This window comes from Vitis vinifera, chromosome 14 (genome assembly GCF_030704535.1).
Source record: "Vitis vinifera cultivar Pinot Noir 40024 chromosome 14, ASM3070453v1".
NCBI classification, from domain to species: Eukaryota; Viridiplantae; Streptophyta; class Magnoliopsida; order Vitales; family Vitaceae; genus Vitis; species Vitis vinifera.
In genome coordinates this window covers 17,237,930-17,310,018 of record NC_081818.1, presented here as the reverse complement: position 1 = coordinate 17,310,018, position 72,089 = coordinate 17,237,930, and the positions used below count along the sequence as shown (strand labels likewise).

General features: G+C 32.8%; 2 protein-coding genes across 2 annotated transcripts; one reads left to right on the top strand and one right to left on the bottom strand.

Annotated features, from left to right (window-relative positions):
* The first annotated feature begins 3,481 nt into the window (after window positions 1-3,481).
* Window positions 3,482-7,771, top strand: LOC100263787 (probable serine/threonine-protein kinase PBL7). Its single transcript, XM_002274293.5, has 6 exons — window positions 3,482-4,824; window positions 4,919-5,176; window positions 5,251-5,423; window positions 5,549-5,628; window positions 5,738-5,885; window positions 7,214-7,771. The coding sequence occupies exons 1-6, from the start codon at window positions 4,266-4,268 to the stop codon at window positions 7,553-7,555; spliced, it is 1,560 nt and encodes a 519-aa protein (XP_002274329.2). The 5' UTR covers window positions 3,482-4,265; the 3' UTR covers window positions 7,556-7,771.
* Window positions 7,772-38,053: 30,282 nt separating this feature from the next.
* Window positions 38,054-57,462, bottom strand: LOC100258640 (probable fructokinase-6, chloroplastic). Its single transcript, XM_002274352.4, has 7 exons — window positions 57,057-57,462; window positions 55,239-55,450; window positions 47,573-47,785; window positions 46,977-47,174; window positions 46,697-46,834; window positions 45,639-45,755; window positions 38,054-38,480 (listed from the first exon to the last, which is right to left on the bottom strand). The coding sequence occupies exons 1-7, from the start codon at window positions 57,196-57,198 to the stop codon at window positions 38,346-38,348; spliced, it is 1,155 nt and encodes a 384-aa protein (XP_002274388.1). The 5' UTR covers window positions 57,199-57,462; the 3' UTR covers window positions 38,054-38,345.
* Between the last annotated feature and the right edge of the window lie 14,627 nt (window positions 57,463-72,089).

Below are 72,089 nucleotides of genomic sequence, written 5' to 3'. Positions count from 1 at the left end.
CATTACGTGTATGAATCTATTTAATAATATTTGTTATGGTAAATCTATTGAAAAGTCATTCGATGTTTAATATTAAACTTGAAAAATATCATCTAGAATCAAGAAGAAAGTCATATCTTTTGATCTATACTTTTAACTTTAATATAATTTAAAGTTATTTAAGTAATCATACTTCTTTACTCTTGATATTTGCTCTTTTATTCTCCCTTTATACACTTCTTAATTACGAAAACATAAATACTTTCATTGAATTGTAAAAATTGAGAGAGGGACAAAAAAATTCCTCTATTTATAGGACTAGTATGATTCTTCCATCAACCAAATTATTTGAACATTTCTTTAATTAAATAAATAAATAATTAATTAATTAATAATTAGAATATGAAGTTAACAATTACTATGAATTTCAAAATAAATTTAATTTAATTTAGTAAAAATTTCATATATGAGAAGATGAATCAAAATATTTTTTTTAAAAAAAAAAAAAAAAAAAAAACTTAGGGTGATCATTAAAACCATTTTTTATTCTAACAAAATCAGATGAAGTAATACTATTTTTGGGAGAGTATAAAATAATATTAATGAAAATAAAGTTAACCAAATAAGTGGGATTTTAAACATAAATGCATGGAAGTATATTTAATAATGGGGCCATCTAATTAATTAGGTAAGAGTCCATCTAATTAGAAAGAGACAAATATAACTTGTGGCAGGGGCCAGATGGGACTCAATCATAAATTTTAAATACATTGTTCAGTAGGCTTATAATGCGTGAGATTTGGATCTACTCAAAATGAAAAATAATAATTTCTACTATATGTTTGTTTAGGTATAATTTTCTCAATGAAATTGAAGAAAAGGTAGAAGTTGATATAAATTATTAAAACTTTTCAAATGTTTTACCATTGAGAATAAGATTAATAAAAAGGTTTTTATCAAGTCACTTGGGTAATAGAATTTCTAATTTTTTTTTTAATCCAAGACTAATAATGATTATGTTGTATTTGGATTTCATAAAATTTGAGGAAAAATTCGAGATAGAGAAAATAAAACATAAATTTAAAATCAATAAATTATTTTTATATGTAATTTAAAACTCATTTAATTTAATTTTTATTTTCTTTGTAAAAAAATTAAATAATTTAAAATATATAAACTTTTAATTATATTTAATTTGCTTTAATATTTTTCATAGTATAATCAAATATAAGAAAATTATATTTTTAATATCATGCTTTTAATGGTAAAGAAATAAAAATAATAATAATAATTACTAAATATAAGCATAATTGATAATTTATTCTAATTTTAATTACATAGGAATTTCTTTGTGAAGCTTGAATTTTTCTTTTTTATATATTTTAAAAATATGGAAAAATTACAAGCCTGTTTTTGTTTGTGTGATTTAAAAACATTTTATGTTTTTAAAAATAGAAAACTATTTTAAAAAAAAATATTATTTGACTATTGTTCTTTGAAAATAATTTTTAAAAAACAAATAGTTGTTTTCACCAATTTTTAAAAACAAAAAAAAAATATGGGTAGATCTGACTATATTTTCTTAAACTTGTTTTTAAAAACAAGTTTAAGAAATCATGTTAAAACCACCCTAAGCTTGTAATTAGTAAAATTGGGAATTCTTTCAAAAACTACCAAGGATGTTTAAAAAACTCTCTTTGTATGGTTATAAAATAGCTAGTAGGTATAGTTATTTGCCTCTGTGTAAACAAAATTGACGTTGGGAGGGTGAAATCAGCACGCTCCGGCGAAGCGAGTGGAAAGAAGAGTGGTAGACCGTAATGTCAGCAGGTGACCAAGCAACCAACCAATGTGTGATATGGAATTGATGCTACACCCATTCGACAATTTCATAAAGTGTGGTTTTCTGGATAATGGCATGTGGGTCCTATTTTCCTTTGTACAACCATCAATATTCCACCAAAGCTTGCTTGCTTGCTCTTGAATGTGAAATGACCCATTGGACCTGAAAGCCCCCTCAAATCTCCAATCAAAGGAGAATTTTTCTAATTATGACTCTCTTTTGGTTGTGTTAATGAGCTTAAAGGTCCCTAAAAACTAGTGCCAAGGACTTCAACCACCCTAGAATGTGTGCCGTGTACCATCATGTTGGGCTTATTAAAAAAAATATGTATGATTACTAAAGTTGAAAATCATCCCTAACCTTTGATGGGTCCTATTTAGGTACCGACCTTTGTCCCGCACACGTGGAGGAGCCACATTCATAATTGCCCAATTGGGTGAAGACACCTGCACCTTAATTCTACTTCCACCCAATCTTAATTCGTTGGTGGATTCTAGTTATGGGTCTGCGCCCAAGTTGAATTATATTTGGCCTAGCTTGGCTTCAGCTCCTCCTCCCCTTGGGAAAGCTTGTGCTCCTTGCATCTGTCATTTAATAATAATAATACCCTTTGATGCAATCTATATTACCTATTTCTTTTTTAAGATTTAGGTTGAAATTTGATTGAAGTTTGTTTCATCTTCTCTTCCACGTGGGCCGAGGTTAAGAAATCAAAGGATGAACTGTTTTATTTGAATTTCTTTTGAACGTTTTTCTCCTTTTTACCAATTGTCACCTGTGGGGGCGACAATAAGCCTTGTTGCAACGGGATCCTAATAATTATCAACTTCAAAAATTATAGCTCCATCCTATCCTTCAACTCCTTGTTGGATATGATGTGTGGTTACTTTTAAGAAAATCATTTTCAAATCTGAAGAAAAAAAAAATTAAATCTTTAAAAACCAATCCTTAGTATTTTGTTTTCATTTTAATTTATTTTAGAAAATAGTTTTATTTTTTCAATTTTAATAATTCATATAAACATATTTACAATAATGGTTTTTATTTTACATATTAGTATGTTGGAGTGAAATATAAATTTTAAAAATTGTTTAATATTATTTATTAAATCTCTTATTTATGTTAAATTTGATAAAATTCTCTAAAATCCATTTTTATTTGGCTTTTAATAAATTATAAAAATAAAAATATTGCAAATACTAAATACATAGAATCGAATCCCATTTGATAAAAGATTTTTTTCTTTTTTTAATTAAAGAAAGGGAAAATCAGAACAGCATGCATACGGATCTCACATACATGGAAATCAGTATCCTACACATACAATAAAATTGGATTTAGTCTCTCTTTTCCATTATTACATGTTTATTTTGGTTTTTTTTTTCCCCCTTATTTCCACTATTCTGCAATTTATATTTGTATATATTTAAGATATTTTGAATTTATTTTTTTATAAAAAATTAAATGTCAAAAATACCAAATTTGGTTCAACTCACTGATATGAGTGGGTTACAAATATTGCATTTGAACTGAAATAAATTTTAGATTTTATTTAATGTTAAATAAATATTTTTATAATAAAAAATAGGGTCAATTTTACTTACTTCTAAATAAAATGAGAATAGCGTGTAAGGATAGGAGTGGTATTAATTTTTTTTGGCAAGTTCTGAAAGGTTGATACAAATGAAAATAAAATTTTATGAGGAGTATACTTCTATTAATTTTTAATTTTTTTTGAGAAAAATGAAGGGAGAGATCTTTGAAAAGGAAGAATTTTTTAGTCTGAAGCGATGAAGGATGTGGGATGGCTAGACGAGCGCTGTGAAGCTTGAACAAAGCCCAGCTAGGCTTTGAAACACAGGTTGTTGGGGCTGGAAGGTGTTGGATGGTCACCAAACCACAAGCTCACCTTGCTTCGATTTTTGGGCATTAATTATTATTATCCCATTAATCCACGCTCTTTCTATTTCCCTTTCGCTTTCCCTTTCCCTCGCAAGCTCTGTCTCGTCCTGCTTTGTTTTATCTTTTCTAAATTTTTGAGGCTGTGTGGGTGTCGGCTATGGTGTTGTTGTTGAGCCTTAACATCAGGAATCTCCCCTCGGCCCTTTCTGTCCTTCAAAATATGTACTAAAATAATGACATTTGGCTGATTCATTCATCTGGGTTTTCCTGAATTTTTGAGTTAGGGGGTCCCAGCAAATTCGCACATAAATCTCCTTCATTTTCACACTCATTATCTAATTTTTGTTGCTTTTCTCATCATTTTTATATAATTACATGTGCTAGACCCGACACCCACTCTCTTTTTCTTTCTGTTTAGAAATTCTATCCTCCTCTGCAAGCAAAGGAGGAGGTTTTCACTTTTTTCTCTTTTTCTCTCTCTCACTTTTGCATCTTCTTTTTGGTTTCTGGGTTTCTGTGTCGTCATTGAGATCTACTCCAAATGGGTTGCTCCCAAGGCGCTTGCACTGACACTAGGAAGGCTTTTGATGGCCCAAATGCTTCATACGCTTCCTCTGTAACTGCTGACGACCACTCCTGTGACCATGATGAGCTGAGAGTCAAGAGTTTGCTGAAGAAAATGGTTTGGGAATTTGGGTTGGGTTGTGTTTATCCGGTGAACCGGCGCCGGAGCTCCGGGGGCAAGGGTGAGATGCAGAGAGACAAGGGGAAGAACAGTCTGGAGCACAACAAGGCATGGCTGCTGGCAGAGTCTGGTGGGTGTGGTGCAGAGCTCTCAAATGCTGATCCTCAATCCGTTCATTCGTCGTTCAGGTTTAGTTTCTGTTCTCAGGTTGAACTGGAATCTTTGAATATGAGTTCTTCCACAGCTGCCACCGTTTTAATGGTGAATTTGGACAATGGGCTGACCCAATCTCGGTCCAAGGAGCTGAAATGGCGAAGAATCGAGTCATTGGAGAGGAGCATCTCTCCAGTCGCCAACACATTGATTAGATTCGGCTATGCTGAAATTGTTTCGGCCACTCGAAATTTTAACAAAGGTATTCTGATGGGTTGCAATCGTGCTTACCATTTGTTTTTTCTTTTTGTTTCATGTATTACAATTTTGATTGGTTTTTCTTGTTGAATGGGTAGGCAGAGTTTTGGGGAGAGGAGCATTGAGCTGTGTTTTCAGAGGGAGAGTTGGGTTTTTGAGGACCGCAGTGGCGATTAAGCGATTAGATAAGGAAGATAAAGAGTCTGCAAAGGCGTTTTGTAGAGAATTAATGATTGCAAGCTCTCTTCAGAACCCAAATATTGTTCCACTTGTGGGGTTTTGTATTGATCCTGAGGAGGGCTTGTTCTTAGTCTACAAATATGTCTCCGGTGGAAGCTTAGAGCGGCATTTGCATGGTATGTTTCAAGTTCTTTTGTTAGGGTTTTGTCTTCTTAGATGAACTTGTTTGATTTCTGATACCCATTTGCAGAGAAGAAGAGAGGGGTAAAGGGTTATTCATCCCTTCCATGGTCTGTGAGGTATAAGGTTGCCGTCGGAGTTGCGGAGTCCGTGGCATATCTACACAGTGGAACAGATAGATGTGTTGTTCACAGAGACATTAAACCTTCAAACATCCTCCTCTCTTCCAAGAAAATACCCAAGGTTAGAAAGTTGTTCTGAGTGGATTTCTGTCTAGTTTGAATGATAGTTTGGAATTAGATTTCATACCCAAGCTAGTCTTTACATATTATTTTGTTCTAGTCTAACATTTTATTTGATTTCTATAGTTGTGTGATTTTGGATTGGCTACATGGACTCCTGCGCCTTCTGTCCCTTTCCTTTGCAAGACCGTCAAAGGGACATTTGGGTATGATATGAAGAAATCTTATCAAAGTTGCTGTAAATGAATGAAAAATTGCCTGTTCATTTTTTATCTCATTTTTCTTCCATTCGCTAAATTGAAATGAATTGTGCAGTTATTTGGCTCCTGAATATTTCCAGCATGGAAAAGTATCTGATAAAACTGATGTCTATGCCTTTGGGGTTGTCCTGTTGGAATTGTTGACTGGCCGAAAGCCAATTGAAGCAAGAAGGCCACCCGGAGAAGAGAACTTGGTCTTGTGGGTAGGTCATCATGCTAATTTTCCTTCCAATTTTCCTTCAATCCCATTGACTTTGTGATAGTTGGATAAATGGGTTTCTCTACTAACTCCCAATAAAGAAAAAGCCTCCTATTAGCTTATTCCTGACGATAATTAAAAACAGCCAAAACATTATTAATTCAATAAGATGACCTTTAGATCAATGAAAAGTTTTCTAGGCAAGGGTCAGAACACCATCATATCTGCTAATTTATAACACAGTCTTAGTTATTCAATCGCTGTCTGTGTGGTAATATGATTCTATCCTACAGTTCAATAAAATTAATTCCTTTGGTTTGATGGGAATTAGTGCAAACTTTATGTCACCATAAAACTTTTTACTGCAAGGCTAGTTGTGCATACTATTATTATCTGCCATTATATTTTGATAATTAGAGTTTGAGGCATAACATGTATATTATCGGAACTATTTGGGGATGCAGCAATCTTTGTAATTTCTTTTTTGGTACAGCACTTGAAATGAGTTTATATTGGTACTTCGTAGTATTTGAAACACAAGTAGACGTATTTTTGTTTGACCATAATTTTACAGAATTAGTGCAAGTTTGGTAAAACAGATAGTGGGAATGATTCAAGAATAAATCTCATTACCATCATGTTTCCAAAAAGATACTCTCTTAATATGGCAATCATGAACTGAGGGAGTCTGGGAAATAGGCTGGGCACATGCCTCTTATGATTTTGTTCATAAATCACAACCATAGTGCACAAGCATTACAAACATGATTACATGTGCTTCATCTGATAGCATTTGACCCACTTTTCCTTGGGATTTATTTTCTGCTGCAACAACTGGGCCCTAGGCCACTAATTCTCTAATAATTGGAGATTATTTATGGTCTTTAAGGGCAATTCCATTTTGTGTTTTCATCTAAAAACCTGTTTAATGTTCGATTTTAATTTACATTTTTGGGATTCCTAGAGGAATCCAATCTAGTTCTTCATTTTGAGGTTTTTCTTTATATTTTCCCATAATCTCCATGCTATAAGAGTTTGAAATTTCATTAAAGGCGTCAAAAGTTGAGATTTGAAGCATAGGAAAGATTCTGGCAAAGTGGATGACTAGGAGGGCCACAATAAGATGGTGGGGCTAAGCTGATCAGGACTGAGTTGATCAATAGAATGTGACCCAACTGCTATGAACCACTACCTCAAACAAACCTTTCCTTCCAAGTCACAACTCACTTCAAATCTCTTAACATCCTGATGGAACCACTCCAATATCTATATTTCCAGTCATTATAGTTATGGAAGTTGAAATATTAATTAAGAAGTTCTCTTCTTTTGCAGGCAAAGCCACTTTTGCAGCAAGAGTCCATTGAGCAATTGCTTGATCCATGCCTCAAACTCACTCCAAAAAACTCAAATCAAATAGGCAGAATGGTTCAGGCTGCAGCTGCCTGCATTAATAGTGAAGAATCTCGGAGGCCAAGCATTGATGAAGTGGTTGTAATACTAAGAGGAAGAGAACCAAATTGCTCTAGCAGAAAGAAATCCGGTTTCCCTGGGAATGGATTTGTCACTGACTGTTATGCCCAATTACAAACAAAAAGTGAGATGAGAAGCCACTTAGCACTGGCCATGCTAGGAGTTCCAGATTTTGAGGATGATGCTCACTTTTACTGTCGATAGAACATATTTGAAACTGTCTGATCTCCTCCCTATTTTGTTATGTTGGCTGCTTGAAGAGAGAGGTAGAAATTAGAATTGGGTGTTGACATTGTATATAACAAGTCCTGATCAGAGATTGATTGTATATTTTCCATTTACCTATCCCTATTCTTGTAGGGAAAAAGTGTAATAGATTTTCATTTCAAATTTTAGTGTCACATCTGTTGATATTGTTGATATTGCAGAATGACTCTCACAGTGGTGTTGAGTTTATCCATTTTTACATGGGAATGGCAGCTCTAGTGGGTTGGGGGTTGGGCCCTGGGTGAACTAGCCTACATGAAGAAATTTGAAGCTTGTACGGCATGAGTAGAAGCCAGAATATTTAATTGGGGATCTTCCTACTTTTACTACCTAAAAGTGATGATCTCTTCAGCTCTGTTTGCTCTTGATATTTGTATGAATGTAGTTGGCCTAGTGGCATCCATCTGGACCTCCAATGGCTTGAGTTTGAAGATCAAGATTTCAAATCGCAAGAGTTTGGAGGGGAGTGTTAACAATGTTTTTAATTGAACTATCCCATAATGATACTTGTTCTTTTGTTGTTTTTAAATTGATTGTTCCTTCGAAAATAATACATTTTTTATTTTGTGGAACTTTATGGAATGAAAAGGGTAGTCGTCTGAGACAAAATCACAATCACAAACAGTGGCTAAAAAGTGAAGGCAACGGGTGAATAATGAATAATTGAATAAAGAAAGACCATAGCATAGATAAAGACCATAGTATAAAGGTTGTGCAATGAGAGTGCTGAGGTGTCTCTTTCTTTGGTGTAATCATGTTTTATTTATTTTTGGATTTAAGAAATACTCATGTTGGAAGTGTGACTGTGGGTATAGAAAATCTCTTTTGCATAACAGCAGAGAAAAAAACAGAACAAAAAAGGGGCAACCCAAATTTTCTCTCAAACTCCCTTTCCTCTTCATGGTATCACAACATTTCTTCATCAATGGTAAATCCCTCTGCTATTGATTCCACTTCAATATCATCTTCCAGTAAAATGGCTATATCAATGCTCTCTAGTTCATATCATCTTCATTGATTCAAGTTGTGAATCCAGCCACATAACCAGTTGCAATGAAGTTTGATGAGGACAACTTCCTCCTCTAAAAACAATAGATCTATGTTGCAATTTGTGGATTAGGGTTTGATGGTTTTGCTTTGGGCACTCTTTTTTGTGCCCCTCAAATTTGTCCAGATCCAAATTATGTTGAAGGTTCATCTCAGATCATTCTCAACCCATATAACGAATTGTGGCAAAGCCAAGACATGTTGATTGTTTCTTAGCTTCTTGGCTCAGTCGTTGGATGCACTATTTCTCATGAGATATGGGCTGCCTCAACTCATTATTTTGTTGCTCAAAGCGAAGCTCGTTTAATGCAATTTAGATTTGAATTACAAAAGTTACAGAAGGGTGGTTTAGCTATGAGGGATTATTTGAACAAATTGAAGATCATTTCACTTGCCTCAATTGGTAATATTCTTTCCATAAGAGATTAGATACTTGATACTAGTGGATTAAGACATGATTATGATCCGTCACTCTGCAAATTACATTTAATTTGAATGCCTATAAATTGATTGATATAATTGCATTGTTAAAATGACTTGAGCAATATAATATCAATGCCTTTAATGTCATCCCAACAACCATGTCACTTATCAGAATACATAAAAGAAATTCATTCATCCTGCTTTGGGAAATTCATCATAGAACTTGGGGGCATTGTTGGGAAGTCTGGATTACTCCATTCCCATGCCTTGGATTGTGTAAGGTGCATGCAAATCTATCCTAGGCTCTTTAAATCTATCGCAAAGGATAAACAGGCATTGAAAACAATAAGAATACCATAGAAAACATAGATCTAGAGAATAAAATCATACATTTGATCTGAATGTTCTTGAATCAATTCTAATCGATGTAGATAACTCTAAAGTTGTAGTAGATCTCGTAAACACCATGATCTTCCACCTGATGACTTGAACCTTGATCTTGGCACACTTCCGATGGGGAGGAAAAGATGGTGGAAGCTATGGCTCTCAATATCTCTAAATGGTGGAAGACAAAAGCTATGAAAACCCTAACCCTTAGGGGGTATTTATGGAGTTCTTAAGTGGGCTTAAGTGACTTGAGTCTACATGGGTTTAGGTAATTTAATCTAGCTCAAAACAGGTCCTAATTGATTAATTAACCCAATATGGCCTACTAATTAATCAATTAGCCCAATCCAGAGACCTTGTTCACTTACGTCTATGCAACCTTACATAATTACCAAAATACCCTTATGCACAAAAGTGAACCTAGATCCAATCCGATCCTCATAATCCGTGCCAACAAGGTATATGAGCTCAGAGTAGGGACCATAGGGACCCATTGGAATACTCGTTCCCTCAGAATCCAATTCTAAAGTTGATTCAATATCTTACTACAAAGAATCAACTGAACTCCAATATCCTATGTAAATAACAATGAGATACCAAGTGCTCGGGTTCGTGACCTACTATCCATTGTATTCTGTCTCCCCATTAACTAGTGTCCATAGTCTAACAAGGTGAAAGTTATTAGCCTTGCATGACTACCTCTACCATCCTTGAGTCATAGATCCTCTTATTGTGTGTTAAATTGACATATCTAGGCCCTTAAAGAACCTATGTCAAGTTCCACTTAAGGAATTACTATGACTATAGTTTCCATGAACACACTTCCTTAGGATCATCCAAAGGGACACACTATCTCAATCCTAAGAGATATCATGGTGCCTTTATTGAGAATACTTATTGCTACCGGTTTCCATCAAGAATGACCCAATCCATAGGGAATATAAGATCAACTTAAGATCTCACTCGTAAGTCCAAGTCATTGCTAATTTTATCACAAACTCAATATTCTCTCAAGGTTGAGAAACAACACAATGAAGTAGCTTGGTGAGGTTATGACTACTTGATAACCTCAGGTCATGACTCATCGTAGATCCTATCTAATGTGTAACCATACACACACTAGTACACTCACCATGGGAAACCCATTCCAATAGCCAAGATTAGCCATCCCTTCAATTAGGAGATGATGCACTACAACCTCTAATGGGTTGCTTAGACCCATGAATTGGTTGTGAACAAGTCATCTATTTGCAAGAAACCCATGACTTAGATCTTCCATGCAACTCCTAATGCACCTAAGTTACGTATAATGCAAAAGATGCAGGTAAGAATGCTTATAAATCACAATACATGGAAGAAATATAGATAAAAGTGAAACTAGAGCATCATTAAATAAATAATGAATTCCAAATTTATTACATCATATCGTGCTTTTAAGAACTCTATCCTAACACTAAGCTCATATTCCTTGATAACACGGTTTATGACGCTTGGATGAGTTTTTAGTTTACTTTTGTGCATAAGGGCGTTTTGGTAATTATGCAAGGTTGCACAAGGATAAGTGATCGGTATCTCTAGACTAGGTTGATTGATTAATTAGGGTCTTGTATGGTTAATTAATCAATTAACAATCTTTTTTGGGGTTAGATTAGGTGACCCAAGCCCATTGGGCTTAAGTCACTTAAACCTAATAGGAAGCCAATAAATACCCCTTTAGGGGTTAGCGTTTCGATGTCTTGCCATTTTCTCCCTATAGTCCAAAGAGAACCCTAGCCTCTACCATTGAGATCTCCACCATCTCAATGCCCAGACATAAGGAAGAGTTATCAGGTAAAAGATCATGGTGTTTACGAGATCAATTGACTTTGAAGTTATCTATATCGATTGGAATCAATCCGATAACATTCAGATCAAAAGTATGTGACTTTATTCTCTAGATCTATGATTTTAGTGGTATTCGTACTATTTTTTAATACCCATTTACTTGTTACGATAGATTTAGAGGGCCTATGATAGTGTAGACCTTCCATTTTGTCCCCTTGGCACATGCCTTAATTAAGTACTCTTTCAGTACTTTATAGCAGTTCTTGGAAGCCTATTGTTACTCATATATCTTACCTCTTTAAGTCATTTTGTATACTAGATACACATTTATGATAATTTTTTTAGACTTATTTAGGCCCATTGGGCACACCTAGCCCATTAGGCACACCTAGCCTATTAGGCACACCTAGCCCATTAGGCACACCTAGTCCTTTAAGGCTTGCTCCAGCACCCCTATGTCATTTGTATAGCTTACATGGCTAACGTAGCTTGCATGATCTCCTTTGTGAATATGTGTCGCGTACTTATATTTATTTATTCATTTTCTTATTTACTCTTTTTTAGTCATTGTTTATTTTTGTTATTATCACTATTAGGATTGCTTTTGTTATTGTTATTGTTATTATTATTATTATTATTATTATTATTATTATTTTAATTTTATTTTCATGTTTTTTTCAAAATGATTTTTTTAGTATTTACTTATTTATTTAGGTAAAAAAAATAAAAATTTGTGCAACATGGATTCACTATTGGAACTACACCTCAGTTAGGCCTCACCAATTGCGTAAGTTTTTTTGGGGTCCCACCTTTGCATGGCTATGCATTACCATTTGGGTACACATCATCTTCTCCATATGCATGCAATCAACTAGGCATGAGCACTAGAATTAGAAAGGTGATGAAAGAGAAAGAAAAATAGAGAATTGGAAAAGGAATATGTTGGAACTTGAGGAAATGAAATGAGATTTGAATTGCATAGGAAAATAGGGGAAGCTAGGTTTCCAAAGGGTTTCGGCATGGGGAAAAGATGAGATTTTGGGAAAAAACAGTAGATGGGCTATTTTTAGAGAATGAAGTATTCAGATTCAAGGAGGGGGGTGGGGGGCTATTTGGAGAGAAGAGGAAGATCTGGAAAAGAGATATGTTGGGACTTGGGGAAATGAAATGAGATTTGAATTGCATAGGAAAAGAGGGGAAACCGGGTTTCCAAAGGGTTTTGGCATGGGGAAAAGATGAGATTTTGGGAAAAAACAATAGAGGGGCTATTTTTAGAGAAGGAAGTATTCAGATTCAAGGAGGGGGAGGGGGTTGTTTGGAGATAAGAGGAAAATCTGCGGATATTCTGGAAAGGCAAGAAACGGGATGGGGAGGAATGAAGAAGAGGTGAACCAGAGCGAGTGGAGTTCCGGAGCTTTCCTTACTCGCTTCCGGGAGTAGAGATATCTAACTCAAAACCAAACAAACATTGGTTTGAAAGGGGGATCAAAAGGTAAGTGTGATCTCTACGTCTCTGTTTTCTTCATTACTTTACCTTGCTCTTCACTGGTTCCTTTGAGCTGGTTGACCTTTAAGATTATTGTAGGCTGCTTGTTATTATTTCATATATGTTATTCCTTTTGATTTTGCTAAAAGGTGATTTCACTCTATTTTGTATTTACTGCTAAGTGCTCGAAAATCATGTTTTGTTCATATTTGATCTAGTCTCCCCTACTCAATCAACCAGCTCGTTGATAATCCATGTAGTAGAGCTTCGATTGATGTCCTATGTTATCGGTTGTCATACTCTTTTTTTTGGATACATTTCTTTGCCATGTTTTCCTTTAGTTCAGGTTTTTTTTATCTAAATGTGTGATTCATAAGGAAAGAGACTGTGGGTATTATTGAACCCATGCATTAGATAGTGGGCCATTGTCAGTGAGAGTTCTTCTACAAGCAGCATCTAAAATCCGATTGTGAAAAGATGATGATCATATAAAGGTTCCAGAGTCACCAGATCTCTGTTTCTCATAATGTACCCGACGAAGTAGATTAATGAGGCTTATATGAGATTCCCTGGAAGATGTTGGTCTAAGATTTTTCTTGAATCCTATTAAGATATTTGGTGGCAGCCTTGGAAGCATTAGCACTATAGATACATCAAAAAGGTTCGCTTTTCTGGGACTCTTACAAAGCAGAGATGGATAGATCAAGATTCCCTATTTCTATTAATTGTCCACCAAATTCTAGTCACTATGCATCTTGATTTCTGAATAGCAGCTATTATTATTAAAGTCCTATTCGAAAAGAGAGAAAGTTGGAAATACAAAGAGAGGGTGCGCTGATCACTTTATTGGGAAATGGTTAATTGTTGAACCATTAATGGCAGTTACAATGTAAGATCAAGATGAGCAATGAAGAAACTTGAGAAAAGATTTAACCTAGCTTAGATAGAAGTCTTTCCAGGTGCCGAAGTGGACATGGAGTACAAAGTTGTTAGTTTGCAAGTTCCAACCCTTGGTATGGTATTAGAGCCTCAATTGGGCACTTTGAATGTAATGGGAACTCTTCTTTTTAAAGAAAGAGATAAAAGGTTTGGGATGAATGATAGTGATGAGTTCACCATCTCAAGGTCGTCGTGGACACCGGAGAAGAAAGATCATGTATAAAACTTGATTTCGATTGATAAATCGCTTGTTTCTATGAGGTTCAGTCGTCGGAGAGCCATCAAATCCGATCTTGAAGCTGGAAAGGTACCGGGAGTATCCAAGCCAAAGCGGCGTAACATGTTAGAAAGCATGTGGGGAACTCAACTTGTTTTTGGAGCTTGTTTTGGTGCATTTCTAGGCAGAATCTACCTTCCTGTATCGGTCATCCTATGATGCAATTGAGAAATGCTCAATGGACCAACACAATGCTTCACACTCCAACTATTAATCCCAGTGTAAACTTGCCTTTTAGCTATGATTGGTAAACAAGGTGCATTTGGGCTCATTCTTCCCAACAACTCCACCATTCACTCTCCATCAAACTTCTTCTCAATCATCCCAAGCATGCATGAACTATGCATGTATGTTCACCTCTCATACCCACCAATTCCTATTCTTCACATTCACCAAATTCATACCATTTCCACCACTTACAGCTCCACTCATCATCTAACCCACCAAACCCACTTTTCTTATTACTTTTTCCACTCATTCTACCACTCAAACATCACCTGACTTTTGTCCCAAACCTACCAATTTTCACCAACCACTCCCCATTTGCATCACCATCAATCCCTAATCATTCTGTTACAACCCACACAACCCACACAACCACCACACATCCACACAGCCTACACGGTCATCACCCACTCCCAAAAAAAAAACCATACCCACCTCTTTCAACTTATCTCCAACACCAGAACCCCCATTGTCGGCTTATCCCATGTCATAATGCCCACACAATCACCACATGCTCTTCCTGGAACTATAGTGGCGAAAGATTGGCAACGGGCTCAGTCGGTATGACACTGGCCATCTTTGATCCAATCGACCCAACATCTTCATCCTTTACACAACCCCTTCAATGGAAACTATGCAAAAGTTTTTGGTAGTAGTTCAAACAAAGTGTTAGATGTCCAATTTGGAGCCTCATCAACAAGTTTGAAAATGGTTAATGCATATTCAGATGGCCACGTGAAAGTCTCTGAGCTCCTAGATCCATTAGAACTGTTGAGTTGGCTTTGCATGGGGATAGGAGCGATTAGGTCTTCACCGATGCATGGCTACCTTCCAGTATAACTCCCTAAGCCACGTGTCATTCTCTTAATTCATCTTTTGAGGTTAAAAAAAATTCATCTTTTAAAAATTTAATTTTTAAGCAATCCCATTCTCAAATAATTGTTAAATAATTTTTAAAAATTCCATTCTCAAACAAAATTTCAAAATTCCAATTTTCAAAACTTCCATTTTCAAATAATTTTCCAAAATTCCCATTTTCAAATTTAATTTTCAAAACTTCCATTCTCAAACAATTTTTTCAAAATTCCAATTTTCAAATAATTTTCCAAAATTGTAATTTTCAAATTTATTTTTTAAAAAATAATTCTCAAATAATTTTTAAAAATTTCATTCTCAAACAATTTTTCAAAATTCCAATTTTCAAAACTTCTATTTTCAAATAATTTTCCAAAATTCCTATTTTCAAAACTCTCATTTTCAAATTTAATTTTCAAAACTTCCATTCTCAAACAATTTTTTCAAAATTACAATTTTCAAAACTCCAATTTTCAAATAATTTTCCAAAATTCCAATTTTCAAAACTCTCATTTTCAATTTTTTTTAAATTCCATTTTTTTAAATTTAATTTTTAAGATTTCAATTTTCAAATAATTTTGATTCCACTCCAGATTTCAAATATATATATATATATATATATATATATATATATATATATATATATATATATATATATTAATTCTACCACTTTTCATCCTTCATTAGGGTTTTAAGTCACTAAAAATCCTGGTTTTTAATAAACTTGCTACATTTCCTTTGAGGCAAGCACTTTCACAAATTTTCTTTGATTTTAAAATAATTTTCCGCTTTCCTTGATTTTTAATAAGCATGAAGACAATTTTCATAATTCCAAAATATTGGAATTTGTGGGATTAATTCATGCAAAATAAATTGGGCTTTGGTGGGGACCCTAAATATGTGATGTTTAATGAATATTGCTTGATCTTTGTTTTTCTCTTTGATATGCATGTGATAATTTTATACTTGAGCTAACTTTGTCTTCATGATAATGCACTATTACTTGCTGCTAAGGTATGATTTCACTTCCACTTTACTTATTTTTATGCATGATTCATTTTATTATTCGATCATTTCATTAGTATCCATCGATTTCCTTATTAATTGCTACACTTACTTCACCTTATTTAGTAGACACCCATTTTTAGAGACTTAGAGAGGTGCTATGGTATTTATCGTACCTTCCCAATAAGTAACCTGACCCCCGAACTTAGGTTTGGTTTTTCACAGACCGTATTTTTCAAATAAGGAGTCACACTTAGAGTTTTTTTTCTTATTTTGTTTTCCCCTAAAAAATAAAACAAAAATAAGTGGTGACTTTAGGTTTTTTCTAAAAATTAATTTTTTTTTACCAAATAAATAAAAAGTGAGTCATGCCATCGAGTGGGAATGCATCGAGCGAAATACGGGGTCCACATATAGATTTTCATGGACCATACATGATTCAAGGCATGAGGATGGAGTAATCCAAGATTCCTAACAATTGGTATTAGAGTCACGTTAGGTTCTAGCATGCTAGATATGTTCTAGGGTATGCTAACTTTGTTTTGCAAGGTTGTTTTATTCATTCCATGGCCCTAAGGAATGAATGAATGAAATATTTTTATTCATTCAATTAAATAAATCAATATATTTGGATTGATTTATTATAATTATGAAATCATCTATGCCTTTTTCTCTAGATTGGGTTGTACACCCCATAAGGGGTATAAGATTTTTATTTGGTTGTAAAAATCTTTTTTTTTTTTTTTAATAAATGGGTTTTAAGCTCCATTATAGGAGCATAGGAATTTTTATTATTATAAAAATTTTAGTTTTTTGTATCCATCTATGGTGATTAAAGAGAAAAGAAAGAATCTTGATTTTTATTTTTATTTTTAGATTCAATAGTGGTTAAAAAAGAAATAAGGATTCTTAGAAGTTCTTATTTTAAAATCCATGGTTACATAGTGATGTCAAATTAAAAACAAAATTGGGACTACCTCCCAATATTTTCTTGGGTTAAGCCATTTATGGTTTTGAAGTTTAGGAATTCAGGAATCCAATGCCTCAAACATATTGTCGTTTGGAGTTAAAACAAGGGATATATGACCAATTGAAGCAAGGCTGCACAAAGTGCATGACAGTCATTGATGAAAATATTAGTAATCACATATATATCGGTACTTCAATTTGATGGATATATTGAAGATATTTTAGCGGATATTTTGGAAAAAAAATTCAGTAGGTCAAAAATTGGTTAAAACTCATGGAAATGTAAGAAAAACCTCCTAGCAATGTAATTAGAAGTATAATAAATATTTTAAAGTTGTTTTGTTGAAGAATTTGATATATGTATGATATGATTTGCGATATTAGATGTAATTATATCATGTCGATTGATAAGAAATGTGAATTTTGTAATTGTACACTCATTATGAATCTACATGAAAGACTTGATTTCATTAAACATCGATAATTTGTACATATTACATTGCAATGACCCTTTAGTACCAAAATAAAGACCGATGTGGTTCAATGGAATTGGTAGATAAAGGAACCCCGTCTTGCTGTTGGAGACAATATTGGTACCAACTCATTGAGCCTCGATAATATTGGTTAAAAATTCTAACATGCCATGCATATATCTCTTAAGTCCTGCCCACTACCTTTACATGGATACGATACTCGAGGTTTACCCATGTGTTCATGTTAAATCCTCCTTACATCTGATATGGAACTTGGTATGACATTTGTGCAGTATGGGAGAAGCTCGACATACCATACTCTTCATTAGTTGAATTTGAAGGTTGACCATAACTCATCACATAATGAGGGTAGACGTTAGCCTCATTCGAGGAGCCACTAAATTGAGTCCTTATACTCATAGATTCAAAACTTCTAAAAGTAACTCCTTATTATATGGATCCATCGTCCATTATTTTCCTCTGTATGGCTTCCCAATAGCTCCTATGCCTCGACCAACTCTTCTATAGCCATGGTCTTCATTATGTGTGCAGTGCATGAAATCATTTTCACATGTAAATTGGCTCATTAGATATTGACTTTGTTTGTGTTCCCCAATATCTCCTCCCACATTATCACCTCCATCATCAGTTCCACCTCTTAAACCATCATAACCACAAGCAAAAGTACTAGTAGTGCTAGGTTTACTACTTTGGCCAACACTTGTTGAGTCAACCTCTTGGTAGGAATTCAATGCCTCTTGAAATGAATCATTAGTATCTTTGCTAAAACTTTCATTGTGAACTTCTTCAAACAACACACATTCAACATTAACTCCAAATTCTCGAGCAGAAGCGACAATTTATGGATCAGGATTACCAATTTCATTATCTAAGTATATAGGACTGACCCATTGGAACAACTAATTATCTTCTTTTTCACCTATCTCGGCTAAAATGTAAAAAAGATCAAGGTAATCCTTCTCAGCTACTCGATCATTTTTGCCTCTATATCACGTAAACTTAGCTTCATATTATAGTAACAAAAAGCTAATTGCTCTAGTCGAGAGTAAGCCAAATGATTTCATTGCTTTGTCTGGATGAGAGTAAATGTACTTCAATTTCTCTCACAAGCCGAAAATGATGCAGTTTGTGAGAGAACTTTAATGGCTAACTTCCTCAATGTAGGTGTTTGATTCTTGTACATGGACCACCATTTAGCTGCAACCAAATTCATAATTATATAAATACTTATGTGATGAATTTACAATAATGATAATCAATATTTTTTTTTCTATTAAGAAAGAGAACTAACCGAGCACCATGGTTAACCTTGATGCAACCACTACTTAATCACCGAATCCTCTCTTTGCATCTCGAAAAAACACAAGTTATGTATTCAACATTTAATTTGTTAATATCATATTTGTTTGTAAATATTCAAATAAAATGATGAATGAAATTATTGTTTAATTAGATTGAGTAAAATAAGAGTTTCTTATTTACCTCATTTCCAGAATTGACCAATCAATTCAACATTTGGATCTAATTTAGCAAATACGTCATGAACTACTTGAATTAAATTCGGATCACTACCAACTCCATGCCTATTTTGAAACCTTGGATTCAAGAAGTATGCTACAATAAAATTATGTAGATGTAGTATTTTGTAAGAGAAAATTAAATAAAATCAAAGAAAAAACTTTTGAAAATTAAGTACCTACTACATGAAGTGGATGTCATAGTAGTATTTTCTCTTAATGATCTTTGATTATTTTGAAGATCTAATCTCCAACTTGTTGACAAGGATAAAAATCTCGGTAATCACGGATACATCGGTACTTCAATGTTGCGGATATATCGGAGATATATCGGTAGATATTTTGAAAAAAAAAATAGGTAGACCTAAAATTGTTAAAAACTCATGAAAATATAAGAAAAACCTCATAATAATATAATTAGAAGTATAATAGACATTTTAAAGTTGCTTTATTGAAGAATTTGATATATATATATATATAATTTACGATATTAGATGTAATTATATCATGTCGATATATAAGAAATGTTAATTTTGTAATTATACACTCATTATGAAATCACATAAAATACTTCATTTCATTAAATATCAATTATTTGTACACATTACATTGCAATGTCCTTTTAGTACCAAAATGAGAATTGATGTGGTTCAATGGGATTGGTAGATGAAGGAACCTAGTCTTGCTGTTGGAGACAATATTGGTACCAACTCAATGAGCCTCGATAATATTGGTTAAAAATTCTAACGTGCCATGCATATATCTCTTGAGTCCTGCCCACTGCGTCTACATGGATAGGATACTCAAAGTTCAACCATGTGTTAATGTCAAATCCTCCTTCCATCTGATATGGAACTTGGTATGACATTTATGTGGAAGGGAAGCAACGCGACATACCATACTCTTCATTGGTTGAACTTGAAGGTTGACCATAATTCATCACATGAGGAGGGTAGACGTTAGCCTCATTCGAGGAGTCACTAAATTGAGTCCCTATACTCATAGATTCAAAACTCCCTAAAAGTAACTCCTCGTTATATGGTTCCATTGTTCGTTCTCTTTCTCTATAGGGCTTCCCAATAGCTCATATGCTTGGACCAACTCTTCTAGAGCCATGGTATTTATCCTGTGTGCAATGTGTGAAATCATTTTCACAGGTAAATTGGCTTATTGGATATTGACTTTGTTGACGTTCACAAATATCTCTTGATTTGGGTTCATCACCACCCTATCGATAGGTTCGACCCTAGGAATCAAGGGATATGAACTCTCCATTAGGATGAGACTAGACATGTCTGTAATGGGAGTAGCCATCCCACTTGTGGGGTTCATTACTTGGTGACATTAATAGTTCAAGGACAATAGTTATACACTTATCATTGGTTATGAAATGATTGAATCGTCCACCGCGGTCCCACTTGCATAGTCTATGGGCCAAATAAAAGGTATGTTGATCTTGCCTTTAGATACCTTCATGGTTAAGATAGTGAGATCAATCTAAGAGGGTCTCTAACTAATAATAAGGTTCTCTAACTAATAATAAGGTTATGACCTGCCCACCATAGGCTTGATTCTTATGATACTAGGATACCTTGCAAAAGGATATGTAGTTTGAAAGCATTACATTTTTGCTAAATTAACTACCAAATGCCTTAAACGGTTAATTATGTCATATGCTTAATTATATTCTTTTTTACAAATATCATGTTGATTTTATTATCACTCTCTTTCTTACAATAGACCAAACCCAACTAATCAATTGGACTAATTTTATTATGGATATAGTAATTAATTGCATAGAAGCTAGTTTAGGAAGAAATATTTATTGCTTCTGAACTAACCTAGCAAAAGAAAATAGTGGTATTTCAAGGTGGCATTAGATAGATCAGAAGACCAAGTGTCTAATACTTAGATCTTTGGATAAAGTGTTGAAATAGCAACATATGTCTATTACTAGAGAATTTGATATTCACTTTCTAGTTTGCATTTGTTATTTGGTGATAAAGATAGGTTGACTTTGACAAGCTACTCTTAAGATTATTATGAACACTAGTATTCATATAATCTCAAAGACCTTGTCATTTTCCTTCGAGTTGGCTAAGAGGATTCTCAAAGATTATAGGGTGTTCATATGGAAGTCAAAGGTTCTTCAAGTTCTTCTTACAAGAAGAAAAAGAAAAATGCTAAATAAGGAAAGTTCAAAAAAATGAATAAGAGAGCAAACACAGGGGCAAATGATTCCTTTGTGATCTTTTCAAACACTAGAAAAGGAATGCCCAGTTTACCTAAAGGAAAAAAGGAAAGTATACAACATTTTCTCATCGTTTAATATTTAGTGATGGATTTCACCATTTATGGTGGGTAGATTTAAAGCTCACTATCTATAAATCCTCATAGGATATTCAACAAGTAAGAAGGTTAAATGATGGGATTATACTTACCTTAGATTCAAATGCAAGGTTAGTTATGCAAGTTAGTGGGAGGTAATATCTTCTTATTTTATATGTATTCCATTATCACTTTGCCAAGTGATGAGAATAGACAAATCTCAAGATTGAACCTAGCACTAATTAAACATGTGGTATCTAGACCTAAGTCATATTAATCTAAAAAGATTCAAAGATTGGTAAAGTTTAGACTCTTTGATTCCAAAAAATCTTCTAGTATATGAATCATGTATAGGTGGTAAAATGACTAAGAGGACTAGAGCCAAGGAATGTTTGGAGTTACTGCATACAAACATGTATGGAACTTTTAGTTTCCATGTATAGGGGGGGTATAGGTATTTCATCACTTTTAGTGATGATTACTCTATGTTTGGATATGTACATAGAAAATCTGATGCCTTGGATACATTCTTTGAATTTAAGGGGGGATCTAATAACCTATTGGGTATACATACCAAGTCACTTTGATTAGATCAAGGTGATATGTCTAGTAAGCTTGATTGTTTTTATTGGAGCACATGATTATTTCCTAGTTATGAGCACCAAGGTCTCTATAACAAAATGGAGACGTGGAAAGAAGATATCAAACTTGGATAGACATAGTGATATCGTGGATATATTTCTCATCTTCTTACAAATTCTTTTGAGGATATGCCTTATAGATTGTGTAATACCTCTCCTTCTTAAGAGATATATCAATTTATAAGATATCCAAGAGTATTCTTGGGTTATCACCTTTATAGTCAGAATCATCAAAAGACATTTGTTGACACAAATGTCAATTTTTTTATGAAGGTTATATGATAAGGAATAAGGCAAAGAGTGATATAAATTGAAGGATATATTAGAAGATAGTCCTACATTAGGATACTATGGATTAAGAGAGTTAAAGGCATACTAATCCTATGATTGCTAGTACACCAATGCCTTATTGTAGTAGAAGGATTATATCTTACAACTTATGATAAAGCAGTGAGTAGTGTTTGTGCTCACTTAAGGCAAGGAGCTATGAAGAGGTATTTAGAATCTTTTTATTCTAACATCGCTTAGACTCTTATAGAAGCACCTAAATGGATAAGACTCATAAGTGTAAGTTGGTTTACAAGAGGAACATAGGAGTAGATGGAAAGCTTGGGTTTTATGTAGCTAAGACTATAACTAAAGGTTATAGTTTGAAACTTTGTTTCAACTATGGAAAACCTTTTCAACAATGGTCATGCTCAAATTCATCAAATTACTCCTATCTATTGCTAGGTGTCTCATTTATAAGATACAACAACCAAACATTTTCATTGTAAAGAGCCTTGTGTGTACAAGAAGTCACTGGGAAGCGTGGTTTCACTCTAAGATCTTGCAAGTGGATGATAATTTACTCATTGGATATGATGCAAGGATATTGTTATTAGTCAAGATCTGGTAGTCTACTCAGTTCTAGATGAAAATCTAAAGGAAGACACAATATATCCCTTGGGTTTAGGGTTATCTTTCTAAGGATCAATGTCCTTAGACATCTGTGGAGAGAGATCACATTAAGCTGGTATCCTATGACTCTACCATAGATAGTCTTAAGTATGCAATACTATGAGCTAGACCGAATATTTGCTTTATTATAGGAATAATGAGTAGAAATTAGTTCATTTCCATATTAGAGCTTTGAGTAGATGTTAAGCATATACTCAAGTATCTTTGGAAAATGAGGAATTATATGTTTTTGAATCTTTGTGATGAGTTGGTACTATTTTTGTACTAGGAATTGGACTTTTAGTCTAATGAGGACTCTCCTAAGTCTACCTCCAAGTATGTATACACTCTAAGTGGTTTTTGTTGCTTCTATAGCAACAAAGGAAGCCTTTTTTCTTATGGGTAGTTTTCTTATCTATATCGTCTAAGATACTATTATACGATAACAATGGGATTATGGCATAGTCTAAAGAACTAAAGTACCACTAGAAGAGGAAACACATTAAGAGTAAGTGATACCTAATTGTGAGATAGTATAGAGAGTTGATATGACTGTGAAGTAGATTCTTTCTTTGGTACTTAATCTACTTTTGGGGCTAGTGGGAGTTTGTTGGGATTAAGCCCTTAAAAGTAAGGCATATGCTCCCTAGAGCTAGAGTATGTCATTTGATCACATAATAAGTGGGATATGTTAATCAAGGATTTGAGAGGTAATCTTGGTAGGTTATAGTACTACCTTATTAGATTACATACACTAGTTCATGGGAAGTCTGTGTGTAGTGGATAGTAGGTCACATACCCAAGCTTTGTCTTGTTGTTATCTACATAGGTTACTAGAGTACAATTGTTTCTCTTTAGTGGAATGTTGAATCAACTTCAGAATTGGATTTTAAGGAAGCCAATACTTCTATGGATCCTAGTAGTCCTCGCTCTAAGCTCATATACCATGATGACATGGTTTATGAGAATTGGATTGGCTTTAGGTCCATTCTTGTGCATAAAGACATTTTGGTAATTAAGCAATATTGCATGGGAGATAATGAACAAGGTCACTGGATTGAGCTAATTGATTAATTAAATGACCCTATGTGGTTAATTAATCAATTAAGAACTGTTTTAGGCTAGATTAAGTGACCCAAGGTTTGATAGGCTTAAGTCACTTAAGCCTAGTGTGCAACCCTATAAATACCCCTTAAGGTTTCCTAATGACTTTTGTTGAGAGTTGTCTTCCACCTCCAAAGAGAGAGAGAGACTCATAGTCTTTTTCCTCCCAAAGCCCACACTTTGGAGTGCCAAGATCATGGTTCGAGTCATTGGGTGGAATATCTTGGGTGTACGAGAGCTCCTTGGATGAAGGGCTACAACACTTGGACGTGCACAAGTTGCATGCATGAGAAGTGCACGAGACGCCTACATGGAAATCGCATGGGACTCGTACATGGGCATCTGCATGAAGAGATACTCTAGTTTTTCCAAGCATGTTCTTCATCGAATGGATTTTGATCTGGGAATATCCAAATCACATGTATGAATTTCAAATATCTAGATCTATAGTTATTACTGGTTTTTATTACCATTTTATTTTGTTGCATTAGATCTAGAGATCCCTAGGGATAGATGGATGCACCCTATGAGATTCAGGGCAAGGAAATGAAGTAATCCAAGGTTTCCTACATCAACCTCTTAAGATTACCTACTATCCTTGAATCTTAGATCATCTCATTTTGTAATCTACTGATTTACTTTAGTTCACAAAGGATATATGTTAAATTCTATTTAAGGAATTATTGCAACCACGGTTTATATAATCACAAGTCCTTTAGATCACCGAAGACAACACATTATCTCAATTTTATGAGATATCATGGTACCTCTATTAAGACTAGTATGTGCCTTAATCAACAATTCCCAATCAATTGGGAATATATGACTACCTTGAGGTTTCGTCCATAAGTTAAACCCTTGAAGACCTCAACATTAGCTCAATATTTTCTTAAGATTGAGAGTCTATGCATCATAGTAGCTTGTAATATTATGAGTATCTAATAGCAATGTCATGATTTACCATAGATCCAAATTAATGTGTAACCATACACACTAGTACATTCATCATGGAAAACTCATCCTAACAACTAAGATAAGTGTTAGACCAAAGTTTGGTTAATCTCGGTTTTGATGATAACAAAACAAGGTTTGGAACTAATGATTATATTTCAAGTGTGACTAGGCAAGATGATTTCCAAAGTGGCAATCACAAAGACAAAATCAAGTCAAAGGAAAATCAATAAGAAAAAAAAGACCTAAAAGATAAGTGTTTTTCAAGACCTAAGCTTCATAGGATATCTTTAAAGGTTGTTGGTGCACTAGGTTTTTCATACATTGCATTCTTTACTTATGCACCAAAATCATCCAAGATTTATTTTGTTTTAAATCTTTTAAAATTGGATGATTTCATATTTTCAACTAAACCTTGAAACCTTGTGTCAAATGTTTTTCCAAACTCATTTAAAGGGTTTTAAGTTGAAAAAGATGGTTGTTGAGCCAAAAGCAACTCAAATGGTTGAACTGAATAAGGAACCGATCGACTTGTTTAACTCAACCCGTCAAATGATGCAAAAATCTTCTCTCTATTCCAAAATGCTTGTTTGATCGATTGAGGTTGTGCCTCATCCGGTTGAGTACCAATCAAGGGACGGTCAAGGGGTAGTCAAGGTCCAATGATCACCTACCATGTATTAAATGTCAACAGCTAGTGAACCGGTCGAACCGGAGCTCGACCGAAGGAACCCCCAACAACTAGTTTGGTTTTTCTCCTTTATAAAAAAGCTTCAATCTTCATTGTTTCAAGAGTTTAACCTTCCAAAACCTTTCTTGAATATATTTGAGCATTGGGAGAGTGCTTTTTATGGCACCATTGTTCTAAAACTTGCATATCATTGGTGCACCATGCAATCCTAGTTTATCTTGTATCATTTGAGCTTAAGTTTTGTACTAGGATTTTTTGAGATTATTTCTTATCTTCATTTGTAAATCTTTAAGAAGAAAAGTCTAAGTATGAGGTATCGCTTAAGGATTCTCAAGTGTGGGGTATCAGTTGAGGGTTGGTCAAGAGTAAGGTATCTCTTAAGGATTGTAAAGGGTGCTTGGAGCCAAAAGTTCAAGAGGGTTGGTTGGAACCATAATCCAATTGCATTGCTTGAAGGCTTAGGTTGGAAACCTCGAATTAGATGAACCTCAAGCTTAGGATTGAAGCTAGAGGAGAGTGGACATAAGTCGGGTTGCACCGAACCACTATAAAAATCTTGTATTTGCATTCTCTCATCCCTAATATTTTACTTTATATGTAATTGTTTTTATATTGTTTTATTATATATTTGCATATAATTGTCTCTTGCATTCACATAATTGAAATTTGAAAAAAAAAAAAAAAAAAAAACCATCACCCATTTCATCTCCCTCCCTTTAAGGTGATTTTACTTTAGGTTGAATTAGACAATTTTTTCTAACAATAAGCTATTCCTCAAATTATGAGGTAATGCAGTATAGCCTCAGATGGATTGTCTAAGTCCATGCATCAATTATGAATAAGTTATCAACTTATAAGGAACCTATAACTTGTATCTTTGGTATAACTCCTAAAGCACTTAAGACATATACAATACAAGTGATGGATACCTAAATCCTCAAATAACTAATTAATGCAATTGAGGATGGAATGGTAGAAACTAAAAACATAATAGATGTATTAGTGAAATCCCATTTTGTTACATCATGTCATACTTAAAGGATTTTATCCTAACATATTTCCTTTTTCTTATTTCCATGATATCAAAAGGAATTAAAATGAAAATAATAATAATAATAATAGTAACAACAAATAAACGATTGCATGTTATTAGAATAAGTGAAAAATATGAATATAGTACAAATAATATAAGCAAGTCTACACGTTTTCATGTTGCAATCCTACAAAACTCACTAGTACTAACCCCATTAAATATGTTGTAGGGAGCCTGAGCATTAGCCTCACTACCCTCATTGTCAAGTTTACCCTGCTCTTATTTAGACTTTAATTCACCGATTGATCTTTCAGTGACATCTAATTTCAATGGGAGTCCTCATCCAAATTCCTTGCATTCTAGACCATTTTTTCTTGCATTTTTAGGAAAAATTCCATTTCAGTCGTTAAATGAGGATAGTTATCCCCATAAAAAAAATGATGGACTAGTAATGAAAGATCCCACATTCAATTGAGTTCCATACTAGATTAGCAAGATAGTTAAAAAAAAAATCTTGTTTTTTTAAAGGCTTATTCCTATACCAATTAAAAAAAAAAAAAAAAACCTTTGTTTCAATAGGGTAACACCTAGAAGGGGGTGAATGGGTTTGTTTCAAATATTTTAATTTAAGAATTGAAAATTTTAATCCAATTAAACCTTTAAGAATGCTTAATCTTTTTTAATACAATTAAACCTTGTAAGAAATTAGGAATGATCAATAACAATCCAACACTCAAGAGAAAAGAGTGTTTTTTACATAGAAAACCCTCACACTAGTTATAGAGATAAAAAAAACCATGGGGTTTAAGATCTCAAATCTAAAATCCACTATATTAAATTATAGTACATAGTTTTACCTAAATATTTACTCTAAGACATACTCCCTAGTACCTATATCACGATTCACGTCCATAACCAACACCTTAAATGCTCTAATGGATTTGCCTTGGCCTCTAAGGGGATGCAAGTCTCTTTAACAACCCAAAGTTCATTCAAAGAACTTTTGGGGATGGTAGCACAAGTTAGGGTGTTTTCTGAATAAGGGCATCTGACCTTAAAACACATTTTGATAGGGTATATATAGGCCCACGAGCTTAGAGGGCCAGAAACAAAATTTTCTTAACAAATAAAATTTCAACTTTTCAAAAATTAATTTAGACATTTTAGCTCAATTTTAAAACTTATGATCCAAGTTTACCTCATCAAAAAACTAACTAGTCTTCACTCAAACCTTTTCAGACTTACTTGTGATGGTCCGATTAATTAAACTACAATCTCAAATCTTTAATAAAGAGTAAGTCCCTGTCTAAAAAGATCCTAAGCTAGAATGAAAAGGAACAAAGTTACTAACAACAAAAGCAAAATATAATGTCCTAACAACATCAATTTGAGTTAAGTTAGATGATTTGAACTTATTATATTGTATAAATCATAATCGTTGTGTGCAATTGGAGTGCATATTTAAGCTCTAATTAGTATGTACAAAACTGTGACCATGTATTAAGGTACAAAATGTGATCTAAGTATGAATATTATGATAAAGTTACAAAATATACAAAATGTGACTAAAGTATTAATGTACAAAAAATATGATCAAGGTATTAATATATGAAAGATGTAGACTAAATACAAAGAATGTAATTAGGGTAGAAAACATATAACTAAGGTATTAAAGAAATAAATGACATTAGTATAAATAATGTGAACTAGGTATGAAAACTATTATTAAGGTAAAGTACGAATAAAAAAAGTGACTAAGGATGAAATGTGGGACTAAAGTACTAAGGTATAAAAATTATAACCTAAAGAGCACAACTAAAGTATTAAGGTAAGAAAAATATAACCCAAGAATAAAGAATGTGACTAGGATACATAGAATATGATAAAGGAAAAGAGAATGTGAGTAAGATATAAAAAAAAATGTAACTAAGTATTAAGCTACAAATAATATGACCAATATGTGCATAAAAAATATGCCTTACATGCAAAACAATATATAATCGAAGTGTAAAAGATGTAACTAAGATACAAAGAAGGTGACAATGTGTGAGGTATGAAATTAGTGATTTGAATACAAAAAGTGTGAATAGGGTTCAAAAAATATAATCGAAGTATAACAAATAAAATAATATGTATAAATTTAAAAAAGAATGTTATCATTCAATAAAATAATTTTCTTAACATATAAATATAGAATTTAAAAAAGAGAGAGAGAGAGAGAGAGAGAGAGAGAGAGAACATTATCTCAAAGCAATGAAACTTTCACCATGTTTATATTTTTTTCTCTCGTAAAAATGAAAATTCATTATTCTTCTTACTAAAATAATTCAACAATAGACATAAATTAATTATTTTTTTATGTTTTCTAAAATCTATTAGATTTTGATAAATGTTGGATATAATATTTGTATTAATGCATTATTTTATTTATTAAGTTATAAAATTATGTAAAAAAATTCTCTTCAAAATAATAATCAATCGGTTAAAAAGGAGTTGTAAATTTTTTATATTTCTGAAAGGTTTTCTTTTGACTGTACTTATTTTTTTCATTGATTTTTCTTTTTTTAATCTATTGATATGCATGTAATAACAAATCATTTGGCACAATCATGTTGTATGATGGTGCCAAGAACTATATTTGACCTCTCAACAACAACAATAACAAGTTTTATGGGCTATGAATATCTATTTGAAATAATTGTTACAATGGGATATTTTGGCATGACGTTTTAATTTGGATTATCATTTTTTTGTCAATTGACGTGAAGATAAGTTTTTTTGGTTGTTAGGTTTTTTTTTCTTCAAACATATGAATCTACTTTTGATTGAAACAAAAGAAATCAAATAGAACTAATATAAAATCAAATCAACATAATCAATTCTAATTTAATTTTGATTGGTTAAAAGCTGACCAAAATTAATGATATCCTTCTCCAACGTTGTCTTAAATCACAAATGATTTTGTGAGATCATTTAGTTGTAAATCTTTGAGAGGAAGAATCTAAGTGTGAGGTATCACTTAGGGATTCTCAAGAGTGGGGTATCTCTTGAGAATTGTAAAGGGTGCTTGGAGCCAAAAGTCCAAGAGGGTGGATTGGAACCATAATCCAATTATATTGCTTGAAGGCTTGGTTTGGAAGCCTTGAAATAGTGGAACCTCAAGCTTGGGATTGAAGCTAGAGGAGAGTGGACGTAGGTCGGGTTGCGCCGAACCACTATAAAAATCTTGTATTTGCATTCTCTCTTCCCTACTTTCTTAATTTATATGCAATTATTTTTATATTATTTTATTATATATTTGCAAATAATTATCCCTTGCATTCACATAGTTTGAATTTGGAAAAAGAGACCATCACCCTATTCACCCCCCCCTCTAGGGTAATTACCATAGGTTGGATTAGCCCAATTTTTCTAACAATTATTATTACTTTCAAAGACCCTGCAATACCATTACTCCAAGCCACCAACTACACCCATTATTATTATTATTATTATTATTATTATTATTATAGTAACACTTTTTTTTTTCTTCTTTTGTTTCTTCCTTCCTGGACGTCCACACGCATCCTTGTTTTTTTTTCTTTTAAACCCTCTACTACATGACACACATCTACATTATTATTATTTTTTTTCTCTTCACCGTTCCAGAAAATCACTCTACTCTTATTTTATTTATTTATTATTTTTTTTCTAGATTTATTCATTTGAGTAATCAAAAGCTATTGATCTCCATTAATAAATCAAACTATGTTCATGAATTTTTAATCTTTTTGACCTATAAATTAATTAAATGAACTCTAATCAAAATTGAGATATTCCAAAGAATATCTAAAGTGTTCAAAACTAATTAACAAATATAAAATATTAATTTAAGGATTAGAAATCTTACTTGAAAAATTGATCTTCAAACCCTAAACCTCCTAATCGTTAGCCCTATGCTCTCTGATCTTTTTGATCTCTGTGTAAAAGGGTTTTCTGAATAGAGAAGGTAGGAAAAATCTAATTTATATCTAGGGGTTTTTAAATTGAAAAGAGCTTTTTACCCTTATTAAATTACTTTAATTAATTAATAATTTATAAATTACGATTTTACCCCTAAATTGGGTTTGGGGCATTACATCCTCCCCTCCTTAACAGAAATTTAGTCTTCTAAACTTGACATACATGAGTCTTGAAATAAATGAAAATGTTTTTCTCTTATCTTTTCATCTACTTCCTAAGTGACCTCTCGAATACTAAGACTGTTTCACTAGACCTTTATCAACCAGACAATAATAGAACATAGTATTTTTTCCATCTTGCACCACATAGGCATAAAACCCTTAACAACCTTTCCTAAGCAAGGAACTAGCCCATAAAGCCAATATCTTACACAATGGTCTAACCACATGATTTCCCTTAAAAATAAACTTATATTGGTCAAGAATATGGAAATCACCCTTTTACCAAAATAATTAATAAAGATATAGAAGGAAACTAACCAATCCATCTCCAAAATCACATCAAAATCCTAAAGGTCAAGAAGTACTAAGTCAACTAACATCTTCATCAAAAGACAACCTCCAAACATTATACTATCAACAATAGAATGTCCCATAGGAATAGCAACAATCAAATCAAAGTTTAGGTTACCAACAAGCATATCCAACAAACCAACAAAATTTATTGAAACAAAGAGTGTGTTGATTTTAGGTCAATCAAGGCTCTAGCAATAAAGTGTAAATTCGAATAGTACCTGTCGCCACATCAAAAGTGGCTTGAGCATCATGATGAGTTGATTACTACTCAAAAAGAGCATATTTTAGATAATAATTCTCATGAGTTTCACATCTTTTGAGTAGTAATTATACCTAAAACACTCAATTAACATGTTTTTGCCCTTGCAAGAGTTACTAACAAGTTTTATGAAGTTTTGGAGTCATTTCAAGGAATGATTTTGATAAATTGGTGACAAAGGAGATGAATCAAATTGAAGAAAACAAATAAAGTTGATGATGATCCAAATGCATAATGAAAGAAGCAATGCAATCGGTTTGGATTGGGATTTGGAGCTTAATTGAAAGTGGTGGAGATGGATTAAAAATGAAGAAATGGGAGAAATTGCAAGGAGGAGTCAAAAAAGCATGTTTTTCAATTTCGCATGACCATGCTAAATTTTCGCATAGTCATGCGAAATGAAACAGAATAGGCTTGGCTGCAGCATATAAGGGAAATGTGAAAAGTGATTTCGCATGACCATGCGAAATTTTTGCATAGTCATGCGATACACTCCAGTAAGACGAAAATGCAGTTGATGGATTTTCTACTTCGCATCATCATGCGAAATTGCTAGGGGCTCGTGCCAAAATGTATTTTCTCCAGATTCCTTGATGAAGAAGCCTCCAGAAGACCTCTTAGATGATGCCAAGTGTCCACTTGACCTTGGCCTATAAATAGAAACGTGATTGACTCATTTGAGGACTTTTGATACATTTTCTAATTGTAGAACTTTTCATACTTCTTCTTTCGATATAATTCTCTACTTTCCTTCATTTTCTCTCATTTTCTCGGTAGCCAAACATGTCTTGTGAGATCAAATCTCCAAGTATGAGTGGCTAAATCTCGTTTTTCTCTGAGGAGGGAGAATCTAGAGGCAAGATCTATGGTGAATTAGAGAATTAAGCTTGAATTACAAAGGTAATTTGATCCAATTGATTGATTAATTGAAATTTGGGGATTTTTCTCTTCAAATTGTCTTGGATGATTACTACAATGCAAGCTAGGTAGATTCATCAAATTCTTAATGCTAGATTTGATGAGATTGAATAGTTGCATTGTGTGAATCATCGGAAGATAATTTAAGATGAAGTGAATATATGATTTGAATTGATCTCTTGGATTAGATTACCTAATTTGAAGAGAAATTAGATCTAGATTTAAAGCTAAATCAAAAATCGGTTTAGATGAAAATTTAGGTTTTCAATCTAACTTGATGAAAATTAGATCTCAACACCTATTCACCATGGAAATTGCTTTCTAGAAAATCCTAACTCCGAGAATCTCACATCTTATTAATTTTCTTCTCTTTTACACTTCATTTTCATTTCAATTTGAATACATTGCTATCTTGAGATTTTATCATGCAATTTCAAGTAAATTTCACTTGATCACCATCATTTCTTATCATCTCGTTCAAGCCTTAATTACCAAGAATAATCCATCCTTGTGGACGATACCTAAAAACTACTATACTACTGTAGTTTGTACTAAAACCACTTTTTGATCGGGTACAAATTGCTATAGAATAGTGAATTAGGTTATAAATTTTGTTTCGATCCAATAAACGACAAAAATCCGAGCGATCATGAGTCATAGCAAACATCCGCCCTTGGATTCTAGGTTTTTGTTTATCCTCCTTATTTTCCTCTTTAGGCTTCCCAATTATAAACTTCTTATTCTCTGGACAATCCCGAATCATATGTCCATGCTTCCCACAACCAAAGCAAGCTCCAGACTCTTTATAGCAAGGTTTACCCCAATGTTTTTTACCACAAATAGAACAAGTCACATCTAAATTTTGCACTACTTCCCCTTTTATTTGACTCTCAATGGAAACAAACCTTTTTTGGTGCTTGGTTATCATGGGCATTATCACTCCTACTCCTCTTCCTTTGTTGCTCTCTATACTACTGAAGCTTTTTATTATCCTTTTCCATTATTAGGGCTCTATCTACAACCTTTGAATAGACACTAAGCTTCAAAATAAATATTTTGTTATTCAGATAAAACTTCAATCCATCTTGAAACTTTAATGCCTTTTCTTCCTCTTTATCAATCAATTGTGGAGCAAAACGTCAACTCTATAAATTTAGTTTCATACTGGGCCACCATTATATCCCCTTGTTCCAAATGAACAAACTCTCCTACTTTTTGTCGTCTAACACCGTCGAGGAAGTAGTTTTTGTAAAATGCCACCTTAAACTGTCTCCAAACTATAAGTCTCTGATTCTCTAAAAGCCTTTTGGTCATATGCCACCAATAATTTGCTTTTTTATCTAACATAAATGTTGCATAAGAGGTTTTTTGCTCCTCAGAGCAATCTATAACATCAAAGAATGTCTCTGTCTTAAGAATCCAAGCTTTTACTTTCGTTGGGTCTGAACTGCCAGAAAAGTAAGGAGGACCTAACTTCTTAAAGTCATCAAATGAGCTACCCTTAAAAGATGAGGGTTGTCCAAGATCTTGAGTCTCAATAGCTCTAGCCTGACGCTCAACCAAACCAGCTAAAGTCTCAAGATACCTATAAAGTCCTTCTGCATTCATGGGAGGCAAACCCTTAAGTGGAGGAGGTACATCATTATTAGCCTTACTGTTTTGGGAAGATGTTGGTGTTCTTGGTGTCATGCTATCCTATGAAGCATTAGGTATAACTAAATTAGTCACTAGAAAACCAATTAGACAAATTAGATTCATAAGGAAGAATAGGAATTTATAGAAGATGAAACTAAAACTTAAACTAATGCGTCACTCATTTATCCCCAAAGTAAACTAAAACAAGTTCCCAACAAGATCATAACCTAGTGCACTGATACCACTCTATCACGCCCCAAAACCCAACCCACTCCAAGGGCATGACGGTTATTTTACACCTCAAGCCCAAAGTCTCAAAGTAGAAACGACACAAACATTCGTATTGTAACTGAAAATTTACCAATTACCAAATTCCTATTTAGAGTAGTAAGACAAAATTATAAAATCTCCAAGTATCAACTTTAGAAAAAAACTAATACATCAACCAAAGTGTTATTGTCCAAATAACTCCAAACTTAAAATAATTCAAAGGAAAATTAAGTTTTAACATCTAAACAATGTCCAACATAAAGAGAGTTTAAACAAATGTCATAATAAAGCCAAATTTCCCTCCTAATGGTCACTCGCTCGAACTGAGGTTACCTAAAAGATTATCAACAAAGGGGGATGAGCTCAAAGCTCAATAAGGAACCTTAATACAGTTTCATGGATTAAACATTTTCAATCATGCTTGCAAATAGGAGATATAACATATACTTATTTTCACAAAAACTTTTGAGTTCAAAATACAATACATTCAAACTTTTCAACAAAACTTTCTCATATCCTTTTCAAAACAATTTCTCATCAAAACCAAATCGAATACATTCAAAATATCTTTACTCTGGTTATCATATGACAAATGGTGCCCAATTAGGTGGGACTTCATAATTGAGTAACTAGTTTCAAATTTGTTTCATTTAAGGTGAACAAAACCAAATGTCAACAATTATAACCCATTAACTAGGGTCATAAGGTCAACTATTATAACCCATTGACTAGGGTCATATAATATCAACTATTATAACCCGTTGATTAGAGCCGAATATGTCAACAATTATAACCCGTTGACTAGGGCCATAGAAATGTTAACAATTCTAACCCATTGACTAGGGCCATAGGAACCAAAGTCAAATACTTTATTTCATTAATTCAAACTTGCAAAACAAAATATCATATCTCCAAAAATTTTCATTTTTCATAAATAAAGAAGATTCTCAAATATACTTTTCATACAAAACACATATTTGATCCATGCGAAAAGATAAAAATAATATTTTTACACATTTCAAAATACAATATAAAAAGGAAATTATTTTATTTTACTGCATTAATTTCCCTTACCTTGAAGAAGCGCTTAAAAAGTTGAAGTATTTAGCTTGACAAATTTGCTCATCACCTAACATAATATCATACACAATTATCCAAAGGTAAAAATTTGACAATCCTAAAAACATTTTATTTAGTATTAAGGATCCTAATTAATTTCTCATGCTAATATTATTACTACCCAATATTATTTTCAACTTACTAAACAATAATAAATTAATTTACTGAGTTTCCAAATTATTGTAAAATTCATTTTCTTTCCTAATCTTACCCTCACTATTTATTTCTTTATATACTTAAATTAAATTAAAACCCATACAAGAAACTATTATTATTATTATTATTATTATTATTATTGTTCCCATAATCCAACTGTCACTTAACCACAACACCATTACTCCAAACCACCAACTACACCCATTATTATTATAATAATAATAACACTTTTTTTTTTCTTCTTTTGTTTCTTTCTTCTTGGACATCCACACGCATCCTTGTTTTTTTTTCTTTTTTCTTTTAAACCCTTTGCTACACGACACACATCTACATTATTATTTTTTCTCTTCACTGTTCTAGAAAATGATGCTACTCTTATTTATTTATTTATTATTTTTTTCTAGATTTATTCATTTGAGTAATCAAAATCTATCGATCTTCATTAATAAATCAAACTATGTTTATAAATTTTTAATCTTTTTGACCTATAAATTAATTAAATGAACTCTAATCAAAATTGAGATATTCCAAAGAATATCTAAAGTGTTCAAAACTAATTAATGAATATAAAATATTAATTTAAGGATTAAAAATCTTACTTAAAAAATTGATCTTTAAACCCTAAACCTCCAAATCGTCAGCCATATGCTCTCTGATATTTCTGATCTCTGTGTAAAAGGGTTTTCTGAATAGAGAAGGTAGGAAAAAACTAATTTATATCTAGGAGTTTTTAATACAAAAAGACCTTTTTACCTCATTAAATTACTTTAATTAATTAATAATTTCTAAATTATGATTTTACCCCTAAATTGGGTTTGGGGCATTACAAAAGTACTAAGGTATGAAAATTATAGCCTAAAGAGCACAACTAAAGTATTAAGGTATGAAAAATATAACCCAAAAATAGAGAATGTGACTAGGATACACAAAATATGATAAAGGTACAGAGAATGTGAGTAAGATATAAAAAAAATGTAACTAAATATTAAGCTACAAAAAATATGACCAATATGTGCACAAAAAATATGCCTTACATGCAAAACAATATATAATCGAAGTGTAAAAGATGTAAGATACAAAGAAGGTGACAATGTGTGAGGTATGAAATTAGTGATTTGAATACAAAAAGTGTGATTAGGGTTCAAAAAATATAACCGAAGTATAACAAATAAAATAATATGTATAAATTTAAAAAAAGAATGTTATCACTCAATAAAATAATTTTCTTAACATATAAATATAGATTTTTTTTTATAAAAAAAAAAAAAAAAGAGAGAGAGAGAGAACATTATCTCAAAGCAATGAAACTTTCACCATGCTTCTATTTTTTCTCTCATAAAAATGAAAATTTATTATTCTTCTTATTAAAATAATTCAATAATAGACATAAATTAATTAGTTTTTTTTATGTTTTCTAAAATCTATTAGATTTTGATAAATGTTGGATATAATATTAGTATTAATGCATTATTTTATTTATTAAGCTATAAAATTATGTAAAAAAAATTCTCTTCAAAATAATAATCAATAAGTTAAAAAGGAGTTGTAAATTTTTTATATTTCTGAAATGTTTTCTTCTGACTGTACTTATTTTTTTCTTTGATTTTTTTTTTTTTTTTATCTATTGATATACATGTAATAACAAATCATTTGGCACAATCATGTTGTATGATGGTGCCAAGAACTATATTTGACCTCAACAACAACAATAACAAGTTTTATGGGCTATGAATATCTATTTGAAATAATTGTTACAATGGGATATTTCGGCATGGCCTTTTAATTTGGATTATCATTTTTTTGTCAATTGACGTGAAGATAAGTTTTTCTGGTTGCTAGGTTTGTTTTTTTTTTTCAAACATATGAATCTACTTTTGATTGAAACAAAAGAAATGAAATAGAACTGATATAAAATCAAATCAATACAATCGATTCTAATTTAATTTTGATTGGTTAAATGCCAACCAAAATTAATGATATCCTTCTCCAACGTTGTCCTAAATCTATTTCCAAAATTGTTCATGTTCCAAAAAGGAAAACATTTTCTGACGATATTTTGTTGATTATTTCAATGATTTCGTATTTTCATATGATATGCTTTATCATATTATTAAAATTTGGTCCAAGGTAAAAATAAAAATAAAAAAACCATAAAAGTGATGAGGGACGCCTCCCCAGTTGGAGGAGTGATTTTTGTCTGAAGCATTGAATAAGGCATACAAATTGTATGGCATCCCCCATTAACAATTGGAACTATTTGACGGTAGTCTGAGGCTCAGTGGCTATGTAGAGGCCAGAACCGCAAAACCCAGACTCTTCATGGCGCACGCAAACTTTTGGCTTTGCCTACACTCACCAAAACTGAAAATATATAGCTTCTCAAGCCTGCCTTATTATATGAAGTCCAAACAGAGCAGCAAAGTGGGTAGAGAAAAGATGAAACTGCAAGGAACAAATTAAAAACAGATGTTACAACACATATGCTGCTCTTTACAACTCAATGAATGTCTGGTATGCCTAAATTCTAGGCTCTGATATAAATGGTGGAACTGAAATAGTCTTGATAAATCGCATACAACATGGGTTAAATAAAACACATTCACATTATTGATTTAAACTTGTTCTTATGGAAGCATAAGCTGGCTTAGCATCCACCATTCCAAAGAATTGGAAGGGAATGTAGAGTTACTTGATATGATTGAGAACTGTGTTGACAATCTATGTCACCAACTTGAGCATGGCATTCAGAACTGCTTCTCTAGATGGCAAAGCTGGAATTGCACCTCTCTCCATGACAGTCAATGCACCACAAGCATTTGCAAACTTGAGAGCATCTCTTAGTCGGTCCTCTTCCTATAAAAGATAAAAGCAGATTCATAAGCACTCCAGCAAATATAAGACACAATCCATAGCCACTTCATCAAAGTAACTAATGCAGTATAGTGCTGCTTAAAGTCATAAGAAGAAAATCAATAATAACAACAATTAAAACAACAAGAGGAATAATAATAATAATAATAAGAAGAAGAAGAAGAAGAAGAAGAAGAAGAAGAAGAAGAATGATAAACAGCAAAAACAACAATAACAATAAAAAGGATAGAAAGAAAATATAAATAAACTGATTAGCTAAGGGCACATTGGAATATCACAGGGAATTCAGACTGCTGCACCATTATATTTTGCATCTATATTGCTTGGACACGGGTGCAGGTATCTATCTAGGAGTTCGTTTTTTTTTTAACAATCAAATTTCGGATTTGGGGAACCAGCTAAAAAAGATCCAAAACATAACCAAAAAAAAAAAAACAATTAGAAATGAATAAAAGTAAATTTAACTTTGATAGTAACTTAGATTCTTAGAAATGAATAAAACATATATTTTTTCTTTTATTTTGATCATTTCTTCCTTATCTCTAAATATTCTTAAATTCTCTCATCTGTTAAGGAAATTGAAAATTTTAAAAATAAAATAAAATCAATTAATCAAAACTAAAAAATTTGAAAGTTGTACTTTGGGCTTCCCATCCCAACATAATAGCATTTTCGAAACCCAACAATGGGAAATATGAGAATCAACTTTTAATATGAAAAGTTTTATCATTTTTGTGCATTCTGAGCCGGCTCTCTTCTATGCCCAAATTGCCCTTCCGTTTCTCCAGCTCAGCATCTTCAACATCATCCCAACCTCCATATCACCCTCTCTCATTTGGAAGCTTTCTCTCATCTTTTTTCACTACCGAAAACCCAAAATCTCTCATTTCAATTCAGAAACCCAAATCCAAAACTCCAAGACGGTGTCAAAATGCGTCTTTCGGCTTGTCTAGGAGCCATGAGAGTCCAAGAGAATCTGGGAAAAACGAAATGGAGCTCGGGTGGAGAGAGTGGGTACCCAAAAACCGAAACCCCAACCTCCAAATGTGTCCTAGACTCACAAATTCGTGTCCATGATATCTCTATCAACAAGAAATAACACCAAACATCTCTCCTGGACCATTAAATCAGCGAAGCCCTTGAAGAACCAAAGGAAATGGTGCAGAAAATGAAGCACGGGAGACCCTCAAAGTATTGGGTCCTGACGAACCGGTCGACCGGTGACTGTACCTTAGGTACTACCTTAACTGACCTTAGGTACTACCTTAGGTATTACTTGTGTGAAGCCTCAAAACTTCATTTGTGGATATTACTTACTTCATTTGTGACCTTTAGAGCATGTCATTTTGTGATTAATTAGTGTGATCAGTTGGTTCAACTTTGGTATTTTGGTGACTGTACCTTAGGTACTACCTTAATAACCCTAAGGTACTACATTAATCTACCTTAGGTACTACCTTAACCGACTTAAGGTACTAACTATGTAAAACTTGGGTACTACTTATCTGAAGTCTCGGAACTTCATTTGTGGATATTACTTACTTATTTGTGACCCTTGGAGCATGTCATTATGTGATTAATTAGTGTGGTCAATTGGTTCACCTTTGATATTTTGGTGACTGTACCTTAGGTACTACCTTAACCGACCTTAGGTACTATCTTAGTTAAGCTCATTCAACTGTCTAGGAGCGGGTTGGTGTCCTTTTCAGTTTTAGACATAAAACCAATCAACCAGTTACTCCTTCCCGGTCGAGGTCCGGTTGAGAATGAAGTAAGTAATATCCGCAAATGAAATTCCGAGGCTTTAGATAGGTAGTACCCAAGTTTTAATTAATTAGTACCTAAAGTCAATTAAGGTAGTACCTTAGGGCTATTAAGGTAATACCTAAGGTATAGTCACCAAAATACCTAGGGTGAACCAATTGATCACACTAATTAATTAATCACATAATGACGTGCTCTACGGGTCACAAATGAAGTAAGTAATATCCACAAATGAAGTTCCGAGACTTCAGATAGGTAGTACCCAAGTTTTAGTTAGGTAGTACCTAAGGTCGGTTAAGGTAGTACTTAAAGTAGATTAAGGTAGTACCTTAAGGCTATTAAGGTAGTACCTAAGGTGCAGTTACCAAAATACCAAAGTCGAACCAACTGATCACACTAATTAATCACAAAATGGCATGCTCCAAAGGTCACAAATGAAGTAAGTGATATCCACAAATGAAGTTTTGAGGCTTCACACAAGTAAATACCTAAGTTTAACTAAGGTAGTACCTAAGGTCAATTAAGGTAGTACCTAAGGTAAATTAAGGTCGTACCTAAGGGCTATTAAGGTAGTACCTAAGGTACAGTCACCGGTCAACCGGTTCGTCGGGACCTAATACTTTAAGGGTCTCCCGTGCTTCATTTTCTGCACCATTTCCTATGGTTCTTCAAGGGCTTCGCTGATTTAATAGTCTAGGAGAGATGTTTGGTGTTATTTCTTGTTGATAGAGCTATCTTGGACACGGATTTGTGAGTCTAAGACACATTTGGAGGTTAGGGTTTCGGTTTTTGGGTACTCACTCTCTCCACCCAAGCTCCATTTCGTTTTTCCCAAATTATCTTGGACTCCCATGGCTCCTAGACGAGTGGAAAGGCGCATTTTGACACCGTCTTGGAGTTTTGGATTTGCATCTTACGATCTTGCTGGTGGCGTGATCTCCTCGACCGTGAATGATAGAGGACACGATCCTCTGGTGTTTTCAACGATGCGCTCGCTCGTGACTAAGGACAGAGAGCACGAGCTTCTGTTTCATGATGAGTTCGAGATGCGACAGTGTGGTGATGATGGCGGGTGAGATAGAGAAGAGGATGGCGACACTGAAGGAAGCTCGATGAGACAGAGGCAGTGGCGGGTTTCAACTCAAGAGAGAAAAAAAATGCAAACGAAAAAGTCTTTTGAAGATCGAATTAGGAGTAATGAAGTAGAGTCAATGGACAGTAAGAAAAAGAGAGGCGATCTCTGTGTTCAGACAAAAGAAACCCTTTGATCGAGAATGAAGCTCAATACTGAACGTTGAACTCGGCAATGAAGGCCGAAAGAAAGAAAAGAAATCTTTTTGATTCCCAGATTTACGAGCCTGGAAGCTCTGATACCATGTAGAATCCGAAGAATTGGAAGTTAAAGAATAAAGTTCTCCTTGAAATTTCAATCTATACATCTCCAATTATTTATACAAATATTCCTTAGAATAAAAAAATGAAAACTTTCTTAAACTAATTCTATCAAATCCCCTCCATAACGAGATTGTCCTAATTCTCTCCTTACATAGAAAAATGCATAGCTATAATATTTTCTAGAACAATTGAACGTTTAACAGTTTTAGAAAAGAATTATGAATTCTACTAAATAATCATAAATATTAGGCTTCTTTTTCTATTGTTTAGTAAGTTTTTTTGGTTTTCTAAAGGGTATTCTTTTAAAACATAAATTTTTGTCCCTATTGCAATTTAAGTGGTGAGACCATTGTTTTCTTTTAAGTGAGACTACTAAAAAGCATAGTGAGTGTATGAGGTTTTTATCTTTTCTTTTCTTTTCTTTTCCTTATTACCATAATTTTGTTCCTTGCTCATCGCCTTAAATCCTTGAAGATTGAAGCCTTAACCCACCTTATTTAGTTGTAGACAATCACTCTAGGATTGTCCTACTTCAAACTTAATGTTAAAGAGATAAATATTTTCCTCCAATGGGTAGACTAAAAATGAGGGAGTAAATGGAAAAAGAAGCTTGAGCAGAAGGCTTGTGATAACTATATCTATAACATGTTAAACCACCACTTGCTTAAAATGTGCAAGCCATTAGGAAATGGGTCATCCATTTATATTAACAAAATGGTCTACTGGCTATACCACAGTCACAGTTGTTTGCAGGTTGGCATGGTCAACTCGTGTAGATGAGGAGAAAACCAGTATGAAGTACGGTGTTGCATATTGTGCTTTGTATTTATTTATTAGAAAAAAACACTTCATTGTTAAGAAATAATTATGTACAAGGAAGGACGGGTGAGAAATCCTTCCCTTATCACTAAATTACAAGTCCGTGATCAAAAAAACAAGAAAGGGGTTACAAGTTACAACTATAAATTCAATTCCTCATGGAGGCAGAAAATCTGCCACAAAGGAGTTCAAATGTTTTGCTCTCCTCTGCTAATGAATTCACTACTTCATTAGCTTTCCTAGGAATCCAACAAAAAGAGCATTCCAACTCAAAAGGCAATCAAAGATTTTTGGAGCCACCTATCTAACTTCCATGAACCTCTTTCTTTCTTATTCACCCAAGATATAACTAGTGCCAAATCTTCCTCTACTAAAATGTTTGAGAGACCTTCAGCTAGCTAGCTTCAAATCTTCCAGTACAACTAAAAAAAGTTTTGCCCCAATAGCTAGCCCTTCTCCAACATGTTTCAATAGTGCTCATACTGATATTTGAAGATGATTCATAAGCATTCCTCCAATTCCTAGTTGTCTTAGATGACCTAGAGAACATCCATCAATGTTTAACTTAACAACAACCACTAGAGAAGGAATCCAAATAGATGGTGTCTACTTAGAGGCTTCATAGATCTACATGCTAGGTTCCAATCTAGTAGCATAATACTTGAAGAAGTACCCTCAAATGTTGCATAAGGTGATGCAGAGATAAAGAGAAATATAATAAATCCTACAATGCCTTAAAAGGCCTCCATCTATCCTAAAAAATAGTCACATTCCTCTTTTGGTAAATTGCCCATAAAGAGTAAGACTATTAATGCGCCAAGAAGACTTGGTGCTAGGTAGGCTTCCAAAACCCTAGTAAGAAAACCTAGTGAACCCCCACAAGTCCAAACAACCTGTGCTACAATGCTAATGCCAGTAAGCATAAAAAAAAAAAAAAAAAAAGAGATCTAATTCCCCACTCCCTTTACAAATGACACATCATTGTAGATCGAAGGCCTTATAAGGTCTCCTTTGTTATAGAGAATTGTTTTTATTAACCTTCTTATTTGCCACTAGCTAACCCAAGGTCTTGACTTCTAGGGGGTTCCTTATGAAATATACAGGTGGAAAGGGACTCGAGTTGACATAGATGGTAAGGGCTTTAAAAAATGAATTAACAAAAAATAAACCAAAGGATGTCAAAGACCAAACCCTCTCATCAGGACATTTGGGTAACAAATACACAATGCTTAAAGTCAACATGAGGCTATTTAGTTCTATTTCATGGTTCAAAAGGTTGCGACAAAAGTTAAGATTTCATGGTCCAAATTTAAGGGGGCTGAAATTAAATTTGTAAGAATTTGCATACTAGCTAAGTTGGTTAAACTTGGGAAAATGTAGCAAACTAGAGTTTAATTTTTGGAGTCCACACTCGCATTTCAACTTCTGTATCCATTAAATATACTAAATGTCAAATGAAGTACATAATAAAAGGAAAATAAATAACTACATAAGAAAGGGAAAATAAATAAAACAAGTTACATATTCTAACATAACCTCGTGATATTGTATCGAAGACAAAAGAGAACTAATTCAAAAATAGTGATAACATGTTTTATAAACCATTTCTTAACTTCTAATCTGATAACATTGACTCTTAATTTGTAAAAATACAAGTTGATTCTTGAGTCATGGAAGTTTCTTGAGGAGAGCAATCTAAATGTTAGTCCACTATTATAAATGTGACATGTTTTGTTAGAATGCTTCAGAAACTACATAGCCAAGAAAGACCTTTATGTAATTTCTAAGGTGTTTGTCATTTAGTTCTCTTGTGTAAATATCGTTTGCTATGAGGGCCAATGACATCAAAACATGCCACTATCTCCTAGCTATATGTCCGAGTTTTTGAGAGATTGCGCAAGTGTTGAGAGTGAGTATGTGGTTAGCTTTCTTTTATGCTCCTGTGTAGATATTGTTCACTTTAGGACCAAGGCCCTTATAGCTTTAAAATGTGTGCACACAGTTAAGAGAAAGAAGAGTTCATTACAAACCTAGTGTAGGGAACTTTGCAGGCACGACATCCTCATCATATCTCAGGGGGTTGCAAAGTCAGTTAGAGCACCCACTTAGACTCCGACATTGAGTTGGGGATTGGATTTGATACCTTTTGTAATAACCCATTAAGTCCTATGTAGATGTTATCTACCTTGGGTCCAAGGCCCTCGTAATTTTAAAACATGTCTACAGTTAAGAGGAAAAGGAGTTCACAACATGTATAGAACTAAGAATTTTTCTCCTTAACCAATATGAGATCTCAAACTCCTACTTTTTCCTTTCTCCTCTAGACCCAAAACACACCACACCCTAATGAAAACACACATGCAACTGACCTTTTTCTTGTTATTCTCTCCTTTGTGTCATTGGTGGTGCCCTACTTACTAAGGAATAATTAAATGAGAATGTCATTGCAACAAAACTAACTGCTGTTAGACACATCCATCTTGATTAGATGGGGAAATTTTGCCAAAGAAGGCTCAAGTAGCAGGAGGGTGCATGGTACATCCAAATGATAATGTTATTTCTCACTGCACTATCTTACTATATCCAACATATAGTTGCATGGCCTTTCTGGAACATTATTAGGTTACGTTCCCGCAACAATCTTGACCCACATGCCAAATTATCTTTGATATTTTCATTCTTCTTTGATCCTTCTCATGTGTAAGGCATTAAAACATTTTACTTCTCCACCACATGTCATACTATCTCAATAGGATCACTAATAGGTCAAAGGAGATAATATCCTCAAAGTAGTGTGTACGAACATACACACATAATCCTAGCATTTTTAAGAAAGAAGTCTTTAGTAAATATTGTTCTACAAGAAATGAAACCATGAATAGTATTTTGCCCATTAAATAAAAGAACATCATCATAGTCATAGGTGTGTGACAGCACATTTAAATGTATAAAAGAATTTTCTGCAAAAGGTTTGACCCCAATGGTTGAGACAACAGCTTGGATGATAATGAGAATAGTGGCAGTTATGCAACACATAAGCATAAAAGATTCAAGAAAAATAAAATAAAATATTCATCCGCAAATACATTCAGCAGCTTATTTAAAAACACGAGTACAGATATAAAATAAGTGCTTTTTAAGTGAGGCTCTGAAAAGCAGTACCTGAAGCAAGGAAAGATCAGCAGCTAGTTGTGATAATATTCCAGCAACAAAAGCATCCCCAGCGCCTGTGGTGTCCACTGCATCCACTTTTAAACCTTTAACTCTCCCACTGAAGTCCTGAACAAATAAAGCATCCCATGCAATTTCAGGTTCACAATCTCAGAAGACAGACTGCATCATTGTAATTGCTTGCAAAAAAGCAAGGGTCTAAAAATTCAAAGAATTTCAACTAAAATAATCACTAGGTTAGATGATCATATATGACTTGTATCACATTTTCCCAATACATATGATCAATAGATAATGTCCCCATTGAATTTAAGATAACATGTAAATATTTTGTTAATGGAGAAGGATTTCTTCATAAATGCATCTGCTGGTGGTGTTGATAAGAGGATGGTTTATGATGCGTTTTCACTTGTCCAAGGAACCAGGCATGAACCATATTTGAAACAAATGCAGCATATGGACAGGCCATATCAAAATCATTTCTTGAGATATAGAAGCAGAAGGTTGATGCACAGCCTGATAGTGCCTCCTTGATCCAGAGTTATTAACTCCAAGAGAGTTAGATCTCAAGGCCTTGCATCCCATTTTTCTCCAACTTTCAAGCAAAGTAGATCTAAAAGATAAAGGTTTCATTTCATTAACATTTTTTAAAACTAATCTTGCTTTCAAGAGAAAACTACCTTCATTTTTGCTCTCAAAAGCAATAAAATTGCTCAAAATCTTAGCCAAATAGCACTTAATGATTTCCTGTTCTAGAATAAGCTTAAGTAACTTCGATTCCAATCACTTTAATAACAACAAAAAAAAAAAGGAAAAAGGAAAAAACATGTCAAAGCAAGTGAATAGTAACATGAAAAATAATTCGATTTACTTGAGACACACAACAGAAGGAGAGGGTTGGGGTTGGTAAATTTGTTGAAAAAGGAAAAAAAAAAAACACAGAATATTAAGCCTGGCACTTCAGCATGGTTTAAACTTCAAATAGGAAAAGACAAGTAAGGCATTTTTACCATATTAAGTTATTGATAAGATATAGATTGGAGACTTGCCTTTGTGTAATACCTGCAACCATCAGGGCCCTCAGTGACAAGAAGCAATTTAAGATTTGGGTGGTAGAACTTACGAACAACAGCATCATCATATGGATCCTCTCCTTTTGTTAGAAAAGAGATCTCTTCTTCACTCATCTGATGATAAATTTAGTATGTAACCATCAGAAGGGGGCATTTCCATTTACATTTTTACATCACATTGTACCTCAGTCTTCTAGATAGAGTTGAGAAAAATGCATTGTGAGCCCACAATTGTGCATTTAAAAATGATGACTACCTTTATGATATCAGCAGTATTCCATATGCTCAGGATACCTTCCCTGGCACTGTCTGCAGATGGCCACAGAGGAAGCCTCAGATTGGGATCATAAGACACAATCACACCAGCATCCTTTGCAGCTTTTGCTGCAGCTAGGTGTGCTGACTTGCATGGTTCTGTAATAAGACTTATTGAACCATAATGGAAAATTTTTGCCTGCATTGGAAATACACAAGCAACATATAACTGAATTAGATCAAACACCACATAGAAACTCAATATTTTCCTAAGAAAAACCAATGATCAGTGTAACAAGGACTTGGGCACATTTATTGCTGTTCAACATAGATTTGGTGTGTCAAACAGTGAAAAAAAGGCTAAAATTGGATTTTCTTGTTATATTCCTGACTAAAAAGAGTAAATATATTAAGTTAAACAAAGAGCAAAACTAAAACCATTAGAATGCTTGAATCAAATGAAATTCTATGTAGAACTCTTCCTTCCGTTATTGTTTTGTTCAACAGATATTTGTTGATTTCTTCATCTCTTTGTTTTACTACAACACCATTTGCTTTTACTTGACTATTACTGATAGAAAAGAAATACTTGCATACCTTCCTAATTAAATCAAAATCAAGTTCATCTTCTTGAAGCAACATATCAGCACTAGGGTTACGGTAAAACATGAACTCACGCTCCCCATCCTTTCTCAAGGTAACAAATGCTAAAGCAGTTCGAGCACCAGGATCAAAGCGCATCCCTTCATTGTTTACATTATTCTCTTTTAAAATATCAGCAAGCATGTAACCAAATTCATCTTCACCAACCTGTGTATGTTGAATAAAAACATGAAAAAATCTGAGGGAAGTAACAAGGATACAGAATTTTGATTTTTACATAATAAGAAATTCCAAAGTGTTGATGAAAAGATGGAATGGCATGATACAAATTTCTGGATTATTGAATTTGAAACAGAGATGGAAATTTACTAGTTTGAAGAAAATAATTCCCATATACCAATTATTAACCAAGTGCTCAGTCAACAATTTACAGCTTGAAAGACACGTTACCCAATGAATTGGATGTAGTATATATTATGAGCAATAAGCTGCCAATTGTTCAGCATATAGTGGTTAATGGAGTCATTCCAATCATCATTAGCAATGGTGACTAACATGAGATGGTTTGAACTGGTGAATCTAAAGGCTCACACAATATTTTCATTATAAACTCTTGAAACTCCTGAAATCAGCTCTGCAGCTTCTATGGGATTAGAGGAAGTAAAAAGTAATTACAACAAATGTGCACTGCTGCAGACTACAGTAATTTGAACATTTCTAATGATAGAATCCAACCTAAAATTGATAGGGATGACAGCGAACTAATATTTTACTATGATGAGCCTGCTCCATAATCAGTTGTACACTGCCTGCTTCCCCTTGACCAACATAGAAGTTTATCTTTGCATTTTACAAAATAAAGCATCATCCACTGCAGGTCCCCACACCCAGGGTTCCAGGGGGTTGGATAATGGACTTAACTTTGAGTATTTTTTTTATGAAGTGGCCACACACAGACTTGAACTTACAAATTCGGGCTTGGTGAAATGGTCCTCTAGCATTTATTTTTTATTGCATAATAACTGCTGGATAATGGACCTACCTTCCAGCATTTTTGCATGAAGTGGCCACATGCAGATTTCAATGTACACGTTCAAGCTTGGATGATGATGACAACAATGACAATGACAAAACAAAAATTGTTGGTGGGAGCATTTTGTTGTTTTTGTTGTTCCTATCTCATATCATTATTTGACCAATATCCAATAGGAACCCCAAATTACTCCGTTCCCTAGCCCTGGATCTCATAAGGTGCATGCCATCTATCCCTAGGGCCCTTCATATCTAATGCAACAAAAAAGAATGGTTTCAAAAACCAAAATACATATTAGATCCAAAGATAGAAACTCAAACCTGTGATCCGGATGTTCCCACATCAAATCCCATCCAATGAAGATGTCGAAACCGCGGTAGTTGTCATAGATTTTGTCTACCTAAGAGTCTTTCACTTGATCTCTCTCCCTTCATTGTTTCTAGCACAAGAGAAGAGTGGGCTTCTCTCTTCCATCAGGGTGGCTAGGGTTTCTCTCTAGAGGATGACAGGAAAAAGTCTAAACCCTAAACCCCTAAGGAGGTTTCTATAAGGCCCCTTGTGGGCTTAAGTGACTTGAGCCCAAATTAGACTTAGGTCACCTAATTTAGTGCAGTTGGGTCCCAATTAATTAATTAGCCCTATTGAGCTCTAATTAATTAATTAGCCCGATTCAAAAAAACAATTCATAAGATCTAGTGCAACCTTGCGCTTGTAACAAAACGTCCATATGCACACTTATGAACTAGAAACTCAAATCCCTCTAATAAAATGAGTCACCATGAACTAGGGTAGTACTATCAACCCCATCAAGATTACCTATTCAATCCTTAAGTTATAGATTTTCTTATTATGTGATCAACTGACATACTCTAATTCTAAAGAACATATATCAAATTCCATTAAAGAAATTACTATAGTCATAGATTTTATGATCACGTGTCTTTTAGATCACCTAAAGGGACACACTATCTCCATCCCATGAAATATCATGTTGCCTCTATTAAAAATTCCTGTTGTCACCAGCCTTCATCAATAGTGATCCAATCTATAGGGAATATATAATCACTTTAGAATCTCACCCATAGATCAAAGTCACCTGTTGATTTCAGCATAAGTTCAATATCCTTTTAAGGTTGAGAGTCCATGTGATATAGTAGCTTAGTGAATTATGATAACTTGATAGCCTTACATTATGATTCAATGTAGGTCTTGTCTAATGTGTAACCATACATACTAGTGCATTCACCATGGGAAACTCGTCCCAACGACCAAGACAAATCATCTCTCCAATTAGGAGGTAGTACACTACAGTCTCTCCAAGGTCAACACATTTTCTACCATGTACCCATTTTTCAATCATTGAAACTAATTCATCCCTTCAAAGAATAAATTATATGCAAATTATTCTTACTTTGCAACATACATGAGATTCACCAAGTAAAATAGGAGAAATCCTATGTTGCATGGATTCGCGTACGAGTGTTAGATACGGGTATGTGTAGATGTTTGAACCTTCATAACTCAAATTTTAGGATATGGGGACTCGACTAAAAAGGATTCAAAAATATGGGCACGAGTACTGGGATATGATAGAATGCAAGAAAAGTTAAGTAAAAATAAATTGGAAGTAAAGATATCATTTTTAAAAGCTCCTATCTTTTCCCTCTAATCCCTTTTTTTTCCTTGTATCCCAAAATCTTCTCACAAAAATTCACATTTTAGCTAACTACCTTTTTTCTTCAATGTAATTATTACTAAGAAAGTTGAAAAAAAATAAAAGGGTATCAATAAAAAAAATCAAACAGCCACACCCAAAGTAAAATAGGAGTATCTGACAAAGATCCCATACCTTGTCATGTCATGACAACACAAGTATGTTAGTTGAAATTGAAGGATTTGGGTATCATAAGGGAAGTTTGCATTTTCCCCCAAAAGATCTTTGAAATGCCATTGCTTTTAGCTTTTGTTTGTCTTTGGACCATCAAATGAACTGTTGATATTCTACCCCTCCCTTAATTTCTTTGAAACAAGGGACTAAGGGAAGGGCGTCTTCTCTCTTAAAGAAGAAATCAAGAGTATTTTTGTGCTCTACAAATGTTTTATGCCTTTATATCACTTGAATGAAATGACTAAAATGACCTAAGAAGCATTGTAAAGAATGTAGGACAAATGATAGATTCAAAGATGATGAATTTATGATTAGTTCATGATAGTAACAATTAATTTCAAGATGACAATGAGTCATATAAAATGGATTTTTACCAAAAGTTGTATAACGTTGTTCATGGTTTTTTACCAAAAGATGTTAAGGTTGTTTGATCATACGCAAAGGAACAAATACCTTGAGTAAAGAGAAATATAGTTTTCAAGCCTAAGGTAGTAAAAGGAAGACCAAAGCCCAAAAAAAGGATGTGGATTGAGAAACATGGTATGATTTAACAAAATGTATATCCTCTATAAAGTGGACTAGTATAAAATGATTTGCATGGTTAATCCTCGTAGTTGGGATGAGTAAGAGTTAAGTAACAAGAAACACCCTATGAACAGCACATACACAATCAGGTTTATACAACACAACAAACTAGTTGAGGCTACCAATTACCACAATGTCAATGATCAAATCACAAAAGCAGACCCTTACATGCATAACTGATAATGAAATGGGATAAAGAACATTCATAAAAGACTTTGCAACTAAGAGAGTAATGACTTGCTCCCAACTATGTAGATATTGTTTATTTTGGGCCCAGAGGGCCCTCACGGCCATAAAATGTGTCTACAATGTTAAGAAGAGTCTATACATATACAGCGCAAAGAACTTTTTCCCCTATCCAATATGGGATATCACAAACCCTCCTCCCCATGCAAACACAACATTCTCGTTGTGTTCCATGGGATTGTGGGGCCAAACAAATCCCCACACCAAGGTTGGGGATTAACTACGATACAATTTGTAATGATGACTTACTCCCAATTATGTAGATATTGTCCGTTTTGGGCCCAACGGGCCCTCACATCTTTAAAACGTGTTTTCAAGGTTAAAAGGAGCTCATACATATATAGCGCTATGAACTTTTTCCTCTCTGATATGGGATATCAAAAAAATAAGGAAATTAAGCTCAATACTGTTGTAGTTCATGCTAATGACTTTGCCAAAGCTTCTATGGTAAGCATCTCAAATTTTCATTGTCTCCACAAATGATCTAGATCCTCCTCTTCCTCTGCTCCTCATTCTTCTTTCTCAGGGTGATTGGCAACTCAATGGGACAGATGGGTGAGGGAGAAAGATCCTTTGTTTCTGGTGACTGGTGAGTAGTGGATTGGTCCCTACTCTTGTTTGGATAAGGATGGATCTAGACCCTTAAATATGATAATCAAAGACAACAGGGTTGTGGATTTCTCTAATGGAGTCTGCAACACTCCTTATGAGATGGTATATGTGGGGGAGGCCCTCTTTGCAAAGGGAGGGTCGGTGGATCCTTCTCTAGCAACCACTGTGTGGGGTGAGTCAAATTTGAATCTGGAGACTCCTAGCAACACAAACAATGTAGTCCCAAAATCAATCTTAGACTCAGATGTCTCTGAATGGAGGACACTAGCACTTATTCAGAGGACAAAACTGATGCTTCTATTAGGACTAATAAAAATGTTTTGATATTTTGCAAAGGGTTAGGTTAGGGATGTTTGTGTTTGTGGAGGGGTTTGAAAAGGAGATTTTGGATTTAATCACAAGAATTGAATTAGCTTGCTCGATTAACCATGATGGAGGAAAGGAAGTGCTAGGGTCAAGATAAAAGGGCATTATCCATTAGTCCATTGCAAAGGTTGATCAATGATTTGAAAATGATCACAATGAATGAAAGGGGGATTAATGAGGTGGATTAATGGGGGATTATTAAATCCTTTCTTTGTGAGCAGAGGGTGGATCGGGTGTGCCTGACAGGACTCCAAGATGGATGCTATGACTTCCGAGCTTGTTAGAAGCTTAGGAATTGGTAGCTTTTAGTGTGGTGAGCCTTAAATGCAAGGGGACAGCTTGTGGGGATTTTTCAATTTCCTAGAAGTCCAAAATTTGTGAATATGGTTTTAGATGGTTTTCTATTGAAGTGTATGGCCCTGTTGTAGGTTCCAAAAAGGTCAGATCTTTGGGAGGAATTAGCTGCAACTAGAGGATGTTAGGAGGAGCCTTGGTGCTTCTGAGGGAATCAAGAGATTTTAAAGTGGTTCATTTCTCATTTCAAAAGAGGAAGAGAGGTCAGATAAATTTGGTGATAAGAGATCTTTCTGATTTTATTGAGAAGTGAAATTTAGTAGACATTCTGTTAGCAGGTGGTCGCTTTACATGCAACAGGGTGGGGGTAGCCATTCCCCGTCTCAGCTGGATTGATTTCTCTCGACCGGGACTGAGGACTGGAAGCTCACTTTCCTGTCTCAAAACAATCCACCTAGGCTGACTTCAGAATTGCTACCCTATTTTGCACGATAGTAGAGGATCAAGAGTATGAAATGCCATTTCAGGTTTCCAGCAAGAAAAATGAAAGAAATTGTCAAGGTAAAACATTGATGTAAGAATAATAGTTGTGGTAAATCCCTGCTATATAAACAAAATGTTGAAATAGGAACTCATCATAGTTGAAACTTGAAAATTCAAAATGCTCCAAAGTGTAATACCTTTAAGGGACCAGTGGAGTGGTTTTCTCAGAATATGAATGGCCTCAATCAAGATATCTGAAATAGCTCTGAAATTCTCTGAGGAAATGAAATATCATTGTTCACCTATCCTCCATATTAATTTGGACATATTGAGTGGTTGAGAAGACTGCTTCTCTCCCTGAATTAATTAATTATTATTAACATTTATAAGGGATATCCAGTTACTTTTTCAAACCCCTAAATTGGGGAGTTGGTTGTGCAGGGGCAGCCAGTAATTTATATACAGAAAACCACAAGAGAGATCAGTGATATTGCAGAAAGCTCAAGGGCCCTTGTCTATTAGCACTAATTATAACATATAACTAAGAAGACATATAAAGCATTACAAAGAATAAAAAGAACTCCATTAAACATAGTGGAAGAAACCAGTAGTCAAAACTTTGAACATCCCAACATCAGATAGAAGATTTTTAGTACCAGATTCTAGCATCCAAGTAATAGCATCTCAAGAACCTGAAGAATACACAAGCTCAAAATGAAGTTTGATTAGACATATAAGTAGCCCATGTTTGGTTCTTGGGCAATTTTAGGGAAAGAAAGAAGAAGGCATATAAGTAGCCCATGATTGGTTCTTGTGCAATTTTAGGGAAAGAAAGAAAAAAGCAAGGAAAAATTATAAAATTTTTCTTTTGTTTAGTTGTCCATGGAAAAGTTGAGGGAAAAAAAATTTACATTTATGAGGAACGCACTTTCCCAAACTTTGCCCACCTTTTTTCTTAAATGAAAATAAGGAAAAAAACACTTTTGGGACATATTTGGAAACTGTTGAAAATTGTTCTTGGACATGTCCTTGAAAACAGTTTTTGGTTCTTTAGAATAGAAATAGCTTTCTAACTTATAAAATATGTTTGACAAATTTTTTGAAAATTTGTTATGGAAATAGGTTGTTTTTAAGAACAAATTTAAGATATTAATTTTTTAGAGGATTCCATAAATAATTGAAAATATGGAGAATACTTTGAAATTTTTTCATTGTATGTGAGTGTTTAGTACTTCACAGAGAATAAACTAAGAAAACTATTTTCTACAGTTGAGTTCCCAAATAAAATTTTGTTTCTAAAAACAATTGAGAATTGTTTTATGAGACTATTTTTGGAAACTTTGCCAATCATGCCCTTAGCATTTTCTTCATACTTCTTTATCATTTTTCTTCCTTTCCTTAGCATTTTCTTAGAACCAAACATAACCTTACATTTTGAACCAGTGTTTTTTAGTTGGTAATCTACCAAATAAAGTGAAATTGATAGAGCATGTGATCATGCTAGGAGCTTTTTTGTACATGCCAATAGAGACTGTAGGATGTAGCATTATGAACATTTCAGATATGCATATATATATATATATACACAAAAAGCTAGTAGATTAGCTTAGATTTAATCTTGTTGAGCATGCAAGTGCAAATCCAGTGCTAAGTGTGGCACAAATGTCAAGCATAGCAGTTCAATATGGATGGATATGAAATCTAGAAAGAATCATACACAATAAAGTTAGGTGATGGAATTCCCTCTTGGACCCACTTTCGGTGAATGAGATACTCTAATGTTCAGTTCGCTAAGTACTAGCAGCACAAAGGATGGAATTAATGAGGTTGTTGGGAATCTCCAAAAATGACAAATTACAACATTGGAATAATCATGAGCAGTCATGAACGAAATGGCAGTTACAAAAGTGCCAGCTTAAGATGAAGTCATCAAGCTTAAGTCTTAAAAAGAATACCAAAAGGTAATTGAAACAGATAAAAAATGGAAAAACAAAGGAAGAAACAACCTGTGGGGAAAACAAAACAAAACTCAACATGTTTGAAATGAACAATTAATATGTATCTCTTGAAAGTGAAACAAAATATGTTGCTTCCTTGTGTTATTGTACATATCGAACAACAAGCAAATCAAATGACTATATTTGAAATGATACCTTTCCAATAAAAGCTGAAGAGCCACCAAGACGAGCAATGCCAACAGCGACATTTGCAGGTGCACCTCCTGGAGCCTTTTTAAATGCAGGTGCTTCAGCCAATGAAAGCCCATTACTAGTTGGGACAAAATCAATTAGCATTTCCCCAAAGCAAACCACAAGTGAGTTTTCCTTGGTTTCAGGTGACCCATTGTCTCCTGGAATGGCTTTTCCTAGAGCAAATAAAAATTGAAAAAGGTAAAGATCAATTGTAGAAAGAGAAAGAAAATTTGATAGACCTAAAAAGATCATGAAAAAAACAAATTATAAAAATAGCTATGCCTTATGCTTATGCAAAGTAAATGCATTGAATTTATGTACTTCGAAGAAATATATACCAGACAAGCAACTAATTCAAATATTATGGTTGAGCAAGTGGACAAAGACAATGATGAAAAAACTGATAAACTGAAACAGTATTATGAAAATACACAAGGCAACAATGTAATGAGTGAAATGTTGCAGTTTTCTACTTGTTCTATAATAAATAGGGTACAAAATAAAAATAAATAAAAATAAAACAAGATCACGCAAAGCTAATTTTCAAATTTGAAAATTTCAGCAGTAACCTTGAACACTTCAACCAATACTCTTTGAAATTTGCCTCTATACGTTTACATGTCATAGATGGCTTGCCACAACCATGCCTTTGGAGAATTATGCTTCAACGTGACATAAGGCCAACATATGAATGATCCGTAAAATCTTTCTTTATCATTTTCTTTCATGGACCTAGACATACAATTTAATTTTTTGTTAGTTACCAAATAATTGCAATATTATAACATTATAAAATTTTAATTTTATATAAAATTTTAATTTTAAAAAAAGGAGTTGTACTTTTGTTTGATACCTAAGGATTACACATTGATTGAATGAAGCATACAGTGTTCTTGAAATATATTACCACATCATAAGACAGACTATTCACATGACTGCCACTATGCACATTTCTTTTGATTCAATCCATAACTTTGGGAACTTAAGGTAGAATTTCTTGGCTAACTAGAGAAGCATTAACTGATCAGGATGTTAGAGATTTTCACATACCTTGTGTAGGTTGTTCTTATACTGTTAGGTGTGACCTTAGCCACTAATCTACTAAATTAGGCTGTTTTGTAGCTTATCTTTGCATCTAGATAAATTCTATTTTTATACTTCCAGCTTACAGAAACTCACTCCCAAAACAAAATTTTTCAACATTGTCCATAAAATCAATGAAGCAAGAATGAAACCCTTTGAAAGTCATTTTGTGAAGTTTCTTTTATAGAGAAAGATCCAGAGTTCATCCCCATGCTTGATTAGGAATTACCAGAGTTTAAGCTATTTCAATCATCCAATGGTCCAAACAGAAATTCAAAATGATCAAATGACCCCCCAAAATTAGAAATCCAGATAACATTTTCACTTCTCATTTCCTATCCTCAATTGCATTTTGTATAGTACACGCATTAGATTCCCCAAAATACTTGCCATTACCTATTCAAAATCTTCTCACATCTTGTTTTTAAGCCAATGGTACACAAAAGGGGACATTCTAAGCACACTGGAAATACCCTCAAATGCACCTCACTGCTTGAACTTGTCCCCATTAATTTCATTGTAATAAAAAATTAACCCACAATCAAGAGTCACCCAAGAAGAATCCTCTTTCGTTTTTATGGGACAAGTTGCATTTCACGAATACCTCATCCTCATTTCAGCTCCAATTAAAGAATTCCAAATTTCAGCAATCATAGTAACATACCGAACAAAGAAATTTTCAATAAAATTTCTTACTCTGCAGACTCAACAGAGGAAGCGAGGGAGAAGAAAACGGCGAACAGGATGCTTTCACAGTTCCAGGACCATGGGAAACGGAAGGTGGATGGTTGAAGGCCACAGCAGTGAAGCAGAAACCATTGGAATGAAGAAGAGCCATGAATCAAAAACACCCGACTGGTCTCTGTCGCACAATAATCAACGCCGGTGTAGTGAAATCTGCATTTGGAATGGTGATTAAATGGTAGGGAAGGGGCCCTGATCCTTTGATTATTTATTGATTGATATGTCCTATGTGAGTGCAGCGGACAAAGCGAGAGAGAGAGGGGGGAGGGTGGGGGGTCTGACTTGTGTGTTGTGTTACACTCGATTTTCAGCTGGACTGGAAGCAATCATTAAATTCACTATTGGGTGGTTTTGTTCAGCATCTTTTTATTATCTCTTTGGATGATTCTTAAGCTTATTTTTCTGTCCCTTTACATACAGCCGTACAAGTGTTACATCCTCAATCGCTAAAATCAATATTTTACTTATTTTAGTTTCAAAACTAAAAATATTTATATTCCTTTTTTTTTTCTATTATTAAATTGGTGTATCCTAAAACAACAATCTTTACAATACGAAACAATTTTCAAAATATTTGGTAACGTTTTCTTAAATTTAATAGAAGATTAAAAAATAAAAAATAAAGGTATAATTTTCTTTTTTTGATTCCCAAATTTTTTAAATAAATTTTAAGAGGAAAATTGACGCTCCCAATTTATTAATATTTCTTTTTCGTTACCAAACAAACTATTTCATTTGAATTATGGACATTGAGAAATGATTGAATCATTGAAAAAACAATAAAAAAAAAATTCTACTTATTATAAATCACTAAATATATTTTTAAAATTAAAAATATAATTAGAATTTTAAAAAAATATTTATAAAAATTAATTATATTTTATATTTTTGTAAATAGTAAAAATAAGAATACGTCCAAATGATACCTAACAATAAGGAATAATAAATTATTTTTTTAGGGTTAGGCTTAAAATTTGATTAGGAATACGTCCAAATGACGCCTAACACATGTAAGGTTAGGCAATAGAGTTAATATTAAGTGATTTTTTTTTAAGGACTAACAAATTATTTTTTAATTTAATGATATAAATTTTAATCATAAAGATAAATAAATAAATCATGTCAAAGTATCAAATTAGTACATTTTTAAAACCATAAATGATTACAAATATTAAATAATAATGAAATAAAAAGCATTAATTTTAAAAGGAAATAAAATATATTAAAAGATAGTCTTGAATGGTAACATAGGGTTACATTGATCATATATTTTATGAGATAATTCATGATTGTTTTAGCTTCCTGCAACAATTATGTTAGATCACAATTCTATAAAAATCACAATTCCTAATAGCTCTATTAGATTTAAAAAAAAAAAAAAAATCTATGGTTACGATCTAAGGATTATTATCATGGTTTAAGTCAATGGAATTGGTATTTAAGAATATTATTAGCAACTCTATAATAGATGATAAAGACAAAAACAATTACAATAATATTATTAAAGGCAACATGTTCTTCAATTGCTCGATCACATTGATTTCTTTGATGAATATTGTTATTGTAATAGATAATTAATAATAATATTTAGGGAAAATTACATAATCATACAATGTGGGGAAAAATAGATTTTTTTGAAAACCTAAACTTTTGAGTTTCGAAACAAATACAAGTTAGGAAAAATAATGTCATCCACATACACTCAAATAATAATATTAATGCAATTTCAAAACTACTCTCCTTTTAATGGTTGCTACACTAAGAAACCATGCAGCATGATTTTTTTTTTTTCTCTTTCAAACTTTGATATGACAAGTAGCATGTTTATCATGCTTGTCAATATTTTTAAAAACAATCATAATAAAAAATTATTAGATCAATAAAACTAGAACCAAAAAGAATCAAAAGAAAAATCAAGCAAAACAAAATTTAATCAATTTTTTTTTCTACCCGAGAAGAGGTGGAGGAAACATCAACATCAAAGATAGAAAAAAACAAGAAGTGAAATTAATGAAGTACAAAAAATAGAAAATAAAGAAAAAAAATAAAATAATAAATGTAATATCTTCAAAAATAGATAATCAAGTATTTTTTTTATGTTATAGACAAAATAAATGATGAGGAAACACAAAGAAATTATTTACAAAACTTAAAAAAATTAATTCTCACGGAAAATTCAAATAAAACTCAAGAAATCAGACCTGCACAATACTCAATGGATGAAATTTTTAATAGATTCAAAAAGATTTAAAAGCCTATAACTATTGAAGATTTGAAAGTAGAAATACAAGAAATAAAACAACAAATAGAGCAATTAAAACAAGAAAACGAACAAAAAAAAACAAATAAGGAATATAATATAATACAAACAAGAAACTTTTGCTGAAACATCTGATAATCAAGATCCAAGAATAATAATACCTAATAAACAAACTCCTGTAAAATCATTTATAAATACAATATAAAAAATAGATTTTCAAAGATGGTATACAAATGTAAAAATCATAATTGAAGATTTTGAAATAGAAATGATAGCATTAATAGATTTAGGAGCTAATATGAATTGTATTCAAGAAGGATTGATCCATACTCAATATTATGAAAAAACGGGACAAGAAGTTTTTGCTGCAAATAAAGGAAAATTAGACATAAAATACAAACTTTAAAAAGTTCATATATGTCAAAATAATTATTGTTTTAGAACTCAATTTGTGTTAGTACAAAACATGAATGAACCTTTAATCTTAGGAACTCATTTTATTACATTGTTTTACCCATTTCAAGTAACTGATAAAGGTGTCAAAACTACAATATTAGGAAACACCATATTTTCCCCCTTTATATATCCATTAACTAAAAAAGAAATACATCAAGTCCAAGGTGATTCAATAAATAAAAAGATAAATTTAATTTAAAGAAAACAAGCTCATATAAATTTTCTATCAAAAGAAATTCAATATAAGAAAGTAGAAGAGCAACTTCTAGAAGATAAAGTTCAAAAAATAATAAAAGAAATTCAAGATCTTTTTCAAAAAGAAATTTATTCTGATATTCCAAATGTTTTTTGGTCCAAAAAGAAACATGAGATAAGTTTATCTTATATTCAAAATTTTGATGAGTCTAAAAGTTCCTCTAAAGCTAGACCTACTCAAATGAATGAAAAACTTTTAGAATACTACAAACAAGAAATTAATTCATTAATAAAAAAGAAATTAATCAGACCTCAAATTTTCCTTGGAGTTGTGTCACTTTTTATGTTCAAAATGCTGCTAAACTAGAAAGAGGTGCACCCAGATTAGTCATTAATTATAAACTTTTAAATAAAGTATTACAATGGATAAAATATCATATTCCTAATAAACAAGATTTACTCAAAAGACTTCATAATGCTATAATTTATTCAAAATTTGATATGAAATCGGGATTTTAGCAAGTTCAAATTAATGAAAGAAGATAGATACAAAACTGCTTTTACAATCCCTTTTGATTATTATGAATGGAATGTCATGCCTTTTGGTCTAAAAAATGCCCCTTCTAAATTTCAAAATATTATGAATGACATTTTTAACCCTCATTTTCAATTCATTATTGTATACATTGATGATGTTTTAGTATTTTCTAATTCATTAAAAAAATATTTTGTTCATTTAGAAAAGTTTTTTAAAGTAATCAAAGCAAATGGAAGGCATGTTCTGCTCTAAAAATGAAACTATTTCAAACAAATATTAGATTTTTAGGACATGAGATTTATCAAGGTAAAACAAAACCGATTCAAAGGTCAATAGAATTTGCTGACAAGCTTCCTGATGAAATAAAGACGAAAAACAATTGCAAAGATTTCTAGGATGTTTAAATTATATTTCTAATTATTTCAAAGATTTGAGAATCATTTATGAACCTTTATACAAAAGACTTAGGAAAAATGAACCGACATGGACTGAGAATCATACCGATTTAGTCAAAGAAATTAAACAAAGGATCAAACATTTACCATGCATGAACATCCCTCATCCCAATGCATTGCTCATTGTAGAATCAGATGCATCTAATTTAGGCTATGAAAACATATTAAAGCAAGAATATAACAATCAAATACATATAGTTAGATATCATTTAAGGATCTAGTTGGGCACTCAAATAAACTATTCAACTGTCAAAAAAGAAGTTTTTATCAATAGTTTTATGTATTTCAAAATTTCAAAATGATTTAATAAAAAAAAAATCTTTTAAAAATTGATTGCAAAGCTACAAAGGACATTTTACAAAAAAAAAATGTTAAAAATCTAGTTTCAAAACAAATTTTGCCAAGATGGCAAGCTTTACTTTCAAATTTTGATTTTGAAATTGAATTTATCAAAGGAGAGTTGAATTCCCTTCTTGACTTCCTTACTCGGGAGATTTTGTAGGGTAAGGATCCTCCTCTATCCTAATGGGTATTACCGTTAGGCCTCAGCTTCCTTCATCATCCAAGAAAACCAAAGCTTCATATGCGATGATTTCAAATTTTCCAAATATTCATCCTACTTTTCCAATATAAACATCAAATTCCTTTCAAGCCCTAAGTCCAGACTTTTCTCCTCTTCAACCTTCAAAAAGCTTCATTCAAGCTTCTAAATCAACCTCTAAAAATATTCTTGTTTAGAGTCAATCCAACCTTAGCACTATTTCAACACTACCTTCTCCTTCTTCTTTTTCAACTAGTCAATGTGTTAAAAAAGCCAAAACCTTATAAATTGCTTTCATTGAGTTAGAGTTCAATTATGAAGAAATCCCTAAATTTTTTCCTTATATATTTCCTCAAGTAGTCAACTTCAATTCCAATGATCCTTCGAAAACTCATCAATTTTATGAGTTCATTTAGGTTAACACTGATTCAGTTGAAATTACTCATAACACTGATAAAAACAATCCTCGGATGATTGCCTTATCCAAATGTCAAATTCTCAAAGTCATGTCCATTGCTGATTAGAATAAAAAACCCTTCACTTGCAAAACGTTTAGTCAACCTTTCTATCCCATGAGCTACAACTACATAAACTATATGGATGCTTGGTACAATATGTTTTATTTACAAAGTTACCAACATTCATGGTTTATTCAATTTTCAAGAAGATGTAATGCCAAATTTCCTACTTTGTTTCAAAATTGGTGGACTTTCTTTTGTCTACTAGACTCCATATTTCCTTTTGAAATTCAAGAAAAATTCAACATCTACAAGAGCAAGACTTCATCTCAATCTATCACTCAATCGAGACTCTTGATGTTCTGTTCCAGATTAAGAATTTCATGGATTCTTACATGGAATATTATCAAGAAGTAAGAGCAACCTCCTCCTTTTCCATTATCCCTCTCCAAAGAATTCAATATCAAATGGTGGGACAAATTCAATCACAAGTTCATGTGTTAACAAAAGATTCCACAAATAATTTCAAGGCCAAGATCATCAAATTCAAAAGATTTAGCAAACTCTTCTCAATGACCGACTCAAGCAAAATTCCTAACTTTAAAAAGCAAATGTCAAGCCTCATTAGCAACTGCTACAAAATTTGAACAATATTATCAAGGACTTATTCAAACTTTGAAATAGTTTGGTGATAATTAGGACTTATTCAAACCCTCAAAAAGTTTGGGGATAATCAAGATAATGAAGAAACTAAAAACATAGCCTTATTAGATGATTCATATATAGACCCCGAGTTCATCTAATATGGTGGACCTCTAGGTCAATTTAGATAAATGATTTCAAGAATATGTTTGTCTCCTTATTAAAAAAATGGGTCTTGCTACGGTACCGAAAAGCACTTTTCAGTACCATACCCACTTTTTTTGGGCTAATAGGGTAGAGACACATGGCATTTAAAAAAAAAAAAAAAAAAAACAAAACCTGTTCTTCAAGTCACCCAACCGGTTGCCATGGGAAATAATCCCATGCAACACACATTGTTACATTTATTACATTAACCAATTATAAATTTGTTTAATGTAATTATTTTGTTTAGGAAATTTTTTTTTATGAAACAGAAAAATAAAGAAAATTTTGAAAAAATAAATTACAGTTTATTTATTTTTGTACTATAAAGTGATTAAACCCCACATAAAAATTAAATTTAAAATAAAAAAAATTATAAAGAATTTGGTGATATAATTTAGAAATTAAGGAAAAGTAAATTTAATTTATTTTAACATTAAATAATAAATAAAGAAAATTTTGAAAAAATAAATTACAGTTTATTTATTTTTGTACTATAAAGTGATTAAACCCCACATAAAAATTAAATTTAAAATAAAAAAAATTATAAAGAATTTGGTGATATAATTTAGAAATTAAGGAAAAGTAATTTTATTTTATTTTAACATCAAATAATAAATAAAGAAAATTTTGAAAAAATAAATTACAGTTTATTTATTTTTGTACTATAAAGTGATTAAACCCCACATAAAAATTAAATTTTAAAAAAAAATTATAAAGAATTTGGTGATATAATTCAGAAACTAAGGAAAAGTAAATTTAATTTATTTTAACATCAAATAATTTGTTGACAAAAATTTGACGAATATTTGAAGTGTGAAAAGCAATATAATTGGTTTATGAACTTAAAAAAAATAGGAAAACTAGAACTAAATTTTATAAAATATATATCAAATTAAAATTAAATTAGTTGTGTACTAATTATTAATTGAGAATATATGATTAAATTATTTCTTAGCTTTTCAAAAAAATTGGTTGAAATATTGAAAATACAAAAAAGGTATAATTACTAACAATATGGAAATCCAAACCCCTCACATATTTTTTCGGTAAACTTCCACTTTGAATTTTACGATCCATTTCACACCCTCAAAATGTACTGAATTTTTGAGTATTTTTAGATTTGAATTTTTCTGGAAATCATTTGACCACCTCCTAAGTATAATGAACTTATTTAAACAATATCCAAGCCATATTAAGTTCCAAAAAAGTTTAAAAACTTCAAACAAGGGGAGAATCTGGAGGGTACGAAGCATATGAGAATTCCTCACATTCTTCGTACCCTTGTGAATTTTTTAGTATTTTTGGAATTCGATTTTTCCGGATTTCATTTGACCACCTTCTAAGTGTAACGAACCTAGTTATACAACATCCAAGCCATATGATGCCCCAAAATTTTTTCAAAACTCCAAACAAGTGGAGAATTTGGAGGGTACGAAGAATGTGAGGATTCCTCACATTTTTCGTACCCTTGTGAATTTTTTAGTATTTTTGGAATTCGATTTTTTCGGATTTCATTTGACCACCTTCTAAATGTAACGAACCTATTTAAACAACATCCAAACCATATGATGACTCAAAAAATTTTCAAAACTCCAAACAAGTGGAGAATTTGGAGGGTACGAAGAATGTGAGGATTCCTCACATTCTTCGTACCCTTGTGAATTTTTTAGTAATTTTGGAATTCGATTTTTCCGGATGTCATTTGACCACCTTCTAAGTGTAACAAACCTACTTAAACAACATCCAAGCCATATGATGCCCCAAAAATTTTTAAAAACTCCAAAGAAGTGGAGAATTGGGAGGGTACGAAGAATGTGAGGATTCCTTACATTCTTCGTACCCTTGTGAATTTTTTAGTATTTTTGGAATTCGATTTTTCCGGATTTCATTTGACCACTTTCTAAGTGTAACGAACCTAGTTAAACAACATCCAAGCCATATGATGGCTCAAAAAATTTTCAAAACTCCAAACAAGTGGAGAATTTGGAGGGTACGAAGAATGTGAGGATTCCTCACATTCTTCGTACCCTTGTGAATTTTTTAGTATTTTTGGATTTCGATTTTTCTGGATGTCATTTGAGCACCTTCTAAGTGTAACGAACCTATTTAAACAACATCCAAGCCATATGATGGCCCAAAAATTTTTCAAAACTCCAAACAAGTGGAGAATTTGGAGGGTACGAAGAATGTGAGGAATCCTCACATTCTTCGTACCCTTGTGAATTTTTTAGTATTTTTGGAATTCGATTTTTCCGGATTTCATTTGACCACCTTCTAAGTATAACGAACCTAGTTAAACAAAATCCAAGCCATATGATGGCTCAAAAAATTTTCAAAACTCCAAACAAGTGGAGAATTTGGAGGGTACGAAGAATGTGAGGATTCCTCACATTCTTCATACCCTTGTGAATTTTTTAGTATTTTTGGATTTCGATTTTTCCGGATGTCATTTGAGCACCTTTTAAGTGTAACGAACCTATTTAAACAACATCCAAGCCATATGATGGCCCAAATTTTTTTCAAAACTCCAAACAAGTGGAGAATTTGGAGGGTACGAAGAATGTGAGGATTCCTCACATTCTTCGTACCCTTGTGAATTTTTTAGTATTTTTGGAATTCAGTTTGAAGAACGTTTGACAAAATTCAACCTAATTTATTATGAAAGTGTTAATAAATATGGAAGAGGATAAAATAGAATAGAAGAAAAATATAAACATGAAAGCATACCACTGTTTTGACACGCTGAAACCGGAACTTGTCTCGATTCTTCGATCGTAATGAGTTCAAAATTTGGATATGAGAGTTTTTGAAGTTAATGACGCATAAATACCAATGACCAGGGCATTCGTCATGCATTGGAATAAATAACTGTAAAGTTAGAAAAACAATATATATGAGTTAGGGCACAAAAAATCTACTATATTATAGGTGAAAACAATATCTATTCTAAATTTCATATATGCAATTAAACATTAGAAATAATTACTAACCTTCTCGCAATCATCCAATTCACTAATGTACTTACTCACGATGGATGTTTTTCTATCGAAAAAAGGATGAGGACTCCCGCACAAAATCATTTGCTAATAAGAAAACATAATACGAACATTACTATATTGTACTTAATATGTAAGTAAACAACAAGAGAAATATGAGCTTACTGAAAATGTCGTGGGAAGATAGCATCTTATACTTTGTATGCCTATGAATTGTCTTTCAAAATAATTTAGATTTGAGGCTTCTAAATTTATTACCTGTTGTTGAACAATAACTTCAATAAATTTATTTAACTAATATAGGATGCATTTGATATAAATGAAGTAGGTACTTACAACATCCATCAAATTTTGTCTAGGATGTAAGCATGCAAAATCTCCACGAACTCCATGTTCATGACCAAAGTCAACAAGAAGCTCACTAAAATAATAATATGTTCAAACAAACTTGAGTAAATTGGAAGCATATGAAGGCTAAAATTGTAACAACACATCTATGAATGTTCTAGACGCGACAAACCTTTTTGACAATGCTTTATTGAAAACATAATCAGCGACAAGAGATTGAAGTACATTCAATGATTGAGTATCCACCACGTCTTCACGAATGGACATGGGGATTGACTAATTCGAAAACAAGACATAAGTATTAACTATATATGTTAAGTATCAAAAAATAAGAATAATGATATTAAACTATTTGTATTATACCTCTGATGCTTCATGTTTTACCGTCTTCCTTGATTTCTGTACAAACGGGGAGACCTTGAATTTACTTGGTTTCCTCTCCCTTGATGAACGTGTTTTCATGACATGATTAGGATAACCACATAGTGCTCGTAATGGTTCCTAATATGGAAAATGTCATTAATATACATCTATTTACTATGTAATGGTTAAGTAGTTGTAAAGAAAATAATTTTTTCCTTTATATGATACATACCTTTCCATAATCTCTTCTACTCCTTTTGATTGGAAGTGGTAAAATATTTTGATTTTCTTCTGGAATGATATGCACTTCAATTGATGTAGCACATGCATCTTCATTCTTTTCATTCAAGTCCTCGGTGCATAACTTCTCATTTGACAAAGTGTGAAGATAATGTTCATTCACATTCATATTGTTCGTATCTTCCAAACTTCTCTCGCATGAGAGCATGTCATTCTTCGTTCCTTCCTCGTGCATTCTCAAAGGTTTTCCGCTTGACCTAAGGAAGAGACCTTTCACTGTAGTATAATTCTCCTCAAATTTAGCCAAAATTTGATCACAACTACTACTACTTGCACCTATGAGTCATATCAATTAGATGTGTCTTTAATTGTTGAAAGGTTTTATCCATCTCCATTAAGTTCCCACCATCAACCTAGTGATATATACGAACGTGATTAATAACATCATAATACAAAGGTTCAATGCTAATATAGATAGTCACGATGAATATTGTAAAACACTTACTCATTTAATAACATCTTTGTTTAGATTGGATACAAATTTCTCATCGTCCTCATTCTCACTCGCCATTGTCGTTGCATTTCCATCAACGCAATCCCTTATCTCATTTTCTATCAACCATATTTTGAGCTACAATATATTCATCAAAATATAATACATATCAGATTTTAAATCACTAAAAACTTAAATCAATAGTAAACGACTTTCAAAACTATAACTTACATTCTCATTTGCATATCCACCAAGTTTTTTCAATCTTCGTTTCCTCTCCAATACTTCATCATCTCCCCAAGCAGTAATCCGAGGAGAAGGTCAAGTATATAGCGGTAGAAATTTCTCTTCAACCGATATATGCTCGTGGTAGAATAACTACGAGTATATTTGACATAGATATATAGTTAGTTCATAAATTATATTAAAACAAAATCGTATTTCACTATGATGTAAATTAATTACCATTAAAAACAATAAGCAACCGCAAACCCCACTTTGTTGTTTCTTCTTAAACTCTTCAATCCCGTGCACAAGATAGGACAACACAAATTCTGCCCAATTCATCTTCTTTATTGAATTGATGTCTTCCACAAGATGTAAGAAAGAACGATTCACAAAAAGCTTCATTGTTGGGCACAATAATGCACCCAACACAAATAATACAAAACGAACTTTAAAATCGTTTCCACCCTCTTTATCCTCCCTAATTTGATTTTCTAACATCACTAATGGCAATCGCCCTTTTTTATCACAATATTTTTTACATAAATCATTCTTATGGCCAACATCTTTGTTCATGCCAATCTTGAACCCTCTTGCCCTCAATCCCATAATAAATTCAACATCAATGGGGGATAATTTGATACAAGTATTATACAACTGTAACATATAAGTGTTCGGATTAAAACTATTTATCAACCAAAGACATAACCCATGATCAATTTTCCTACATCGAAGTTGCAAGAGGCTACCAAATCCTATGTCTTCTATGGCTGCCTTTTGCTTTGGTTCTAATTTTTCAATCACTCTAATCACTCGCTCGGGGGAGCATTGAGTCTGAAGATATAACTGAAAAGATACACAAACATCAAACATGTTTACATTAATATAATTTCCAACAAATACATAAGTAAAGAAATTAAATATTCATTACAAAAAAAAATTACCTTTGGAACCACACCCTTTTGAAGTGAATATTGTTTTGAACTTTCTTTGGACTTTGCCATGAAATTTTCTTTTTCTACTTTTGAAAGTGCATTCCACTTCTTGCCCAATTTTTTCCTCAACTACATTAATTGGTCACATAATTTAAATTCTAATTTTAAAATGTAAGTATATTAGACATAGCAATATTACTCCTTACATCATCATTTATCTTCACTCCTTTATCCTTCTCTTTCATCATGACTAATTGATCGTTACTACAAAACAATTTCAAACAAATTTAACAATAACAACCACAAAAAATACATTAAAAAACATATTATTTTACATATTTCTATTTTCCCTTACTAGTAATGTATCCAAGCGCCGATTGGCCTCTTTGGATTTCTAACAACTTCAAGACCATCGTGTTCGCTCCTAAAAATTAAATCAAATCATTTAAGTCAATTTTTATAATATGATTTCAAATATAATAAATCAAACATACTTTCACCACCACTACAAAATCCTCCCTAAATCTATGTACATTTTAAATGGTCACAAAATTAGCATATCAATCATTTTCAATCTCCAATTATGGATCTAACCACATTATTTTCATTAATGTCATCAATCCATAAATCTCACAAAAAGCATGAAATATAATGGCTACAATATTGTAAAACACATTATCAATACTCACATTTTTTTTCCTTGATATAGAACTCGGCAAATAAGTACGACACAACCGCCTTTCGATTAACAACAAATTGTGTCCTTTTTAGCTTTCTTTCTCTTAGTACTACTTGTCTTCTTCTTCTTCTTCCAGCTATGTCTTCAATTCGGGTCTTCAAACCACGAAATTTAAAAGCCGAAAACACCCCTTAAACAAAATATAAAATATGAACAAAATACAAGGGTTATGGATAGGAGGAAGGGAGCGGGAATATCGTACTCTTTACTTCAAAACCCGAAAAAACCCCAAATATGAAAACTAAATATAGACATAATCAAAGGGGATACTAAAAAAGCCATAACTCAAAAAGATGTCCCTCGAAACAGCTACAATATCTCACCCGAAAACACCCAATAACACAAAAACATCCAACAATACACAAAGACAACTTAAAGCACCTGAAAATAACAGCCGATGGAGATGAGTAGAAAACACAAGTACTTGAGAAGAGTCGAGTATGGAGAAGAGAGGAAAATATCGGGAAACTCGGTAAAAAATGGAGAAAACAGAAACTCCACTGAATATTAATGGTGAGAGGGGTCTCTATCTCCTTCTTCAGTGCTTTCTTTCCCCCATTTCTTCATTGTCTCGCATTTGCCTCTTACGTTTCTTCCGAAGATAGGATTTCTTTTTTTTTTTTGAGGTGGATTTTGGAAGATGATGAGATTTTGAGTGAAGATTGAGAGAGGGTTGTGATTGTGGAGACGGGCTGGTGATAAATTTGGCACTAGACACTCCTTGAATGAAGAGAGGAAAACAGAGGAAACTCGACCCGACTATGGAGGACAAGACGGCCGCCTATGGAGGAGTGTGGAGATGAGAGCACGAGACAGCCAACCATGGAAGAGAACTCGACTCGACTATGGAGGACAAGACGGCCGCCTATGGAGGAGTGTGGAGAGCTCGGTTATGGAGGAGAAGAGAGGGAAAAACGGGAAAAGAGGTGCTGAGAGGGGGAGAGAACAGGTAGAAAATGAGGAAAGAGAGGGAACAAACGGAAAAATGGGCTGAGAGGGGGAGAGAAAGGGTTGCAACAGGTAGCCAGTTTTTTTTTTTTTCATTTTTTTCTTTTTCTTTTGAATGACTGAGATTTCATATCTTTCATCCAACGGCTACAAAAAATCTGAGGTATGGTACCTCCCTCAGCACCATAGAGTTTTCCTAAAAAAATAAAGGTGCAAAAGAAAGAAGAAGAATGCGTGAAAAACACATCAAGAAAAAACAATTCAAATAGTAGTAAATAGTGTTCAATAGTGTCCAAATAGTGTTCAAATAGTGATCAAATAATATTCACTTTTTTATTTCTTTGTTTTTTATTTTTTTTAAAAAATTGAAAACAAAAATAACCATCTAAACAATTATTATTAATATATTAAGAATATTATTATTTAAAATTTTAATTTTTTAACATAATCATGACATATTATATATTAATATTTTTAATATTATTAATCATTACTATTATTATTTAATATTAGTATTATTATTTGATGTATTATCATAAATAATTATTTATTATTACAAATAATAAAAATAATATTTATAATGATATTTTAGTATTAAAATTATAAATAATAAAGTGAACAATAAAAATAATAAATAGAAGGAAAGGAAAGAGAAAAAGAAAATTACAAAACAAAAAACCATAGTTTTAAAAACCGGACCGGATCGACCGGTCCAAACGGTGAACCATCCAGTTCGGTCCGCTCAATGAACCATTTTATGATTTATGATCAAACTGGCATTGAACCGTTCAAACCGACCCGTCCGATTTTTTGCAAACCAATCATAACTTAGATAACAAGTTTTTGTTTACTATGTAAAAGGCCCATTCCAAGCCCAATACTTACAAACTCAACCTAATAAACCATCTTTGATCCAAGCCACTAGGCCTAGTCCAATGATAAGATAATAACACTATTATATGGGCCATGCCTACAAGCCCAATTTGCAACATTTTTTATTTTAAAATAACACTTGCATTTGTGCCATACTTCCAGGCTCAGCTTGCTCGCTTGCTAGGCTTAAAGGCAAGTTGGAAGGTATTTATAGAGCACATAGAGCACATAAAATTCTTGTGCTTCCGATGTGGGATTGGGAATGAGACTATTAGAGGAAAACATTGCCTCTAGAGGGTTGGACGCACGAAACTTTGATTTTATTTCAAAATGTTATCATATAAAATCTTTAAAAAATGTAAATATTTAAATTCCTATTTATTTTTATAATAATTATAAAAAATAATATAAATTAATTAATAGAATAATTTAAAAACAATAAAATACAAAGAAAAAATGATAAAATTAAATATTATAAATTTTTTCATCTTAAATATATCTTCTTTCTTAATTATTACATATTTCTATTTAATAAAATTTAAAATATTAAACTTTATCATTTAATTTAATATACCAAATATAAAAATCAAACATTATTAAAATTTATAATTTTATATATTTATAATTTTTATAATTATTTTTAATTTTAATAATATATAAATTATATATTTATGACATCACCATTCGATAACAGTTCGACCATCCTTCCGACCAGTGAATTATGAATCGATAACTTTTTCGGTTCGATCATCGATTCTGAAAACATTGCAAAAAACAAAAAAACAAAAATAATATAATAGAAAAAAGACAAAAAGGTGATTTTGGTATTTTCAAATAATGGAATGGTCAATATTTTAAAAATCAATTTAAGTAGATCTTGGGTTGTGAGGTAAAATGTAAATTTTTCATATCTTAAGAATTTTATGACATACAATTTATATGGTAGACATTATGTGAGGAGTTGAGAACAGTGAATTTAGTAGAAGAATAGGTAAGGTGGTGTCAAGTCCCATTATTATACCACAAAAGTAATGGGTGAATCAATACCCATATCTGTAGTTGATTCACAAATG

What these genes read in the sequence shown, in the direction of transcription:
- LOC100263787 (XM_002274293.5), top strand. Translation starts at nt 4,266, where the DNA reads ATGGGTTGCTCCCAAGGCGCTTGCACTGACACTAGGAAGGCTTTTGAT. An exon ending in CTTAGAGCGGCATTTGCATG is followed by an intron (nt 5,177 to 5,250) that starts GTATGTTTCAAG and finishes ACCCATTTGCAG; the next exon opens with AGAAGAAGAGAGGGGTAAAG. An exon ending in ACCGTCAAAGGGACATTTGG is followed by an intron (nt 5,629 to 5,737) that starts GTATGATATGAA and finishes TGAATTGTGCAG; the next exon opens with TTATTTGGCTCCTGAATATT.
- LOC100258640 (XM_002274352.4), bottom strand. Translation starts at nt 57,198, where the DNA reads ATGGCTCTTCTTCATTCCAATGGTTTCTGCTTCACTGCTGTGGCCTTC. An exon ending in TCCTCTGTTGAGTCTGCAGA is followed by an intron (nt 55,451 to 57,056) that starts GTAAGAAATTTT and finishes TATTTGCTCTAG; the next exon opens with GAAAAGCCATTCCAGGAGAC. An exon ending in ATTTTGATTTAATTAGGAAG is followed by an intron (nt 47,175 to 47,572) that starts GTATGCAAGTAT and finishes TTTCCAATGCAG; the next exon opens with GCAAAAATTTTCCATTATGG.